This window comes from Zea mays, chromosome 4 (genome assembly GCF_902167145.1).
Source record: "Zea mays cultivar B73 chromosome 4, Zm-B73-REFERENCE-NAM-5.0, whole genome shotgun sequence".
NCBI classification, from domain to species: domain Eukaryota; kingdom Viridiplantae; phylum Streptophyta; class Magnoliopsida; order Poales; family Poaceae; genus Zea; species Zea mays.
Genome location: NC_050099.1, coordinates 196,717,524 through 196,788,434, shown reverse-complemented (window position 1 = coordinate 196,788,434; position 70,911 = coordinate 196,717,524). Strand labels below are relative to the sequence as shown.

The window sequence follows — 70,911 nt, the reverse complement described above, 5'->3', positions numbered from 1 at the left end:
CCGCTCGGCCCCGGCCGGTTCAACCGCCCCCCTGGCCGGTTCAACCGCCCTGGCCCCAGCTCGCCCGCTCGTTTCCCCGTCCCGGTCTCGCCCGACCGTATTTTCGCTCGCCCGCGTTCGCGATGATTATTCGTTAATTAGCGTGTTGCGTCGCGCGCTTCGCCGCGCGACGGATTTGTCTAAATTCAGATTCTATCTTGTGCTGCGTCGTGCGCTTCGTCGCGCGACGATCCATTTTGTTTCAGGATGTTTAAGGTGTAGCGCCGCGTGTGTATTCACGCGACGTTCCACTTTGGACTCAGTTTAGTCGACGTATGCCGTCGTGCGCTTCGTCGCGCGACGCTTAACGTCTCCTCGTAACTAAGGCGAAGTGTTTTGTTGCGTGCTCGGTCGCGCGACGATTCGTTAACTCCTTAATTTGTTTTAGAGAGCTTTGTCGCGCGTCTCGCCGCGCGACCATCCTTTTATTTATCTCCACCTGCTTATAATAATTAGACATGAAACATGACTTTACTTTATGCTAAACATAGTGTCTACCTTAAATTCCTTCCATTAAGCGAGTGGCTAAATCTATAATCATGTAACGTTATCGTTTCTCGACTGTCTTTTCCTCTTTCTCTCTTAACCGTACTCGCGAGCCTGCGTAGAACGTCTGTTTACTTATTGCATTCTATTGTATGGTGTACTGTTCTTTTGTATTAAATATGTGGATGTATGTATGTTTGCGCTCGCATAGAGAACGATCCAGTTGAAGAGCCCGAGGAACCCGCAGGAGAAGCCCCTGAGCAGCAGTCGTTTGGTGGAGGCAAGTGTCCCTTGACCTATCTATGTCCTATTCATTCTTTAATTCACCTCCCGCTTACATATTAATGCCTAAGGATTGACTAGCTTTTGTTATCCCTGTCCTTGATTACCTATTTGGGTTGGATTATTACTGTTTAGCTTTATGCTATTGCTCAACTCTAATCAATGAACATGATGAGATTATCTATGATACGCTGTTTTCCCTTCTCTTATGATGATGTTGTACTTGTGACCTTCAAGGGGGCTCGAGCGGTTTCTCGAGTGCCTCTCCGTAAGGACCTGTTCTATGGATGACCGCCCGGGAAAACAGTGCAACCATGAGGGTGGAATGGGATGCCCTTAGCTGAATAATTAGAGGATCCGGGGTGTAGTTCACTTAGCCGTTGTGCCGTCAATGGGGCTCGGTGTATGCGGCTCGCTCTGCCAAGTTTGGGTTCGCCCCTTGGGGAGGAGTGCGGTGCATTTAGGAAACCTAACGGGTGGCTACAGCCCCGGGGAATCTTTGTAAAGGCTACGTAGTGATGCCCTGCTAGGCCACCTAGGTAGTGGTCAATGGGGAGTAGCTCTCTCCGGGCAGAATGGGAATCACGGCTTGTGGGTAAAGTGCACAACCTCTGCAGAGTGTTTGAAAACTGATATATCAGCCGTGCTCGCGGTTATGAGCGGCCAAGGGAGCTCCAGTGATTAGTGATACTTGATCAGAGATATTTTGGTACAGGTGGTTATGAGATTGATGGTTTTGGTTATGACTATGGTGCTGGTAAGTGGTATTCTTTCCGTTTGGAAAGGGTACATTGGGCTAATAACTTGGGTTAATGCTAAAACTTGGCTTTCTACTAGTAAATAATAATCTGACCAACTAAAAGCAACTGCTTGACTTATCCCCACATAAAGCTAGTCCACTACAGCCAAACAGGATACTTGCTGAGTATGTTGATGTGTACTCACCCTTGCTCTACACACCAAACCCCCCCCCCCCCAGGTTGTCAGCATTGCAACCACTGCTCAGGCGAAGATGAAGCTGTGGAAGGAGACTTCCAGGAGTTCCAAGATTACGACGAGTTCTAGGTGTGGGTTAGCGGCAACCCCCAGTCGGCTGCCTGTGAAGGCCGCGTTATCTACGTTTCTTTTCCGCACTTTGATTTATTGTAAGACCTATATGGACGTCTCAGACGTATGATGTAATTGACTATTTCCCTTATTAATACTATTTTGAGCATTGTGTGATGATGTCCATATTATGTAACTGCTGTGTACGTGAATAACTGATCCTGGCACGTACATGGTTCGCATTCGGTTTGCCTTCTAAAACCGGGTGTGACATAAGTGGTATCAAAGCCGTGCTGACTGTAGGACCGCTAACCTAGAGTAGAATGGTCGTTCTAAGGACTATAGACCTCTGTCTCTTCTTTGACTTTGATATCCCTTCAAAAGTTGGTCATACCGACCAAACCTATGTTCTACTATATATTATACCTTGCAAAAATTGTGTTTCATTCTGATCCTTCATTTACTTATTACTTGCTGGTCATATTAATTCTGTTCTCACCCTTTTGCTTGCGATGTCTTTTGTAGATGGCTCGACTTAGACACACTGCACGAAAGTCAGTCATCCCCTTCTTACCCTCCCGCCTTGCTGAGCGTCCGCTTCGCCGTCCCGTGGCCGGACAGTCCAGCCACTTGGAGAGACTACACCACCGCCTGCGTGAGGAGCAAGAACGTCGACGACAGGAGCAGGAGCAGCAGAGCTCTTCTTTCTCGCTCCACCAGGAGATAGAGTCTGTGAGGAGCTGCTCCCCTGTGCTTCCTCTGGAGCCGCCCCCTGCACCACCACTGGGCGCCCCAGCTTCTGGAGTAGCTGCTGGAGGAGACCCAGACGACGGAGATGGCGATGACAGCTCGAGCCACGACACCGACTTCTCTGCTAACCCTGAGCCGGAAGGATGGGTTGCTCGACCCATCACTCGCGACGCTGCTCGCGGGTGTCACTTCCACGATGCGCTCGACACCCTGCTACGTCGGGCATTTGACCGGCATACTTGGTCCGTCGAGTATCGCTGTGTGGTCTACCAGCATAGTCGCGGGGTCTACCCGGACCGCTGGGAGGCAACTTGCTTGGTGCGCTGCCCGGAGGACAGTCTCCAGGGTGCTGAGGTCTGCTCAGAGCACTATTCTATCTCTGAACGGGACTCAGCTGAGGCAACCATGCAAGATGCTGCACGGCGTGCGCTTTCGCACTACTGCTCGGTTTTCGGTGGGGCAGCTGATGGTCTTAACCTGAAGTATTACCCCCGCCGTCCATCTGGCAGCACAGGAGGCGTGATTGTCTCACCTGTCGGTGAGGGCAATCCTAGGTTGAGCAGCACAGTCAACCTAGCCGCCGTGCTAAACACGGAGCTGGACCATGCATTAGACGAGCTGAGTAGGGCTCGTGCTGAGATCGCCCTGTTGCGGGCTGAGCGCGCGGAACGTCGTTTTTTGGATGGTGGTTCCCCCGCTCCCGTTGGGACTCAGCACCCGTACCGCTCACCTCAGCGTGGACACCAGTCTTATGGCAATCCCGACTGCAAGACCAAGATAAATCTAGAACCATAGATCGTTAGAGTTGGATCTTGTAATTAATACGAAATATATATGCATAGAAGCTTCAGTCTTAGCGTTAGTCTCGGTCTTAGTTAGTCTTAGTTAGACAGGGTAGTTTGCTATATCCTGTGCATTTATGTTTGTCATGATGAGATGATTGGTTTGGATCTTTGTAATGATTGTCACCAGAGTGTGGGTATCCCCTACATTTTGGTTCACCTACTATGTTAATAAAGTTAGTTATATAGTTGGGAAACCCATTATTCTCCTTTCCTCTTTATCTGAGAAGCTGTGTGGTCTGTGTTGGAGATCAGTGAAGATGCTCATCTATTCAGTGCTGTTGAAGAATTCTATTCTCTTTCCTTATGCTGCAAGATTTGCCAGATCAGTTCTGATGTGTGGTTGCATTCTGCAGATGTCAGAGAACAGGCGCAGAGGAGGAAGGCGTGCTCAACAGGAGCGAGCCGCTCCGCAGGAAGAGGTGCCCCAGCAGCAGCACCTGCCGCCCCCGCCCCCGATGTCGATCGAGCAGATGTTTCTGATGCAGACTCAAGCAGTTCAAGCTATCGGTCAGACCTTGGCCGCCATTCAGTAGCAGCAGCAGCAGCAACAGCAGCAGGCACCACCTCAGCCTCAGATGCCTCAGATGCCCAGAGACAAGCGTGCTGAATTCATGAGAGGTCATCCACCAACGTTCGCTCATTCTTCTGACCCCATGGATGCTGAAGATTGGCTGCGCACTGTGGAGCGGGAGTTGCATACCGCTCAGTGCGATGACAGGGAGAAAGTTCTGTATGGTCCCCGTCTGTTAAGAGGAACAGCCCAGTCATGGTGGGAGTCTTACCTCGCCACCCATGCCCACCCTGACGCCATCACTTGGAAAGAATTCAGGAGTAGCTTTCGTCAGTACCATGTTCCTGCAGGTCTGATGACAGTGAAGAAGGAGGAGTTCCTGGCCCTCAAGCAAGGGCCATTGTCTGTCAGTGAGTACCGAGACAGGTTTCTGCAATTGTCTCGCTATGCTCCTGAAGATGTCAACACTGACGCCAAGCGACAATACCGTTTCCTGAGAGGCTTGGTTGACCCCCTGCAGTACCAACTGATGAATCACACCTTTCCGACATTCCAGCACCTGATTGATAGAGCGATCATGACAGAGAGAAAGCGCAAGGAGATGGAAGATCGTAAGCGCAAGATCAGTGGACCCCAGCCTGGAAGCAGCAGCCGTCCTCGTTTCTCAGGCAATCAACCTCAGCAGTTCAGGCAGAATCAGCGTCCGCCTCAACAGCATCAGCAGTTTCAAAGGCAGTACCCTCAAAACCAGTACCAGAACCGTCAGAGCAATCAGTCAGGAGGTCAGTTTCAGAAGCAGAATCAGCAAGCACCTCGTCTTCCTGCCCCAGCAAATCAGCAGAACAGTCAGGCAGCACCAGCTCAGGTTGGAAACAGGGCGTGTTTCCACTGTGGAGAGCAAGGCCACTGGGTGATGCAATGTCCAAAGAAGGCAGCCCAGCAGCAGTCAGGCCCCAATGCCCCAGCGAAGCAGAATGTGCCTCAGTCTGGAGCAGGCAATCGCTCTCAGCCGCGCTATAATCATGGAAGATTGAATCACTTGGAAGCTGAAGCAGTTCAGGAGACCCCCGGCATGATAGTAGGTATGTTCCCAGTCGACTCCCATATTGCAGAAGTGTTATTTGATACTGGAGCAACGCATTCTTTCATTACTGCATCATGGGTAGAAGCACATAATCTTCCAATTACTACCATGTCAACCCCCATTCAAATTGACTCAGCCGGTGGTAGAATTCGAGCCGATAGCATTTGTTTGAATATAAGTGTGGAAATAAGGGGGATAGCGTTTCCCGCCAACCTTATAGTAATGGGTACTCAGGGAATAGATGTCATCCTAGGGATGAATTGGCTAGATAAGTATCAGGCAGTTATCAGTTGTGATAAAAGGACAATCAAGTTGGTGTCTCCACTAGGAGAGGAAGTGGTGACCGAGTTAGTCCCGCCTGAGCCAAAGAAAGGAAGTTGTTATCAGATAGCTGTTGATAGCAGTAAAGCAGACCCAATTGAGAGTATCAAGGTTGTGTCCGAGTTCCCGGATGTGTTTCCAAAGGACTTACCGGGTATGCCACCAGAGCGGAAAGTTGAGTTTGCTATAGAGCTTCTTCCTGGAACCGCCCCTATCTTCAAGAGAGCTTACAGAATATCTGGACCAGAGTTGGTTGAACTTAAGAAGCAAATTGATGAGCTGTCAGAGAAAGGTTACATTCGGCCAAGCACCTCGCCTTGGGCCGCCCCTGTCTTATTTGTGGAGAAGAAAGATGGCACCAAGAGGATGTGTATCGATTATCGAGCTTTGAATGAAGTCACGATCAAGAACAAGTATCCCTTGCCCAGAATAGAAGATTTGTTCGACCAGTTGAGAGGAGCCAGTGTGTTCTCCAAGATTGATCTGAGGTCAGGTTATCATCAGCTCAGGATCCGCCCTTCGGACATTCCAAAGACGGCATTCATTTCCAAGTATGGGTTGTATGAGTTCACAGTGATGTCTTTTGGTTTGACCAATGCGCCAGCGTTCTTCATGAATCTGATGAACAGTGTATTCATGGATTACCTTGATAAGTTTGTGGTGGTATTCATTGATGACATTCTGGTTTATTCTCATAGCGAAGAAGAGCATGCAGATCATTTGAGGATGGTATTGCAGAGATTGCGAGAGCACCAGTTGTATGCAAAGTTGAGCAAGTGTGAGTTCTGGATCAGCGAAGTCCTGTTCTTGGGTCACATAATCAACAAAGAAGGATTGGCTGTGGATCCGAAGAAAGTGGCAGACATTTTGAACTGGAAAGCGCCAACAGATGCTAGAGGAATCAAGAGCTTCATTGGAATGGCTGGATATTATCGGCGATTCATTGAAGGGTTTTCGAAGATTGCGAAACCTATGACAGCGTTGCTAGGCAACAAGGTTGAGTTCAAGTGGACCCAGAAATGCCAAGAGGCCTTTGAAGCGCTGAAAGAGAAGTTGACTACAGCGCCTGTCCTAGTCTTGCCTGATGTGCACAAGCCCTTCTCGGTGTATTGCGATGCTTGCTACACAGGTTTGGGATGTGTGTTGATGCAAGAGGGAAGAGTTGTGGCTTACTCGTCCCGACAGCTGAAGGTTCATGAGAAGAATTACCCAATCCATGATCTAGAGTTGGCAGCAGTGGTTCACGCACTGAAGACATGGAGGCACTATTTGTATGGACAGAAATGCGATGTTTACACAGATCACAAGAGTCTGAAGTACATATTCACTCAGTCAGAGTTGAACATGAGGCAGCGAAGATGGTTAGAGTTGATCAAAGACTATGAGTTGGAGATTCATTACCATCCAGGCAAAGCAAACGTAGTGGCAGATGCTTTGAGCAGAAAGAGTCAAGTCAATCTGATGGTCGCTCGTCCGATGCCTTATGAGTTGGCCAAGGAGTTTGACAGGTTGAGTCTCGGATTTCTGAACAATTCGCGAGGAGTCACAGTTGAGTTGGAACCTACCTTGGAGCGCGAAATCAAAGAAGCGCAGAAGAATGATGAAAAGATCAGTGAGATTCGGCGACTGATTCTAGATGGCAAAGGCAAAGATTTTCGAGAAGATGCAGAAAGCGTGATATGGTTCAAAGACCGCTTGTGTGTTCCCAATGTCCAGTCTATTCGGGAGTTGATTCTTAAGGAAGCTCATGAGACAGCTTATTCGATTCACCCTGGCAGTGAGAAGATGTATCAGGATCTGAAGAAGAAATTCTGGTGGTACGGAATGAAGAGGGAAATCGCAGAGCATGTGGCTATGTGCGATAGTTGTCGAAGAATTAAGGCAGAGCACCAGAGACCTGCTGGATTGTTGCAACCGTTGCAGATCCCTCAGTGGAAATGGGATGAAATCGGTATGGATTTCATAGTCGGATTGCCTCGCACTCGAGCCGGCTACGATTCCATTTGGGTAGTAGTGGACCGCTTGACCAAGTCAGCTCACTTCATACCTGTCAAGACCAACTATAGCAGTGCCGTATTGGCAGAATTGTACATGTCTCGGATCGTTCGTCTTCATGGTGTGCCAAAGAAGATAGTGTCAGACAGAGGAACGCAGTTCACCTCTCATTTCTGGCAGCAGTTGCATGAAGCCTTGGGCACGCATCTGAATTTCAGTTCAGCTTATCACCCGCAGACAGATGGCCAGACCGAAAGGACCAACCAAGTTCTTGAAGACATGTTGAGAGCCTGTGCGTTGCAAGATCAGTCCGGATGGGATAAGCGATTGCCTTATGCAGAGTTTTCCTATAACAACAGTTACCAGGCCAGTTTGAAGATGTCACCATTTCAGGCGCTCTATGGAAGGAGTTGTAGAACTCCGTTGCAATGGGATCAGCCTGGAGAAAAGCAAGTGTTTGGGCCAGACATTTTGCTTGAAGCCGAAGAGAACATCAAGATGGTTCGAGAGAATCTGAAGATAGCACAATCGAGGCAGCGAAGCTATGCAGACACAAGAAGAAGAGAGCTGAGTTTCGAAGTCGGAGACTTTGTCTATCTGAAAGTGTCACCGATCAGAGGAGTCAGAAGATTCGGAGTGAAAGGCAAGCTAGCACCCCGCTACATTGGTCCGTATCGGATTCTTGCAAGACGAGGAGAAGTGGCCTATCAGCTCAGTTTGCCCGAGAATTTGTCTGCTGTGCATGATGTCTTTCATGTGTCTCAGTTGAAGAAGTGCTTGCGTGTGCCAGAAGAGCAGTTGCCAGTGGAAGGTCTTGAGGTCCAGGAGGATTTGACCTATGTTGAGAAGCCAGCTCAAATCCTTAAGATTGCAGACAGAGTCACCCGAAGGAAGACCATCAGAATGTGCAAAGTCAGATGGGATCATCACTCTGAGGAAGAAGCAACCTGGGAGCGTGAAGATGATCTGATGGCTAAATACCCTGAGCTCTTTGCTAGCCAACCCTGAATCTCGAGGGCGAGATTCTTTTAAGGGGGATAGGTTTGTAACGCCCTGAATTTGGGGGTAGAATTTTTTCTTCTTTTCTCTCACCAAATTCGGGCGTTACTCTCTTTTCTCTTTCCCCGTTTGCCCCTTCTTCCCAATTTCAAACCAGTATAGCGGCAGGTGTCCGTGTTATGTATAAACCAAAACCTAAGTGTCATGGGTGTTGCATCATGCCGAAGCACATTTCTTTGTCTGATGTTGAATGTTCGTCTCGTTCCGTTCCGGATTTCGGTTCACGATTTAATTCCGTTTAGTGGTCGCGCTCGTCGTGGGTTTTCGATCCGCGAGGTGGCCCGGCCCAACCTAGCCCAGCCCAGCCGGCCCGGCCCGCCTCGGCCTGCGCGCCCCTGGCGCCCAACCCCCCCCCCCCTGCGCCCCCCATCCTCTCCCTCTCCCTCATTTGGATCTCCCGCGCAACAACTTCCCTCTCCCACCTCTCTCTCCCCGTGGTGCCCTAGGGTTTGGAGACGGCGATCACCGGATTTTGGACCCCGAGGTGAGCTCCCCTCCCCTTCTCTTCTCTCTCTCCCTCCCCCTCCTCTTCTTCCCCACGCGCGCCCTCCCTCTCCCCTGCTCGCGCGCGCCCCTGCCCGCCCCTGCTCGCCGGCGGCGCGGCGCCCCCCGCCCCTGCCCGGCCCCGCGCGGCGGCGCCCGCCCTCCCCCTCGCCCGCGGTGGCGGCGCCCGTCCCCGCCCCTGCTCGGCGCGGCGGCGCCCGTCCCCGTCCCCACCCCGGCCCGCGCGGCGGCGCCCGACCCCGTCCCCGCCCCTCGTCGGCGGCGCCTCCCGCCCGCCCTCGCCCGGCCCCGCGCGGCCCCCTGCCCGCCCCTCGGCGCGGTGGTGCCCCGGCCCCCCGCTCGGCCCCCGACCCTGCCCCTCCCCGGCGGCGCCCGCCCGCTCGGCCTCCCCGGCGGCGCTCGGCCGCTCGGCCCTCGGCCCTCGGCGTGGCTCCCCTCCCCCTCCCTCCCCGGCGGCGATCCCGCTCGCCCCCTGCCCGACCCCGGCCCCGGCGGCGCTCGGCCTCGCCCCCTGCCCCTCCCCGGCCCCGCCCCGGCTCGCCCTCGGCTCGCCCGCTCGGCCCCGGCCGGTTCAACCGCCCCCCTGGCCGGTTCAACCGCCCTGGCCCCAGCTCGCCCGCTCGTTTCCCCGTCCCGGTCTCGCCCGACCGTATTTTCGCTCGCCCGCGTTCGCGATGATTATTCGTTAATTAGCGTGTTGCGTCGCGCGCTTCGCCACGCGACGGATTTGTCTAAATTCAGATTCTATCTTGTGCTGCGTCGTGCGCTTCGTCGCGCGACGATCCATTTTGTTTCAGGATGTTTAAGGTGTAGCGCCGCGTGTGTATTCACGCGACGTTCCACTTTGGACTCAGTTTAGTCGACGTATGCCGTCGTGCGCTTCGTCGCGCGACGCTTAACGTCTCCTCGTAACTAAGGCGAAGTGTTTTGTTGCGTGCTCGGTCGCGCGACGATTCGTTAACTCCTTAATTTGTTTTAGAGAGCTTTGTCGCGCGTCTCGCCGCGCGACCATCCTTTTATTTATCTCCACCTGCTTATAATAATTAGACATGAAACATGACTTTACTTTATGCTAAACATAGTGTCTACCTTAAATTCCTTCCATTAAGCGAGTGGCTAAATCTATAATCATGTAACGTTATCGTTTCTCGACTGTCTTTTCCTCTTTCTCTCTTAACCGTACTCGCGAGCCTGCGTAGAACGTCTGTTTACTTATTGCATTCTATTGTATGGTGTACTGTTCTTTTGTATTAAATATGTGGATGTATGTATGTTTGCGCTCGCATAGAGAACGATCCAGTTGAAGAGCCCGAGGAACCCGCAGGAGAAGCCCCTGAGCAGCAGTCGTTTGGTGGAGGCAAGTGTCCCTTGACCTATCTATGTCCTATTCATTCTTTAATTCACCTCCCGCTTACATATTAATGCCTAAGGATTGACTAGCTTTTGTTATCTCTGTCCTTGATTACCTATTTGGGTTGGATTATTACTGTTTAGCTTTATGCTATTGCTCAACTCTAATCAATGAACATGATGAGATTATCTATGATACGCTGTTTTCCCTTCTCTTATGATGATGTTGTACTTGTGACCTTCAAGGGGGCTCGAGCGGTTTCTCGAGTGCCTCTCCGTAAGGACCTGTTCTATGGATGACCGCCCGGGAAAACAGTGCAACCATGAGGGTGGAATGGGATGCCCTTAGCTGAATAATTAGAGGATCCGGGGTGTAGTTCACTTAGCCGTCGTGCCGTCAATGGGGCTCGGTGTATGCGGCTCGCTCTGCCAAGTTTGGGTTCGCCCCTTGGGGAGGAGTGCGGTGCATTTAGGAAACCTAACGGGTGGCTACAGCCCCGGGGAATCTTTGTAAAGGCTACGTAGTGATGCCCTGCTAGGCCACCTAGGTAGTGGTCAATGGGGAGTAGCTCTCTCCGGGCAGAATGGGAATCACGGCTTGTGGGTAAAGTGCACAACCTCTGCAGAGTGTTTGAAAACTGATATATCAGCCGTGCTCGCGGTTATGAGCGGCCAAGGGAGCTCCAGTGATTAGTGATACTTGATCAGAGATATTTTGGTACAGGTGGTTATGAGATTGATGGTTTTGGTTATGACTATGGTGCTGGTAAGTGGTATTCTTTCCGTTTGGAAAGGGTACATTGGGCTAATAACTTGGGTTAATGCTAAAACTTGGCTTTCTACTAGTAAATAATAATCTGACCAACTAAAAGCAACTGCTTGACTTATCCCCACATAAAGCTAGTCCACTACAGCCAAACAGGATACTTGCTGAGTATGTTGATGTGTACTCACCCTTGCTCTACACACCAAACCCCCCCCAGGTTGTCAGCATTGCAACCACTGCTCAGGCGAAGATGAAGCTGTGGAAGGAGACTTCCAGGAGTTCCAAGATTACGACGAGTTCTAGGTGTGGGTTAGCGGCAACCCCCAGTCGGCTGCCTGTGAAGGCCGCGTTATCTACGTTTCTTTTCCGCACTTTGATTTATTGTAAGACCTATATGGACGTCTCAGACGTATGATGTAATCGACTATTTCCCTTATTAATACTATTTTGAGCATTGTGTGATGATGTCCATATTATGTAACTGCTGTGTACGTGAATAACTGATCCTGGCACGTACATGGTTCGCATTCGGTTTGCCTTCTAAAACCGGGTGTGACAGTAGGGTTGGTGAAGCGGGCCACGCTCACCAACGGGGCCTCGCGTGGTGCGGGAAGAGACGCGAGCGAAGGTGTCGAGGCCACGCGTGGCGCGGGTAGAGGCATGAGCGGAGGCATCAGAGCCGCGCGAGGCGCGAGTAACGACGCAAAGCGGGGCGTCTGGGGCGCATGTGGTGTGAGTAGAGGCGCGAGCGGTTGCGTCTGAGCCTGTGGAAAAGCAAGCGGGAGTGACCAGGGTGGAGGGGAACCAGATCGGACTCAAGGAGAGAGTCGAGATCGGTGGGTGGGGAGGAGCCAACAAGGGGAAACACATCTTTGTTGAAAACAACGTGATGAGAGATGAGTATGCGGTGGGTGACGAGGTCAAGACAGTGATACCCCTTGTAGTCAGGGGAGTAACCGAGCAAGAGACAACGAGTAGAGCGAGGATATAGTTTATGGGGAGACGTGGCAGAAGTGTTGGGATAGCAGGCACAACCGAACACACGAAGGGTGTCGTAGGAGGGGGTTGTGCCATACAGGGCGAAGTGGGGAGTGGGGTGGCTCACCGCCTTCGATGGGATGCAGTTGAGGAGATGACTGCCCATGTGCAAGGCCTCTGTCGAGTAGATGGCAAGGAGAGACACCTGGAAGAGAAGGCAACAGATCATATTGGTGGTCGTGTGAAAGATGTGTTCGGCCCGACCGTTCTTGGGAGAGGTGTAGGGGCACAAGTGTAACACTGAAAATCACATTCTTGTGATATAGAGAAAACTCTCCAAAAGATTTGACATAAAATGACTTCTAATAATGATTTCCCTCATTTATATAGTATATATCTCTAAATTAAATAAATAATAATAAACAAGAATTTGGTATTCAAAACTTAGATCCAAAAGTTAAAACTAAAAGTTGGAGCCACAAATAAATGAGAGACTTTCAATCTATTTATTAGTCCCTTTATGAAATTAAAGCGCTCTTCAAAAAAAGTATATTAATTCATGGTTAATATATTGACTTGTCCTAAATTAATAAGAAATGAAATTTAGATTATACATTCAGAGGAGTGTCTATGGAAAATACGTGTGGGTTATGTTTTGAAGCATTTTTACATAGAGAACTAAGAAAAAATATGTGTGGTTTATGCTTTGCATACATGTTGGATCTTTGGGTTATGCATTTAATTATAGTGTGAAACCCCAACCTCAGAGTTGAAATTGAATTTGAAGATTGAAACTTGAAATAGAAATTAGAAAAAGATAATAGGAAAAGAATAAAAAGAAAAGAACCCTATGTGCGTCATGGGCCCAATTTACCTCAGTCGGCCCAACCCCTCGCTTCATGCCGCACGACCTAGTCTCTCGCTCAGCGTGCCCGCGCCTTGGCGCCAACAGGTGGGTCTAACCGGACAGTCTCTACACGTTCGCCTAGGTCTTCGTTGCAACCGACGTATGGACCCTAGTGTCTGTGCTGCTGCCATGTGGGGTCTCCTCCTCAGGGCTCTTCCCTATTCGTAGCGAACTCGACGCCGAGCCACAATTTGATGCCAAATAGGGAGAGAGATGAAGATGGGGATTTTACAATCACGGGAAGCTCGCGCATGTGGGCATTTAGATATTTGCATATGCATGTTTATTATGCCTATGTTTTATGCATTTGCTGTATTAATGATGAATAAATGTTATTTGTTTGCATTCGAACTATGTACTATGTTGTTAACTTCTTATGGTTCTACTAGTCATCTCAAGTAGCACACACTTGTAACTTCACAGAGCACTTGACTCTCTATACTAGAGGCTTGAGCATCGAGCTATCACTCAACCAAGTTTTGTATTCCCCCATACATACATTAGTGTAGGGTACGCAGAGTAATGATTGAATGTAAAGACAACTATCGCTCGAACCGATAAAAAATCTTTGTGTATTTCTTACACATCATCCGCGCTGGACGCGTAAAGCACGCATATTACTAGGTGGTGTTTCCAAAATCGACAATTAGCACAACAAGTACGGGGTTTTGCGTCATGACAAGTATAGAAATTACATGGCAACACTTCTTTTAAAAAAAATCATATTTATTTATACGATGTTGAATGAAGATGAGTTTTATATAGGAATTGTGGAACTCAATGAAATCTACGATCTTCTAGTTTTATTTTCATAGTTAAAATGTTCAAAAAAATAATATAATTTTTTAGAAGCATAATAATTGTGTACCGGCGTTTATTGCCTAGAAAAAATATTTTTCATATGATGTTAAGATATTTCCTATATTAAAGTTGTAGCTCTCAATACAGAGAGCGGGGAACTAAAAAAGGTACTTTTTGTGTTTTTACCCCATGTATTAAATTACTATATACTTAAAGTTTATTCTAGAATATATAAAAATATGTTTAGTTATTCCTTAAATAATAAATTTAGAAAGTAAAGAAGCTCTATCTAAGTATTTAACAGGGCAGCCCGATAAACGTAATAAGCCCACCCCCAGACCTGCCCGAGCTTTTTGGAACCGTGATATCACCAACAGTCCAACACTGGGCTTCTGAAAATCGGTATCCCGAACAGAGCAATTGTAATTTTAGTATTATAATCCGTTGAACTTCAGATTTCTGGTATTTGAGTCCGATTTAGCCGGAGGTCAACTCGCTGTTACGCCATTCCGTTTCTTAGAACGGATCGCGAGCTCCTTTCTGCGTCGCGCCTGTCTGCTCGCGTCGTCTTCCCCGGCGCTCGTCTGATCTCTCTGCCCGGCGCTCCTGGTGCTCTCCTCGACTCCTCCCCGATGGTCTTGGTCTCTCTGCCCGGCGCTCTCCCTCCAGGCGCTCCAGGTGAGATCACGGCGCTACTGAGTAGCAGCTCTCTCTTTCCCTGGCGCCCCTTTCTCAAGTTTTACTGCTAACAAACGGTGTAGTCAGTTTCGTAGTCGTAATTCTTGGTTTCAGACAGAGGGAATTATCAGGTGTTCAGTTCAGACCTGGGGAATTATCAGGTGCTCACTTTTCTCCTGGCGCCCCTTGAGCAGCTCGTCGTAGGTTCCTTCGCCGCGGCCATGGATAAATCTCCAAGATCAATTCCTATCGGATCTGGACCTGCTAGGGCCGACACACGCAAAGATGTCGTAGAAGCTGTAGATGGGATTAGGCGCACAGGCATCGTCGACACGAGCAACATTGATTATGGCACTAGTAGATTACGTCCGCGCCATCGATTATGTAGGACACATGATTCGGTATGTTTTTACTGTAAATAACATAATGTGTTATTATAGTAACAGTCAATACTATAATGTGATATTGAATGTCATTATTCATTTGGTTGTAGGCGCAGAGATATAATCGAGTTTGGGATGGTCTTTTAGACGCCATTAGACAGATGCAATTATCTGCCGATGAGTTGAGGAAGTTGAGCCGCCGCAATCATGTGCCTGAGTATTTGGATATGTTGCACAAGAATTGCTTGGTTAATGCCATGAGTGATGTTACTGAAATTGCAAAAGGTCTAGACACTATGAGCAGGGATTTGGAGGAAGTTCTTATTGGTCCGCAACCTCTACTTGAGGATTACGAAGCCCTTGGAATGTACGATGATTTCAAATCTGATGTTCATTGTGATTGTACTGAGCAGTGTGGTTCGGAGGAAGACAACTCTTCTTTTGACTCGAATGAGATCCCTGATCGCCGTATGAAGTGAGCCTATCTGAGCTATTACTATGTGTGCCCAGTTTGTAATATGTGTGCCCATGATTGTTTTGGCCATGATTCCAGCTTGTACTATGTGTGCCCAGTTTGTAATATGTGTGCCCAGCTTGTACTACGACTTAGGTGTAATGTGTTGCTGTGTAATGTGTAATTCGAACTATTGTAATTGGAACTAATGTGAACCAGTTCAGTGAAAACCAGTTTCAGTCTGTGATCATTTTTCAGGTTCATTTCAGTTCTGTTTTCAGTCTGTGTTCATTTCAGTTCAGTTTAGTCTGTGTTCACCAGTTCAGTTCAGTTTTCAGTTTCAGTTCAGTTTAGTCTGTGTTCACCAGTTCAGTTCAGTTTTCAGTTTCAGTTCAGTTTATTGGTGTTCAGTTCATCTGAAAATTACATTCTGAAAAGTTTCAGTTCAGTTCAGTTTTCAGTCTCTGTTTTCAGGTTTTAAGTTCAGTTTCAGTCTCAGTTCAGTTTTCAGTCTCTGTTTTCAGTTCAGTTTTCAGTCTCTGTTTTCAGGTGTTTTCAGTTGAGTATCAGATTCAGTTAAGTTTTCAGTTCAGTAGTAACTATATTGAGCGAGATGTTCAGACCAAGCCTTTTGGATTATTGTCTCCCTGGCTCGGCCATCCTATCCATCTGAACAGAGCTGCTGTCAGACTCATGTTGGTGTTCAGTTCATCTGAAAATCTGCTAAAATCTGCACATCACAAAAAAATCTGCTAAAATCTGTACACAAGTCGTCGTGGAAGGCTCCTCCATCTTATTCGAACATATTGGGCAGGTAAAAGATGGTTCCTCGGGGACCTCCTTGGCAGGCTCTTTGCTGGTTTGTACGGCATTTGACTATCAAATAGAAACTCGTATTAGAGTTAAATGCTGGCAGCTAGCAAGAATGTGATCAGGTGTTCAGTTCAGACCTGGAGAAAAGTGTAAGGATGCCTCCTGTCCATCTGAACAGATCTGCTAAAATCTGTACATCACAAAAAAAAAATCTGCTAAAATCTGTACACTAGCAGTACACTGAAGAATGCTAAAATCTGCTGAAATCTGTACACTGAAGAATGCTAAAATCTGTCACAGGAGACCATAGGCCAAACAGAGCTGGAGAATGCTAAAATCTGTACACTGAAAAATGCTAAAATATGTACACTAGCCTGTCGAATTTGGCATGGTCACAGGACCATAGGCCAAACAGAGCTGCAAATCTGCTAAAATCTGTACACTGAAGAATGCTAAAGAAGAAAGTTTCAGTACTTAACAGAGCTGGAAATTTGACCACTGGAAATGGCAGTTAAAAAGATACTAGAGGTACAAACAGAAATTGTTCACTGCCACAAACAGAGATTGTTCACACAACATAAGCTTTGTTCACAGAATACATACTTAAGGTACTGCCACAAACAGAAATTGTTCACACAACTTAAGCTTTGTTCACACAATTCAAACTTAAGCTACTGCCAGAAACAGAAATTAAGCTGCTACTCAGAAGCCGATCTTCTTCTTCGGAGTAAGCTTCTTTTTGACAGCTGTCCGAAGTCTCCTTGGTGGTGACAGCTGAACAGTAGAGGCCTCTTCTATTATTGGCTGCGAGGAAGTAGGGATGTTGTTTACAGGTTGCTGAACAGTACAAGCCTCTTCTATTGTTGGCAGCTGAACAGTAGAAGCCTCCGTGCCAACAAGCTGCTGATTACTATCAGCTTCTGGCTGTGTTGGAAACCATTTCTTTGTTGTGTTTTTCCTCGGCCTCCGTTTCCTGTGATGATATAAGTTAGATAAACAATAATAATGTTACGAACAAAGTTGATGTTTACGTATTACCTTTTCTTTGTACCGTTAAGGGGACACTTGTAGCTGCTCTTCCTATGGTCTAACTCCCCACAATTTGGACACTTAAATTTTCCTCTAATTACTTTCTTTGTTTTCTCGGTGTCATTTGAAGGCTTCTTATTGCTGCTACCACCCTCGAGACAAGACTTGATCCTATTTTTCTTTTGACGTCCGACACCTCTTTTACCAAGGGGTGCACCAACCTCTTTTGCAAAGTCCACCTTAGGCCAAAACAACTTGTTCTCAATTGGCTCCACCAATCTTGAGTATGCTTTTCTATACGGCTCTACAGAGTAGTAATCATCAACAAACTCCTCCATCATCACATCTCTGAATTGTTGTGCAGTTAGTAGACATAATGCATGTTGGCAAGGTTTCCCGGTATGTTGCCATTCTAGGCATGAACATTCTCTTAGGTATGCCTTCACCACATATCTAGAAACACAGTCACTGTTGTCTCTCACCTCGGCAACATAGTCATCACCTTTTATGACTTCCAGGTGTCCGAGCCCTCGAGTACGTGCATTGAGTTGGGCTATGATGGAGGGTAGTATCTTTCCTTCTAACATCCGTCCAATTCGCCTTCTCTTATGAAAAAGTTGCATGATCATCACCCTTATTTTGTCAGCAAGGTCGCATACTGGAAGGTCCTTGTAGTCCTTAATCCAGTTGTTGAAGACCTCCACAATGTTATTCGTCACATAGTCACATTTGATGCTAGGGTTAAAAGCACTGTGGTACCAAAATAAACTATGAAACTTTTCCAACCAATCAGCGATGGCAGGGTTCTGTTTCACATTTGCAATGTACATATCATAAACTTCTTTCCTGTACGCCCTAGCAGCAGGGTACATATATTTAGAACCAGGAAATTGTTTGACAAAGTTGTTCATTAGATGCCTGAAACACTCTCTTTTCTCTACATTGGGAAAAACATCCCTCATTGCGTTGGTCAAACCTTTGCAAGCATCAGAACAAACTGCTAGTATAGGAAGATCTCCAATGGCCTTCCGTAACTGCTGCATGAACCATTTCCAATTGTCTTCCGTTTCAGACTCGAAGAATCCAAAAGCAATAGGGAACATCCAATTGTGCCCATCAACTGCTGTAGCAGATGGTAGGTGACCATTCCATCGACCATTCAAAGCAGTAGAATCCACACTCAAGTAAGGTCTGCAACCCTGTAAGAAGCCTGTGATACATGGTCCAAGAGCACAAAAGAAGCGCGTGAAGTAGAATCGACCATCTTCTACTCGAACATCAATTTCAATGACACTATCAGATGACTTCTGCAATACTGCCTCCTTCCAACTGTACAAAAGTTGAAAGCTCTCTTCCCAGGTCCCATACAAGACTTTCAAGGTTTTTTCTTTTCCATACCAAACTGTGTCATAAGCAATTGTGCATTTGTAGGTATCTTGAAGTGTAGTTTGTAATTCCTTAGCACCAATATGTGATTTCTTAACAATAATAGGAAGAGCTTTTGAAGCAACCCAAGCACTTGTTGGTGTGCTAGTCCTCCTCCGTCCACTAGAAGTACAAGTGTGATGATCATTCAACACTGTCACCTACAAAAATAGCAACAACAATAACACTCTCATTGTAATACTTCGAAGGACACAACAATATAAATAAGATAAGTTCTTGACATAAACAAAAAACATACAATTATGGTCGGCGAACCATCCCTCTCAATTCTTGCATTTATGCTCCAAGGACAGCCGCCTCCACGACAATAGCCTCTATATTTCTTCATTGTACTTGCCTCAATACCTAACTCGAACTCTTTGTCTATGGCATATTGTCTCATTGCCAGCCTAAATTCAGTCATAGATGCATACAAGCTTCCAACCTCCATCACTGGATCATTAGAGTCATAGACAAATCTGGTCTCCTGCTGCAAAAAATCAACACAAGGCAAAGCTGCGGAACCATCGCCACCAAGTTGATCTATATTATTTCCATCAACTCTACGATTGCAAGCATCCTCTCTCTCTTTATTTTCTCGTTCATTCTCGGCAGCTAATCCAAGTTTGTGGTACATAACACTCTCATTGGGTACATGCTGGGGTCCCTCTTCTTGCCATCGCAAATCCGGTAAAATTCCCTCAAAATCATTTCCTCGAGTTGACGAATCCGCTACCGAATGACCCTGCTCTACATCATTAATGGGAGGGGGTGCACTGATATCCTCAGGCGAGGCTGGTGCCTCAATCAACAAGTGTTCAACCTCTTCAATGGTGACAAACCAATTTGCATCTGTCGCATTGTGCTCAACGTCTCCATTGCTGTCAGGAGTCTCCATTGCAGTACCTGGCTGAGAGTGATAGATTAAACGTGCTGTCTACATATTTTCTATTTTGTTATTAGATTGGCACAATGAAATAGCCGACAACCACGTACCTAAGGCGCACCGCCGAGCACCAGGGAGAGGCGCGCCGTCCGAGGAGGAGCGCTCTCCAAGGAGCTCCTGGAGGGAGAGAGCCGGGCAGAGAAGACCATCGGGGAGGGAGCTCGTCGGGAGGAGCCACGAGGAGCACCGCAGACGAGCTCGACGAGCGCCGGGAGGGAGAGGATAGAGAGAGGGAGAGGAAGGCGCGGCACGGCACCGACCGTCGGGGAGGAGTCGGGGAGAGCACCAGGAGCGCCGGGCAGAGAGATCAGACGAGCGCCGGGGAAGACGACGCGAGCAGACAGGCGTGGCGCAGAAAGGAGCTCGCAATCCGTTCTAAGAAACGGAATGGCGTAACAACAAGTTGACCTCCGGCTAAATCGGACTCAATACCAGAAATCTGAAGTTCAACGGATTATAATACTAAAAGTCTAAAATTACAATTGCTCTGTTCGGGATACCGATTTTCACAAGCTCAGTGTTGGTGATATCACGGTTCCAAAAAAAAAAAGCTCGACCTGCCCAGCGCACTGCTTTTTACAGGTCACCACCGGCACGCTCCTCCTCTTTCCTGTAGGCTGCAGCAACCCGCTCCCCCGCTCACACCGAAATTTGAAATCCTCCTCCCAGTCTCGTCCTTCGAACGAAGCAACAGCCGCCGCGCCATGGAGAAGATCTCCGTCGCCGTCCGCTTCCGCCCTCCCAACCTGGTGGCCGCTAACACCTCCCCAGCCAGTTCCGGCGGAGGCGGCGACCGCGAGTGGCGTATCGATGACACCCGCGTTTCCCTCCTCCACCGCGCCGCCGGCCCCATCACCGGTGCCTCCTTCGCCTTCGGTACGGATCACGCTCCTCTTACGACGTCCCTCTCCTTCACTGTCGCTCTCAACCCCTAAACCCGTCCGCTCGTGCCTCCTTCCTTGGGCTGCTTGGTTGGTTGGCTCCGCAGACCACGTCTTCGACGGTGCGGCGAACAACGAGCGGATCTATGGCACGGTCGTCCGGGAACTCATTGGCGCCGTCGTCGGCGGATTCAACGGCACCGCCTTCGCCTACGGCCAGACCAGCAGCGGGAAGACATTCACCATGAACGGCTCCGACGCCGACCCGGGCATCATTCCCCGCGCGGTCCGCGACGTCTTCGACACCGTGCGCCAGGTGTGTTGATTGCTCGATTATCTGCTCCCCGAACAAGACATTGTTAGATTGGTTGCTGCGATTGTTTCTGCTGCGCGTGAGTGATTTGTTGGATTTGGGTCTGCCTGGGTCAGGCTGACGACCGCGAGTTCCTCATCCGGGTGTCCTACATGGAGATCTACAACGAGGAAATCAACGACCTCTTGACACTTGAAGGCCAGAAGCTGAAGATTCATGAGAGCTTAGATGTAAGTACTCCTTTGGATATTTTTCTCTAATTTATCAACATGTTTTTGTAACAGTGAAAATTAATTGTTGCCTATAGCGTGGAGTGTACGTGTCTGGTTTGCGGGAGGAGATCGTGAACAGCGCAGAGCAAGTGTTTGAGCTCCTCCAGCTTGGAGAAGGCACATTTCTGTCCCTACATTTTATTTTTCACCAACTGCGAAACTTGTTTCACCGTTTGTCACTATTTCTTTGTTGTTTTCAGCGAACAGGCATTTTGGAGAGACCAACATGAACATGCGGAGCAGTCGGTCACACACTATTTTCAGAATGGTATAGAATTCTGAATTCTGCAGCAATTCTGTAATTGCAGCTGTTCTAAGTTCATTTCTGTAGTTGAATGGAAGCGATAACTAAATCAAGAATGTTCTGTTTATATCGGTGTCAGGTAATTGAGAGCAGTGGTAAGGACCAGACAGACGGTGGAGATGCTATCCGCGTATCTGTTTTGGTATGTACACTTTACTGTATACTCAGGTATCATGTATGTAGTAAAAGTAAATGTGTAGAAAATATTGTGATTTACCGTTTTGTTTTACATGTAGAATTTGGTGGATCTTGCTGGGTCAGAAAGAATCATCAAGACGGGGGCAGAAGGGGTACGTTTGAATGAGGGGAAGTATATTAACAAGAGCTTAATGATTCTTGGGAATGTCATCAATAAGTTGAGCGAGAACGGAAAACAAAGGTACTGTCTATAGAGTATTACATAAGTTTCTTCCTCTCGTGTTTACCAAATCTATAACTTCCTTAGGTGAACTGTGCTAAATTTGATGGAAAATCAATCTAGAGACGTACATGTTATTGTAGTTATGATTGGGTCGTCATAGGCAAGGATCATCATTGATTGTTCTGTTTTCTAAAACAAACTCTAGGTAATTTTTTATTATATTTTTTGTAACTTCTCATCCTCCATGATTAATCCATTAATTCCATACCATATTCTTACGTACAGTATATTTTTACATATTATTTTTAATTAATTCTATTACTGCCTTAGTGCCTCAAAATGATCAATACCGAATCTACCTTCTGTCAACAGCTCAAGTTTTAGGATGATTTTGTTAGTATATTAAACTCAAATCCATTATCCAAAGTACAAGTGGGATCTCTCAGAAGGGCAGGATTGATGCAGTGGTGAGAGATGTCTCACGAAGTCACCAGGTCGCAGATTCAAAACAACCTCTCTTTATTTGCGAGAAAGGCTTGCCTTAATTTATCCCTTCCCAGACTCTATTCATGTTGAAGCCTTCCACACTGGGTCGACCCTTTTTTAGAAGGACATGTTTGGTATAGTGTTGCTACCTGTCTCACAAAGTCACCAAATCACGGGTTCAAAGTAGCCTCTCTGTATTTGCGGAAGGAAGGCTTGCCTCGATTTATCCCTTCCCTAACCTCATTCATGTGGGAGCCTCCGGTACTATATCTGCTCTCTTTTTTACAAGTAGGAGCCTTCTTTGTCATTTTTGGTGATTTTTGAACCATCATGTTAGACTACCCGTCTAGGGTTTGGGGTGTTCCCCTTTGTAATTACCGTATCACCCTCTGTAATGGGCCTGGCCCAACTACTAAGTCTATTAATACTACTGCCAACCCTGGTTAGGGGTAGGGTTCTCATTCCAACATGGTATCGGAGCCTAGGTTTAGTGTTTTTTTTTCAGCAGCTGCAGCCGCCGGGAGCTCCCTCCTCCCCTGCAGCCGCCACCCCTACAGCCGCTTCTCCCGCCGTCGGCCCCCAGCCGCCGGCCCCTCTGGCCTCCCATCCACTGGCGGCGGCGGCCAGGCTCGCGGCCTTCCCTGGCGGCGCGGGAAACCGGCCCTGACGCGCCCTGCTCCTGCCGCCTGGATCCAAAGCCGCGGACCCGCGACTCCAGGCCGCGCGCTCCTGCCCGACCACGCCGTGCGCGCGACCCCGTCAGGTGCCGCCTAACGCCAGCAGCGCCGTGCCCAGCCGCTGATCTCCCTCCCAGCCGCGGCCCCCTGCTCAAGCGTCGGTGCACTCATCTGCCCGCGCCAGGGACCCGCGCCTGGTGCCTGCTCCTCCGGCCGTGCAGCCGCGTCCAGGCGCACCGCCCGCCGTGCTGGCCGCCCAGCGCCCCTGCCTTGAAGCGCCAATCCTTTCCCGCGCCCAGGAGACCGTGCAGCAGAGCTCAGCAACCCCCTCCCCCCGCGCGCGCGAGCTCCGACGCCGTCGCGCCCCCTGCCTCCGCCCGGCGCCCGCGCCGTCCAGGAGCACCAGCCCGGAGGACCCGTGCCCCTGCTGTTCCGCGCCAAGCAGTACCCCTGCTGTCTCGTGCCGTGGACGCCCGACGTCGGGCACCCAGCCGCCCCTGCTGTTCCGCGCCCGGCTGTCCAGTCCGCGCCTCCCTGCGCCGGCCTGCACCGGTCGCCATGAGCTTTACCCCGCCCGCCGCGCTCGCAACTGTGCGTGTCCTCCTCCACGACGGCCATCTCATCCGGGGCATGTTCGTGTCCTTCGACCCAGTCTGGAACCCTATTCTTCGGGACTGCGTCGAGGTCCAGCCTCAGGCAGGCCGTCACGTGCCTGGACCGCTTGTCTTCCCACGTGTTGCAATCGCCTCCCTAGCGGTTGAGCCCGTGTCATCTCCCCCCCTTCCCAGTGCCTCCGTCGGGGCACCTTCTCTGGCCCTCTCCGCTCACACTGTACCTTCGCCACTTCCACCTCCCCGAACCACCACCGATTGGGTGGTTGACTCCGGGGCCTCCTTCCACACTACCCCCACCACTAATTCGTTACTCCACTCCCATCCACCCCACCCCTCACATCCTACCTCCATCGTCGTCGGCAACGGTTCCACCCTCCCGGTCACCTCAGTAGGTACATCGGTTCTTCTAGGACCATTCTGCCTTAACGACGTCCTTGTTGCTCCCGGACTGACTCATCCCCTCCTTTCGGTTCGTCGCTTCACCAGTGACAACCAGTGCTCTATGGAGTTCGACCCCTGGGGCCTCACCATACGCCACCTTCCCACACATGCTGTACTCGCTCGCTGTGACAGCTCCGGCCCCCTCTATTCTCTTCACTTGCCCTCCACTCCCCACACCAGAGTAGCCTCATCTCCTGTACTTACTACTACCACCACATCACCTGCTCTTGCTACTACCACCACCTCCTCCGCCATTTGGCACCGTCGCCTCGGGCACCCTGGACCTGACGTCATGTCCCAGCTTTCCGGCCACTCCGACATATCATACACTCGGGGCTCTTCTGAGCACCTCTGTCATGCTTGTCAGCTCGGCCGTCACTCCCGTCTTCCGTTTTCCACTTCCACGTCCAGGGCTGTTCAGGCCTTTGATCTTGTCCACTGTGATCTCTGGACATCTCCTGTCCTTAGCCTCTCTGGCTACAAGTACTACCTGGTCATTCTGGATGACTACTCCCATTTCCTTTGGACTTTCCCCCTTCGGCTGAAGTCCGACACATTTACCACCCTCACTCACTTCTTCGCCTGGGTATCCACCCAGTTCCGCCGCCCGGTCCGTGCCCTGCAGTGTGACAATGGCCGCGAGTTCGACAACAACGCCTCCCGCTCTTTCTTCCTCACTCACGGCGTCCAGTTGCGTCTCTCGTGTCCCTACACCTCTGCTCAGAACGGCCGGGCCGAGCGCATGATTCGCACCACCACCAACATGATCCGCTGCCTTCTCTTTCAGGCGTCTCTCCCTGCCACCTACTGGGCAGAGGCCCTTCATACTGCCACGCATCTCCTCAACCGTCTTCCCTCGAAGGCGGTGAGCCACCCTACACCTCACTTTGCCCTGTACGGCACAGCCCCTTCCTACGACCACCTGCGCGTGTTCGGCTGCGCCTGCTACCCTAACACTTCCGCTACCGCCCCTAACAAGCTTTCTCCTCGCTCCACTCGATGCCTCTTCCTCGGCTACTCCCCTGACCACAAGGGGTATCGATGCCTGGACCTCACCTCCCACCGCATCATCATCTCTCGTCACGTCGTCTTCGACGAAGATGTGTTTCCCCTTGCAGGCTCCACCCCACCCACCGATCTAGACTCACTCCTCGAGTCTGATCCGGTTCCCCTCCCACCCCCGGCGCCCCGCCTTGCGCCGTTACCCATACCTCGTGCGGCCACGACGCCACCACTCGCGCCCGCTCCCGCGCCACGCGCGGCCCCGTCGATCACGCCTGCGCCACGCGCGGCCCCGTCGATCACGCCTGCGCCACGCGCGGCCCCGACGACCCTGCCTGCGCCGCGCGCGGCCCCATCGATCACGCTTGCGCCCCGTGCGGCCCCGACGACCCCGCCTGCGCCACGTGCGGCCCCGTCGATCACGCCTGCGCCCCGCGCGGCCCCGACGACCCCGCCTGCGCCACGCGCGGCCCCGACGACCCCGCCTGGGCCATGCGCGGCCTCGTCGATCACGCCTGCGCCACGCGCGGCCCCATCGACCCCGACTCGCTTCGCCGACCCCGCGCTCGTCTACCACCGTCGCACCCATGCCGCCACCTCGGCGCCTGCCGACTCGGGCCCGTTGACGAGCACGACCCGCTTTGCCGACCCCGCCGTCGTCTATCACCGCCGCGAGTCGGCCATACCAGCCGCTCCCGATGTTCCGGCGGCCCGCTCCGAGTCGTCAGTATACCACCCGGTCGCCATCCACCGCGACCCCGGGCACGTCCACCCGATGGTGACTCGGCGCGCTGCTGGCGTTCTTCGCCCCGTCGACCGGCTGATCCTGGCAGCGGATACGACCTGCACTCCTCCGGACGCATCCCCTGTGCCCTCCTCCGTTCGCGCTGCCCTCGCCGACCCACATTGGCGTCGTGCTATGGAGGAGGAGTACGCGGCCCTCTTGGCCAACCACACCTGGGACCTGGTGCCGCGTCCACCAGGCACCAACGTGGTCACCGGCAAGTGGCTATTTCGCCACAAGCTGACCTCGGATGGCTCCCTCGACCGCTACAAGGCCCGTTGGGTCCTTCGGGGCTTCACCCAGCGCCCCGGAGTGGACTACGACGAGACCTTCAGCCCCGTCGTCAAGTTCGCCACTGTTCGCGCCGTCCTCTCCCTCGCCCTCTCCCGCGGCTGGGGGATCCACCAGCTCGACGTCAAGAATGCCTTCCTCCATGGCACTCTGACGGAGACTGTCTACTGCAGCCAGCCCACCGGCTTCGTCGATGCTGACCGTCCGGATCTGGTCTGCCGGCTGAACCGGTCCCTGTACGGCCTCAGGCAGGCGCCACGGGCATGGTACAGTCGCTTCGCCTCCTACCTGGCCTCCATCGGCTTCGTCGAGGCCAAGTCGGACACGTCCCTGTTCATCTACCGGCGCGGCGACGACACCGTCTACCTCCTGCTCTACGTCGATGACATTGTGCTCACGGCATCCACCGCCGACCTCCTTCACCGCACGATCGTCGCCCTTCAGCGGGAATTCGCGATGAAGGACCTGGGGCCCCTACACCACTTCCTCGGCATCACCGCCGAGCGCCGGCCTCAGGGTCTCTTCCTCCACCAGCGCCAGTACGCCATCGACATCCTGGAGCGGGCTGGCATGTCTGACTGCAAGCCCTGCTCCACGCCTGTCGACACTCAGGCGAAGCTCTCTGAGGACGACGGGCCTCCGGTCGCCGACGCGACATCTTACCGGAGCCTCACCGGCGCGCTCCAGTACCTCACGTTCTCTAGGCCCGACATCGCTTACGCCGTCCAGCAGGTGTGCCTGCATATGCACACTCCGCGGGAGCCCCATCTCACTGCGCTCAAGCGGATTCTGCGCTACCTCCGAGGCTCCCTCGACTATGGCCTCCTACTCCGCCCATCCCCGACGTCGGAGCTCGTGGTCTACACCGACGCTGACTGGGCTGGCTGTCCCGACACGCGCCGGTCCACCTCCGGTTACGCCGTGTTCCTGGGCGCCAACCTCGTATCTTGGGCCGCCAAGCGGCAGCCCGTCGTCTCTCGCTCCAGCGCCGAGGCCGAGTACCGTGCCGTGGCCAACGGTGTGGCAGAGGCCTCCTGGCTGCGCCAGCTCCTCCACGAGCTCCACAGTCCTCTCCAGCGCGCCACTCTCGTCTACTGTGACAACGTCAGTGCGGTCTACCTCTCCACCAACCCCGTGCAGCATCAGCGCACGAAGCACGTAGAGATCGACCTGCATTTCGTCCGCGAGCGTGTCGCTGCCGGTGACGTTCGGGTTCTCAGCGTCCCCACCACGCTGCAGTTCGCTGACATCTTCACCAAGGGGTTACCGTCGAGTGTCTTTTTAGACTTTCGATCCAGTCTCAACATCTGTACAGGATAGAGTTGTGACTGCGGGGGGGTGTTAGACTACCCGTCTAGGGTTTGGGGTGTTCCCCTTTGTAATTACCGTATCACCCTCTGTAATGGGCCTGGCCCAACTACTAAGTCTATTAATACTACTGCCAACCCTGGTTAGGGGTAGGGTTCTCATTCCAACACATCATAGTGTCTTTAGTGAAGAAACTGACACCTTATTCACTCCTACTAGCTAGAGAAAAACATTTTGCTCTCGACAGTGTGCACTTCTGTACGGCAGTCAATCTGCTCATTTCTTTATTTTTTCTTCAGTGATCTCATTATTGTCTTGAGTCTTTTTAGTGTTGTCTCTTCTGGAGAGCTTTCAACCATTGCTGTATTCTTAAAGAAAAAAGTTCATACCTTAGCAAGAAAAAGAAATAATTCATGTTACTTTTACTCTAGTTCAGAATGCAACGATCATATGATACTTGATAAGATCTATGTTTAATGGTACTTAGGTGAATATTTTTATGCAGAGGGCACATTCCGTATCGTGATAGTAAGTTGACACGCATTCTCCAACCTGCACTTGGAGGCAATGCAAAGACATCTATCATCTGTACTGCTGCTCCTGAAGAGGTTTGTCTATACACTTGCATTTGTTGCATATGGGCAAGCTGTGCAATATATCTTCCTGTACTGACTAGTATTTTTTCTTCATTGTTGCAATTCTGAATAAATGACATTTTACCTACAGATTCACATTGAGGAAACTAGAGGTACTCTTCAGTTCGCAAGTAGAGCAAAATGTGTAAGCAATTGTGCCCAAGTAAATGAGGTATGTGTTAAATCTTATAGATAAAAATGCTTGAGCTAGTTTAGTGATTATTTTCAAGTAAATGAACTTTCAATGTGGGAGCATATTCAAGAGTCTTTCAAAATTTCACTCTCTAAATTATCATTTGGAGAGTCATTTACATAAAATTACTTTCTATATCTTTTCAATCTCCAACTTTTCTATATCTTGTTTGCACTAAGGAGTAAGGAGAGACATTCACGTTTTCTATCTTTGGCTAGCTAGCTAGCAACCCGGAATAGAAGATGTCTATATTGGATAACCATTTAAATAAGCCGTTGGAGGATATTTGTTTTTACAAAAATCTCTATTTTTATCAATTAGAAAGAATATATAAACAATTAGAAAGAATATAAAGATTCTCTTGGAGTTGCTCTAAGTGGCAATATATACATTGGTAGAATTTCATTTTTGTCTGTTTTAAAGGTAAAATTTTATTCCGAACATCTATAATGTTTTCTTGTAAATCCTTTGATGCCAATCCTAATATTGCCTCTGCCTCTATATTATTGCAGTAAGGATAGTCTATTCAATTTTAGTTGTTGTCATAGTTTATAAGTAGCAAGAGAACCTAACTTGGCCACTTCTGTGAGTCTGACAGATTCTAACTGATGCTGCTTTGCTGAAGAGGCAAAAACTGGAAATTGAAGAACTTCGTAAAAAACTGCAGGTAGCTGCTGTTTGGTTGGTATTGCTCTCCATAAGAGTATATATTTGAGTCTGGATTTATGTTTCGTGAATTTCAGGGTTCCCATTCTGAAGGGTTGGAGCAGGTTGTACTAAAACTACGGAACGACATGCACAAGGTGTGTAAACACCAACAACTATAATTAAACATCATTTCTCATTAAATCATGATTATTCTTCATATTGATGGCGCATCAAAGATTTTTTTTTTAAAAAAAACTTGTATAGATAAACTGCAACTTTAATAACTACATAATAAAGCTATTTGGGTTCTTTTCATGTAGTCTGAACTTGAGCGTGATCGATTGGCCATGGAACTTGAAGACGAAAGAAAGTTACGGATGACTCTAGAGCAACATTTGACTGAGCAACAGAAGCTAGAGGCCATATCGTCAGACCACTTTACAGATTCAATCCAGGTATATTTGGTGGAGAAGCATGGTAACAAATCGTAGTTTCAGTGTTGTATGTAAGCTAAAATCTGTGCACACAGCACATTTCATTGATGGTCCATGTCTGTCACCATATTCACCCTCTTCATTCCTTCTTACTTTTAATATGCAAGTCCCTGGTGACAATTCTATATGTATGCCTATTGCAGCTGGATCTTCTGAAAACTCCAGATTCGAAGTCTGTACCAGATGGCTTTGTTGCCTGTCGCTCACGTTACTCACAAGATGTTGAGTTCAGCCCAATACCTGAAAATTTGGATAATATTGCTGAAGAAGATCTATGGACACGTCTGAACAAAGGCTGTGTTACCGATCTTGATATGCTTGAGATGACACCTAATCTCAAACGCGAGTCATCCTTTCTACAAGAAAAATCATCAGTAAGTTTTTCTCTGTTCCTGCATCATTTGCCCTTATCTGTTAGTTTACAAATATTTTAGGCTGTCTATATTCATAGGACTCTAGATTTTTTGTGAATTTCATCTCAAGAAAGTGATTAAGACATTAACTGTTACAAAAATCGAGTAGCAGACTACCAAGCAGGAACAAGATAACTTTGCATTCAATTGGGCTTGAACTTGGGTGGGGTTTGGTATTAACACCCATATTCCCACCAACCTAGCTAGGATAATTGCTCATTTACATAAAAATAAACCATAAAGGGATACAGAAACTAGAGCTAGCTGACAAGAACTTCGTCCAACTGGCAACTGCTACTGCTTTAGTGTATAGAGTCTGTAGCAGCTAGTCGGCAGAGTTCATCAGGGATTCACGGTAAATGTTCTATAAAAATGGATAATATTTATCAGGGTAAACCGTCTGAGGTCTGGATGGTTTTGATAAATTTGCCTCCATATATTATTGGGTCTGTAGATTAAGAAGATTGAAAAGTTATAATAATTTATTGCATATATTTCATAAAAAGATCTGGAAGCTAGTTCACCCCTGGGTTCCAGTTCAATTTCGGTTTCTATTTCCATAAGACACGTTGGAAGTTGGAACTGAGAAATGAGTTGCCTGTTTATGTCATTTTTGTGCTCTGCTTGCAGGCTGCGCCATTGGAGGAACCTACCAACGCCATATGCCAGAGGTTAGCAAAGGAGTGCATCTATGATCAGCAACAGCTTGAGGAATCAAAGGCGAGATGCGCCAATCTCGAGAAAGATTGCGACGTGCTGAGGGACGAGAACTTGTCCCTGCAACAGGAGCTCTCCGAGTCCAAGCTAGAGGCGGACAGCCTCGTAGCCGAGAAGCAGGCACAGCTGGATGATTTGAGGATGAGGTGCGTGGCCCTCGAGAGGGATCTCTCCAGCTCCAGGCAGGAGGCCCACCGCCTTGCCACCGAGAAGCAGGAGCTGGCCGGGCAGCTGGGCACAGAGAGGCAGAAGATGGATGAGCTGAAGCAGGATATCCGGGTGATCTGCGGCGACTTGCTCCAGCGGGAAGGGCAGCTCACGTCGATTTACACCAAGTCCAAGGCCATCATAGAGAGCTGCAAGGCCTCCCAGGTAGCTACTCTGCTTTGATGGTTTCAATGACCGCTGTTGGCTTGTGCATTTTTTATACATAAAAACAGAAGGACAGCATTTTTATGTTGAGATTATATCCTTCGTTGGCGTTGCAATTATAATTTCATCCTCAGTTTTTTTTAACTCTGTGATTTTATCCTCTTCGTTTTGAAAACGAAGCTACCACTTATCCTTCTCTCTCAACACTCTCAACACTGTTAGTGAAAATTAGAATTAGTAATTAAAGAAAAAGTTTTTTTTGGATAGAAATGTGTCTGAACTACCCTCCCAAGGACATATATTGACAGTACTTTATTGAGGTCTGTACACTTTTCCAGGCCGTGTAAACTCAGGAACTAATATATATATATGTACGTCAAAGACGTGGACTTCGCCTGCGACAAGCCATGAACCACCATCCAAGATCCAACACAGAATCCACCACCCCACCAAACTTGTATAGGCCAGCCGCCGGTCGCTCCATCCACCATCGAGCTTACTGGTCCAGGCTACTGCTAGGGCTTGTGCAGGATGCCCCTGGCGTACACGGCGGCCTCCACGATGGCGGTGATCTCGTCGGCGACGTCCGTGACGTTGCACCGGTTCCCCTCGAACGTGTCCGCCATCGCCGTAGGCCTGGCTGCGGCCACGCAGTCCAGCAGGCTCTGGTTGCACCACATGTTGAGGTAGTCGTCTGCATGCACGCGCGCAAGGAGCAAGCGAATAATGTATGAGAACACGGGAGAGGACCAGATAGCGAGAGACATTAGTTGTAGTACGAGTAGCGTCACGTACTGTCCGTGGCCTGGACGCAGGCGTCGTGGAGCATGCAGCAGGCGTCGAGGGCGTCGCAGGGGGCCTCGCCGGGGCACCCCGTGTAGGACACGCCGCAGTACTTGCCGTAGCGCATCAGCGGCGCTGCTCATGCACGGCGAACGAAAAACATACAAACAGTCAGCTCTCAGCTAGCTACGCGTGGAAGTACGTATACGTACCCGTGCAGCGCTGGGACTCGCACGCTCGGCTGCACTCCTGCGGATGCACAGATGGATCATCGCGCTGTGTAACATATATATATATCCACATGTGCATGCATGCATAGCTATACATTCTAGATGGACTGCTGTATTGAAATGTATGCATGGTATATATAGGGGTCAGACCGATGACGCCGAGTCGCCGCCGAAGATGCTGCCAGAGGCGGCGGATGCTTGACCGCTGGCGACGACGGCGAGCAGTAGGATGACGAGAAGAGGACGGCGACGACTAGACGACCGCCGCCGTTGCAGGGGGAAATAACGGCCGGCGGCGAGCTCCCTTCCTCCGCCCATTATTGGTTGATGATTCGGAGAAGGGATCAGTACTGTGCGTGCGTGCGTGCTGCTCAACGACGGACCGCCACCAGCTGGGTGGCTATTGCTGCATTCGCCGGCCGGGTTCTTGCAGCATGCAGGCTTAATCTACACTAAATGAGAGCTGTATATGCATGGATATATATGAATATATAGTATATAGAGTATATATGATATGAGTAGGGCCGGGGGAAAGTTTGGTGGCTTGGTTGGGAAAAATGCAGCTTTTCGGAAGTAGTAGTCCGTCCACCAGTCGTTGCTTCGTTCGCATGCACAAACAAACTGACGGATGGATCGTGGACGACGATGGCGACGGCTCGACAGAGAAGCTGGCCGAACTATTCATCGTCTGCTTGAGCTCGACCATATCCGGAGATGATGAACTACTACTGGCGGCGTGTGTCAGCAAGCATACGCTCCAGAATGTTTGTACCTTCTATAAACAAAAAAGAAAAATCTATTCCGATCTATGTTAGTTGTTAGGTCAACTGCAAGAGCTAGCGGACCAACGCTCGCTGCGGTGCTACCTCAGGGTGGTTGTCCGCCCGGATGTGCATCACGCGTGACCACCCGCTGCTTTGTGCGTGCCTGCGTGGCTCAGCTCTTTCTCTTGTTTGCCGGGACGGGAGCCCGGGACATGCCCCGGCCGGCGTTGCATGTCCTTGTCTAGTTGCCGTTTTCTGGGGGAACAGATAGTTATGGATAAAGTTTGTATTAAGGATGTAAATGGTCGATAAAATTCGGTAAATTTCCGGTACCGTGTACCAGATTTTTCCGACCGTTTTCAGACTTTTCGGGATATACAGAAAACAGGATGTGTTATTATGAAAACGGTACGGTAAACGGTGAGACATATTTACAGTCCGTTTTTGGAATTCTCGGGAAAATCCGGTATTTTCCCGTATTTTAACTGTATTTTCCCGGTCCACAAAAAAAACAAAGGAGACAAGAACTATACCCGTTAGGGTTTAGAGATTAGGGTTTTAATTGTCATAGAAGATATATCAAGTGATCCAGATGACATGCCACATGATTTCTAGTTTATGTATTGTCGGCGTTCCGAGACCGGGGGGTCCCTGAGCCGACGAGTGAATGTCGCCGCGTGCCCCAGCCCAGATGGGTCGAGCGCGAGGCCGAGCGCGAAGGGGGGAGAGCGAGGCGGCCGGAGACCGGCGTGAGAGAGGTGGGAATCCCGCGGCCTTCGTGTTCGTCCCGCGCCCAGGTCGGGTGCGCTTGCAGTAAGGGGTTACAAGCGTCCACGCGGGAGAGGGAGCGAGCAGCCTCAAGCGAGCGCGTACCTCGTCCTCGTTCCCGCGCGGCCAACCCTCTCTAAGAGGGCCCTGGTCCTTCCTTTTATAGGCGTAAGGAGAGGACCCAGGTGTACAATGGGGGGTGTAGCAGAGTGCTACGTGTCTAGCAGGGGAGAGCCAGTGCCCTAAGTACATGCCGTTGTGGCAGCCGGAGAGATCTTGGCACCCAGCTGGTGTGATGTCGTGGCCGTCGGAGGAGCGATGGAGCCTGGCGGAGGGACAGCTGTCGGAGCTGTTGAGTCCTTGCTGACGTCCTCTTGCTTCCGTAAGGGGGCTGAGAGCCGCCGTCGTCACAGAGTATGCAGGGCGCCATCATCGCCTATCTGGCGGAGCGAGCCAGATGGGACGCCGGTCTTGTTCCCCGTGGCCCGAGTCAGCTCGGGGTAGGGTGATGATGGTGCCTCCTGTTGACGTGGCTGGTCTGCGCCCTAGGTTGGGCGACGTGGAAGCTCCTCCGAAGCCGAGGTCGAGTCTGTCTTCCGTGGCCGAGGTTGAGTCCGAGCCCCCGGGTCGGGCGAGGCGGAGATCATCGGCTGATGCCGGGGCGGAGTCCGAGCCCTGGGGTCGGGCGAAAGCGGAGTTCGTCGTCTTCTGGGGCTGAGCCCAAGTCCGAGCCCTGGGTCGGGCGAGGCGGAGATCGTCGTCTTCCGAGACTTAGCCCGAGTCCGAGCCCTGGGTCGGGTGGAGTTCGCCGTCTTCCGGGACTTAGCCCGATTCCGAGCCCTGGGTCGGGCGGAGTTCGCCGTCTTCCGGGACTTAGCCCGAGTCCGAGCCCTGGGTCGGGCGGAGTTCGCCGTCTTCCGGGACTTAGCCCGAGTCCAAGCCCTGGGTCGGGCGAAGCGGAGTTTCCTATGGTGCCTTCGACCGAGCCTGACTGCCTGTCAGCCTCACTCTGTTGAGTGGCACCGCAGTCGGAGCGGCGCAGGCGGCGCTGTCTTTCTGTCAGGCTGATCAGTGGAGCGGCGAAGTGACGGCGGTCACTTCGGCTCTGGGGGGCGCGCGTCAGGATAAAGGTGTCAGGCCACCTTTGCATTAAATGCTCCTGCGACTTGGTCGGTCGGTGCGGCGATTTGGTCAGAGTTGCTTCTTAGCGAAGACAGGGCCTCGGGCGAGCCGGGAACACATTTGCCATTGGAGGGGGGCCTCGGGCGAGACGGAGATCCTCCGGGGTTAGCTGCCCTTGTCCGAGGCTAGGCTCGGGCGAGGCGTGATCGGGTCCCTCGTATGGACCGATCCCTGACTTAATCGCACACATCAGGCCTTTGCAGCTTTATGCTGATGGGGGTTACCAGCTGAGAATTAGGAGCCTTGAGGGTACCCCTAATTATGGTCCCCGACAGTAGCCCCCGAGCCTCAAAGGGAGTGTTAGCACTCGCTTGGAGGCTTTCGTCGCACTTTTTTGCAAGGGGACCAGCCTTTCTCGGTTGCGTTTTGTTCCGGTGGGTGCGCGCGAGCGCACCCGCCGGGTGTAGCCCCCGAGGCCTCGGAGGAGTGGTTTCACTCCTCCGAGGTCTTAATGCCTCGCGTAATGCTTCGGCTGGTCTGGTCGTTCCCTCATGCGAGCTGGCCGTAGCCCGGGTGTACGGTCGGGTCCCAAGTTCTCGGGCTGGTATGTTGACGCTGTCAACGGTTCGGCCGGAGCCGGGTTTGCGAGAGCAGCCCTCGAGCCTCTGCACAGGGCGAGAGGGCGATCAGGGACAGACTCGGCTTTTTTACATACGCCCCTACGTCGCCTTTCCGCAAGGAGGAGGGGGGGAAGCGCCATGTTGCCCTCGATGGGCGCCGAACATGGGGTTTCCGGTGAGCTGCAAGCGGGTAATCCGAGTGGACGTCCGTGCCCCGTTCGTTAGGGGTCGGCTAGGGGCCCAGAGGCACGCCCAAAGGTACCCGCGGGTGATTTGCCGGACCTGGTCCCCTGGCGACGGGGTCCGAGGGCTCGATGCCTCCCTCTGATGGGATTCCGTTACAAGATCGTTCCCGCTGGTCTCGGAAATGTCCTAGGGTACCTCAGGAGCGCAGCCTGAGCCTCGGCTATGTATCGAACGTACCCATGGTCATCCCTCGCTCGGCGTCTGAGGCGGCTGTGAACCCTTCGGGGGCCAGCCTTCGAACCCCTGATCAGTAATGGGCGCGGAGCCCGAGTAGCCTGAGGCGGCCGTTGAACCCTTCCGAGGGGCCGGCCTTCGAACCTCTGACCAGTAGTGGGTGTAGGGCCCATGCGATCTGAGGCGGCTGTCGAACCCTTCCGAGGGGCCAGCCTTCGAACCTCTGATCAGTAGGGGGCTCGGAGCCTGGTTCCTTCTCGGGGAAGGATCCTTTTCGGGGTATTCCCCTTTCCCGGTCCCTATTGCAAGAGAGAGAAAGAGGAAAAAAGGAAAAAGATACGAAATTGAACGACGCAGCGTACCTTTTTTGACACGGTCATTATGGCGAAGGCGAAGCGTCGCCCGCTTCTCCTGCCAGAGGCGCCGTCCGTCCCGCTGCGGAGTTAATGCAACGGGGCGAGTGGTTGGCGGGGCGGCCGTTGCCCGTGCGCGAGCCGTTCGAGGAACGGATCACGGGCGCGTTGTCTTCACGCCTTTAGAGAGGGTTCTCTCACTGCCCCCGGACGGGACGTGAGCTTGGCTGACGACGTGGCCGCTGCTCCCGCCCGCCTGCCACCGCCATTACTGCTGCCCCACTTTTGGCCGCATTGACCGTCGCGCTAGGCTGGCGTTGCTGGGTCGCGCGCTGGGTCGCCTCGAGTCACGGTGCTGGTTCCACAGTCGAGGAGACGCGGTAGTGGCGCAAGTGGCGGTGCAGTTGCATGCACGAAGCATTTGGCGCGCCGGTTGCATGACGCGTGGGCCTGGGCCTCCATGCTGGGCGTGTTGGGAGTCGGAGAAGCGCGCCCACTTGGCGCGGTTGCATGCCGCCTGCATGGTTGCCCGCCCCTTTCGCCCGTTGGTCTGGGCAAAAGTGGAGAGTCGCTTGTAACCGCTGGGCGGTTGTACGCACCGCGCACGACGGTTTGGCTTCTTCCGCTCTGAGCCGGCTTGTATGACGTGTGGGACCCAGCCCCCGCGCCATAGGGGAGGACCTTGGAGTGTGTTGGAGAAGACTCAGCCCGTGACGGCTAGGGACGCAACTAGGGAGAGCCGCCTTTAAAAGGGGGGTGACTCCCTTGGAAGGCGACCATGTCTTCGCGCTCCCTTATGCATCGTGTCTTTCCACCTTCCAAGTCCCCGGATGGGGGATATCCGATGTCTTTCCGCCTCGTCGTTGGAGGAACGCAACTCCGTGGGAGTTGGAACCTTTCAGCCATCGTTCGGCTTCAAGGATTTTCATCACACAACCCAGTTGCACCCCTCCGCTGGTGGTCACCCAAGACGGTGACCTCCAGCCCCTGGATGGGGAGAGGCAAGCCGGGCTGTGATCTTGGTCCCGCCCTCAGCCTCGAGGGTGTTCGTCATCCTCGCTGGGGCGGGGAGCGAGGCGAGCCGGGGCTCTACCTCCCGCGCGGGCCGGCGGGCCACCTCTTCTTCCAGCTTCTGGTGGTGGCAAACATCCTCCAGCTCTGCGGAGGAGACGTCCTCCAGCCATGCCGGGGAAGGCGAACTGTTGCTGCCCAGCTAGGATGCAACATTCCGCCCTCTTCCTTGCATTCGCGGCAAGGACGGCAGCGAGGACCTGCCGGTGCGCTTGGGGGCGGCCCGCTCTTTGGCTTTAATAGCTGGTTCGCGTCCCTTGAGCGGGAACGCGAACGAGAGCCCTCCGGCGGCCGCATCCGTCCTGGGACCATGGCTGCTGCTGCAGAGGTCGCTAGCGGGTCCCCCGGTGTTCGTCGCCCCGCAGGCTCGAGGTTGTTCGTACCCGCGGGGACGGAACCAGAGTTCCGTTCGTAATGGCACTTTGAATGCCAGTGTTTTTGTTCATTGTGGCTGTCGAGGCCTGAACATGTATGTATTTTTGGCACGGAGCCGTGTTTTTTCCTCATTTTCGAGCACTAAGACTCGCCTGTTGGTTGTCTGTACCGCTTCACCAAGCGTGAGTCGCCCCGTGTAAAGGTGACGAGTGAGGTATCCGTATCCCGGAGGCATAGGAGTCCCTCGGCTCGGTCGGCCTTGTTGTCCGAGGCTTCTCTAGCTTAGTTAAAGGGACCCCTCGGCCGCTCTTCGATGAGCCGAGGCCAGGGGTAGCGGTATCAGCATGGACAGGGGCAGAGTTGGCTCGAAAAGGAAACCTGGTTAGCCGGAGCCTAGCCGAGTCGTCCGTTAGCGGGACCGACACCGGAGTTGACCAGCCGAGGCCTCGGGTCGGGCTGACGTCCTTGGAGGACGGCTGGCCGAGGCCCCGAGGTGATCGGCCGAGCCGCCTGCTCGGGCCGGATTCCCGGAGAAGACCCTGGCAGCGATTGCCCGGGCGTGGCGATGACGTCGTCCTTTAGAGTGGAGATCCTCGGACCGCGTCGCCGTCCGAGGCTAGGTCGGACCTCGTCGAAGGTGTCGTCGATGCCGAGGGTGCCGCTGCTCCGTTCAGCCGTCAAGATCCGAGCCTGCAGGATCGGATTATCTTGTAGCGTGTGTTTTCTGCGGCCGCTGAGGCCTAAACACACCTTCGCCGTGTTGTAAAGCTGCGTCTCTTTTCCTCTTGTTTCGAGTATCTGGACTTTTTTGTCGGTAACAGAATTGTTTTGCGCGAGCGAGAGTTGCTTCTCACGGAAGGTGATGAGTGAGGTATCCGTATCCCAGAGGCGTAGGAGTCCCTCGGCTTGGTCAGCCTTGGCTGCTTACGTGTACTCCGTCGTTTTCAGGATCCACTTTCGAAGTAGTCAAAAAGCACGAAAGACATTCTGGCAGAAAAGATCTTTTTTCGAGGAAAAAATTCGACGCAGAGGGGGTTCCCCCCCTTTTAGCCCCCGAGGGAGGGTCGGGCTTTGCCGAGGCAAGGCTGACCCTTCCTTGATGACTAAACTTTGCGTGGGAGCGAGGTTTATGAACAACTTGAAAACATCTTAAGGGTAGAAGCGATGTAGCTGTTGGATGTTCCAAGCGTTGCTGTAGACCTCGCCTTGACTGTTGGCCAGCTTGTACGTTCCGGGCTTCAGAACTTTGGCGATGACGAACGGCCCCTCCCAGGGGGCGTGAGCTTGTGCCGTCCTCGGGCGTCTTGTCGCAGCCGAAGCACCAGGTCGCCCATCTGGAGGTCTCGGGACCGGACCCTCGGGCGTGGTAGCGTCGCAGGGACTGCTGGTACCGCGCCGAGTGTAGTAAGGCCTTGTCCCGAGCCTCCTCCAGCTGGTCCAGCGAGTCTTCTCGGCTAGCTTGGTTGCTTTGGTCGGTGTAGGCCCTCGTCCTCGGGGAGCCGTATTCCAGGTCCGTGGGCAAGACGGCCTTGGCCCCGTAGACTAGGAAGAACGGCGTGAAGCCCGTGGCTCAGCTTGGCGTTGTCCTCAGACTCCAGACCATCGAGGGGAGTTCCTTCATCCATCGCTTGCCGAACTTGTTGAGGTCGTTGTAGATCCGAGGCTTGAGCCCTTGTAGAATCATGCCGTTGGCACGCTCTACTTGCCCATTTGACATGGGATGAGCCACGGCGGCCCAGTCCACCCGGATGTGATGATCCTCACAGAAGTCCAGGAACTTTCTGCTGGTGAACTGGGTGCCGTTGTCGGTGATGATGGAGTTCGGGACCCCGAAGCGATGGATGATGTTGGTGAAGAACGCCACCGCCTGCTCGGACCGGATGCTGTTCAAAGGTCGGACCTCGATCCACTTGGAGAATTTGTCGATGGCGACCAGCAGGTGCGTGTAGCCCCCGGGTGCCTTCTGCAAGGGGCCAACGAGATCCAGACCCCACACAGCGAAAGGCCAGGTGATGGGTATCGTCTGCAGAGCCTGAGCGGGCAGGTGGGTCTGCCTTGCGTAGAACTGACACCCTTCGCAGGTGCGGACAATTCTAGTGGCGTCGGCCACCGCCGTTGGCCAATAGAGGCCTTGTCAGAAAGCATTCCCGACAAGGGCTCGAGGTGCTGCGTGATGGCCGCAAGCCCCCGAGTGTATCTCTTGCAGGAGTTCCTGACCTTCGGCGATGGAGATGCATCGCTGGAGGATGCCGGAGGGGCTGCGGTGGTAGAGCTCCCTCTCATCACCCAGCAAGACGAACGACTTGGCGCGTCGCGCCAGCCGTCGAGCTTCGGCTCGGTCGGGGGGTAGCTCTCCTTGATGGAGATATTGCAGGTACGGGGTCTGCCAGCTTTGATCAGGCGTGACCCCACTTCGCTCCCCCCCCAAAGTGCAGCGTCTCGCCCTCGGGGGCCGAGGGTACCTCGGGCTGAACCGAGGATGCCTCGGGCCGAGCCGAGGGTGCCTCGGACTGAGCCGAGGGTACCTCGGGCTGGGCCGAGGGTGCCTCGGGTTCGGGCGTGTCGTCGATCTTGATGGAGGGTTGATGCAGATCCCGGGCGAAGACGTCCGGGGGAACCGTCGTTCGCCCCGAGGCTATTTTAGCCAGCTCGTCCGCAGTTTCGTTGTAGCGCCGAGCGATGTGGTTGAGCTCGAGCCCGTAGAACTTGTCTTCCAGGCGCCGAACCTCATTGCAGTAGGCCTCCATCTTCGGGTCGCGGCAGTGGGAGTTCTTCATGACTTGGTCGATGACGAGCTGCGAGTCACCGCGAGCGTCGAGGCGTCGGACCCCTATCTCGATGGCGATCCGCAACCCGTTGACTAGAGCCTCATACTCGGCCACATTGTTGGACGTCGGCAAATAGAGGCGTAGCACGTAGCATAGGTGCTTCCCGAGGGGCGAGATGAAGAGTAGGCCTGCGCCGGCTCCTGTCTTCATCAGCGACCCGTCGAAGAACATGGTCCAGAGCTCCGGCTGGATCGGATCTGTTGGGAGCTGAGTGTCGACCCATTCAGCTACGAAGTCCGCCAAGACCTGGGACTTGATGGCCTTCCGAGGAGCGAACGAGATCGTCTCGCCCATGATTTCCACCGCCCACTTTGCAATCCTTCCCGAGGCCTCCCGGCACTGGATGATCTCCCCCAGGGGGAAGGATGACACCACAGTTACCGGGTGAGACTCGAAGTAGTGTCGCAGCTTCCGCCGCGTTAGGATCACCGCGTACAGCAGCTTCTGAACTTGTGGGTAGCGGATCTTGGTTTCGGACAGTACCTTGCTGACGAAGTAGACTGGCCTCTGAACGGGCAATGCATGCCCCTCTTCTTGCCTCTCGACCACAATCGCGGCGCTAACCACCTGAGTGGTCGTGGCGACGTAGACCAAGAGGGCTTCTCCGGCAGCTGGGGGTACCAAGATAGGCGCCTTCGTGAGGAGCGCCTTCAGGTTCCAGAGGGCTTCCTCGGCCTCAGGGGTCCAAGTGAAGCACTCGGCCTTCCTTAAGAGGCGGTACAGCGGTAGACCTCTCTCGCCGAGGCGTGAGATGAAGCGGCTCAGAGCCGCGAGGCATCCCATGACCCTCTGTACGCCTTTCAAGTCCTTGATGGGCCCCATGCTGGTAATAGCTGCGATCTTCTCCGGGTTGGCTTCGATGCCCCGCTCGGAGACGATGAAGCCCAAGAGCATGCCTCGGGGCACCCCGAAGACACACTTCTCGGGATTGAGCTTGACGCCTTTCGCCTTGAGACATCGGAATGTCACTTCAAGGTCGGAAAGGAGGTCGGAGGCTTTCCTCGTCTTGACCACGATGTCATCGACGTAGGCCTCGACCGTGCGGCCGATGTGTTCGCCAAACACATGGTTCATGCACCGCTGGTACGTCGCACCCGCATTCCTCAAGCCGAACGGCATGGTGACATAGCAGTACATGCCGAAGGGCGTGATGAAAGAAGTCGCGAGCTGGTCGGACTCTTTCATCCTGATTTGGTGATACCCCGAGTAGGCATCGAGAAAAGACAGGGTTTCACACCCAGCAGTGGAATCCACGATTTGGTCGACGCGAGGCAGAGGGTAGGGAACCTTCGGACATGCTTTGTTGAGACCAGTGTAGTCTACACACATCTGTCATTTTCCCCCCTTTCTTTCTCACAAGCACATGGTTGACAAGCCATTCGGGATGGAATACCTCCTTGATGAACCCCGCCGCCATTAGCTTGTGGATCTCCTCGCCTATGGCTCTGTGCTTCTCCTCGTCGAATCGGCGCAGAGGCTGCTTGATGGGTCGGGCTCCGGCTCGGATGTCCAACGAGTGCTCGGTGACATCCCTCGGTATGCCGGGCATGTCCGAGGGACTCCACGCGAAGACGTCGGCATTCGCACGGAGAAAGTCGACGAGCACTGCTTCCTATTTGGGACCGAGCTCGGAGCCGATCCGGACTTGCTTGGAGGCGTCACTGCTGGGGTCGAGGGGGACGGACTTAACCGTCTCCCCTGGCTCAAAGTTGCCGGCGTGACGCTTCACGTCTGGCACCTCCTTCGAGAGGCTCTCCAGGTCGGCGATGAGGGCCTCGGATTCGGCGAGGGCCTCGGCGTACTCCACGCACTCCACGTCGCATTCGAACGCGTGTTTGTACGTGGGGCCGACGGTGATGACCCCATTGGGGCCCGGCATCTTGAGCTTCAGGTAGGTGTAGTTGGGGACGGCCATGAACTTCGCGTAGCATGGCCTCCCTAGTACCGCGTGGTAGGTTCCTCGGAACCCGACCACCTCGAACGTCAGGGTCTCCCTTCGGAAGTTGGAGGGTGTTCCGAAGCAGACGAAAAGGTCGAGCTGTCCGAGGGGCTGGACGCGCTTCCCGGGAATGATCCCATGGAAGGGCGCAGCGCCTGCCCGGACAGAGGACAGATCGACACGCAGGAGCCCGAGGGTCTCGGCGTAGATGATGTTGAGGCTGCTGCCTCCGTCCATGAGGACCTTGGTGAGCCTGATGTCGCCGATGATGGGGTCGACGACGAGCGGGTATTTCCCCGGGCTCGGCACATGGTCAGGGTGGTCAGCTTGGTCGAAGGTGATGGGCTTGTCGGACCAGTCTAGGTAGACTGGCGCCGCCACCTTCACCGAACAGACCTCCTGGTGCTCTTGCTTGCGGTGCCGAGCCGAGGCGTTCGCCGCTTGCCCACCATAGATCATGAAGCAGTCGCGGACCTCGGGGAACTCTCCTGCCTGGTGATCTTCCTTCTTGTCGTCGTCGCGGGCCTTGCCACCCTCCTCGGGCGGCCCGGCCCTGTGGAAGTGTCGCCGAAGCATGACGCACTCCTCAAGGGTGTGCTTGACGGGCCCCTGGTGATAGGGGCACGGCTCCTTGAGCATCTTGTCGAAGAGGTTGGCACCTCCGGGGGGCTTCCGAGGGTTCTTGTACTCGGCGGCGGTGACAAGGTCCGCGTCGGCGGCGTCGCGTTTCGCTTGCGACTTCTTCTTGCCCTTCTTCTTGGCGCCGCGCTGAGTTGACGCCTCGGGGGCATCTTCCGAAGGGCGGCCCTGGGGCTGCTTGTCCTTCCGGAAGATAGCCTCGACCGCCTCCTGGCCGGAGGCGAACTTGGTGGCGATGTCCATCAGCTCGCTCGCCCTGGTGGGGGTCTTGCGACCCAGCTTGCTCACCAGGTCGCGGCAGGTGGTGCCGGCGAGGAACGCGCCGATGACATCCGAGTCGGTGATGTTGGGCAGCTCGGTGCGTTGCTTCGAGAATCGCCGGATGTAGTCCCGGAGAGACTCTCCCGGCTGCTGTCGGCAGCTCCGAAGGTCCTAGGAATTTCCGGGGCGCACGTACGTGCCCTGGAAATTGCCAGCGAAAGCTTGGACTAGGTCGTCCCAGTTGGAGATCTGCCCCGGAGGCAGGTGCTCCAACCAGGCGCGAGCGGTGTCGGAGAGGAACAGGGGGAGGTTGCGGATGATGAGGTTGTCATCGTCTGTTCCACCCAGTTGACAGGCCAGACGATAGTCCGCGAGCCACAGTTCCGGTCTCGTCTCCCCCGAGTACTTTGTGATAGTAGTCGGGGGTCGGAACCGGGTCGGGAACGGCGCCCGTCGGATGGCCTGGCTGAAGGCCTGCGGACCGGGTGGTTCGGGCGAGGGACTCCGATCCTCCCCGCTGTCATAGCGTCCCCCACGCCTGGGGTGGTAGCCTCGGCGCACCCTCTCGTCGAGGTGGGCTCGACGGTCGTGGTGATGGTGCTCGTTGCCGAGGCGACCCGGGGCCACAGGCGCGGTGTTGCGCGTGCGCCCGGTGTAGACCGAGGCTTCCCGCATGAATCGGGAAGTCGCGGCATGAGGTTCCGAGGGGTACAGTGCCTTCGGGAGGCAGAGCTCTCGGCCCGTCGGACCGCGGCGCCTTCCAGGAGATTCTTGAGCTCCCCCTGGATTTGCCGCCCCTCGGTGGTTGATGGCTCCGGCATCGCGCGGAGAAGCATCGCTGCTGCAGCCAGGTTCTGGCCGACCCCACTAGATGCAGGTGGTGGCCTGACCCTGACGTCGTCGGCGACGCGGTGCTGGAAGCCCTGGGGTAGATGACGTATTTCTCCGGCCGGGGGTTGGCCCGCCCATGCCTGCCCGACGTCCCAGCGGATCGGCTCAAGCGCTCCTGCTCCCTCGTCGAGCCTGGCCTGCACCCCGCGGATTTGCTCAAGCTGTGGGTCATGGCCCCCCGCCTGAACGGGGACCACAGCTAGCTCCCGTGGGATGTCAACGCGAGGCACCGGCCTAGGGAGATCACCGTCCTCCGGCATGCCGAGATGGTTGCCTTCGGAGGGACCCCCTAGATTGACGTGGAAGCATTCGCGACTTGGGCCGCAGTCCTCGTCGCCGAGGCTACGGCTACCGTCGGAACAGTCGGAAAGGCAGTAGTCGCATGCGGTCATGAAGTCCCGCATGGCACTGGGGTTGCCAAGTCCAGAGAAATCCCAACAGATGTTGGGCTCGTCGTCTTCCTCAGACCCAGAGGGCCCGTAGGTCGAGACGTCCGTCAGCTGGTCCCAAGGTGACCGCGTACGAAACCCCAGAGGGTTTGGACTTGCCTCTACGAGAGCACCCGCCAAAGCAAAGCCGCTAGGCGGGTCGAGGCTGAATCCGAAAGACGTGGGATGGGAATCGGTCGGTACCTTCTGGTCGACGGGCGGCGATGAGGTCACGTCGGGGACTGACTGCACCGTCGTCTCAGGTACGAGGGTGACGTCCAGCAAGCCTTTCGCGAGCGTGCTGGCGTCGTCCGCTTGCCCGGGATTGGCGTGTCGTGGGGAGACGGCGCTCGCCTTCGTCTCAAACGCGGGGTCGATGCCCGACGTGCTCCCCGTTGGGGCGCTGGGGCTGTCGACTCGCTCGACAGCCGACGAGGCGCTGCCTCCTGCTTGGCCTTGGTTGCCCCACCTCCTCCTCCGTCGGCGGGGTAGAGGACGGGGTGAGCTCGAATGTTGTTCTTCCACCACGAGGGGAAGACGTCGTCGATTCCGCCGCCGGCGGGCGGGCTGTCGGCCGCCATTGTCGTTGTCGCACGGCGGTGGAAGGAGTATCATGTCGTAGCTGCCGTCGAGGGACATGAACTCAAGGCTCCCGAAACGGAGCACCATCCCGGGTTGGAGAGGTTGCTAGAGACTGCCCATCTGGAGCTTGACGAGAAGCTGTTCGTCAACACGCAGCAGGCCCCTACCTGGCGCGCCAACTGTCGGCGTTCCGAGACCGGGGGGTCCCTGAGCCGACGAGTGAATGTCGCCGCGTGCCCCAGCTCAGATGGGTCGAGCGCGAGGCCGAGCGCAAAGGGGGGAAAGCGAGGCGGCCAGAGACCGGCGTGAGAGAGGTGGGAATCCCGCGGCCTTCGTGTTCGTCCCGCGCCCAGGTCGGGTGCGCTTGCAGTAGGGGGTTACAAGCGTCCACGCGGGAGAGGGAGCGAGCGGCCTCAAGCGAGCGCGTACCTCGTCCTCGTTCCCGCGCGGCCAACCCTCTCTAAGAGGGCCCTGGTCCTTCCTTTTATAGGCGTAAGGGGAGGACCCAGGTGTACAATGGGGGGTGTAGCAGAGTGCTACGTGTCTAGCAGGGGAGAGCCAGCGCCCTAAGTACATGCCGTTGTGGCAGCCGGAGAGATCTTGGCACCCAGCTGGTGTGATGTCGTGGCCGTCGGAGGAGCGATGGAGCCTGGCGGAGGGACAGCTGTCGGAGCTGTTGAGTCCTTGCTGACGTCCTCTTGCTTCCGTAAGGGGGCTGAGAGCCGCCGTCGTCACAGAGTATGCAGGGTGCCATCATCGCCTATCTGGCGGAGCGAGCCAGATGGGACGCCGGTCTTGTTCCCCGTGGCCCGAGTCAGCTCGGGGTAGGGTGATGATGGTGCCTCCTGTTGACGTGGCTGGTCTGCGCCCTAGGTTGGGCGACGTGGAAGCTCCTCCGAAGCCGAGGTCGAGTCTGTCTTCCGTGGCCGAGGTTGAGTCCGAGCCTCCGGGTCGGGCGAGGCGGAGATCATCGGCTGATGCCGGGGCGGAGTCCGAGCCCTGGGGTCGGGCGAAGCGGAGTTCGTCGTCTTCTGGGGCTGAGCCCAAGTCCGAGCCCTGGGTCGGGCGAGGCGGAGATCGTCGTCTTCCGGGACTTAGCCCGAGTCCGAGCCCTGGGTCGGGCGGAGTTCGCCGTCTTCCGGGACTTAGCACGAGTCTGAGCCCTGGGTCGGGCGGAGTTCGCCGTCTTCCGGGACTTAGCCCGAATCCGAGCCCTGGGTCGGGCGGAGTTCGCCGTCTTCCGGGACTTAGCCCGAGTCCGAGCCCTGGGTCGGGCGAAGCGGAGTTTCCTATGGTGCCTTCGACCGGGCCTGACTGCCTGTCAGCCTCACTCTGTTGAGTGGCACCGCAGTCGGAGCGGCGCAGGCGGCGCTGTCTTTCTGTCAGGCTGGTCAGTGGAGCGGCGAAGTGACGGCGGTCACTTCGGCTCTGGGGGGCGCGCGTCAGGATAAAGGTGTCAGGCCACCTTTGCATTAAATGCTCCTGCGACTTGGTCGGTCGGTGCGGCGATTTGGTCAGAGTTGCTTCTTAGCGAAGACAGGGCCTCGAGCGAGCCGGGAACACATTCGCCGTTGGAGGGGGGCCTCGGGCGAGACGGAGATCCTCCGGGGTCGGCTGCCCTTGTCCGAGGCTAGGCTCGGGTGAGGCGTGATCGGGTCCCTCGTATGGACCAATCCCTGACTTAATCGCACCCATCAGGCCTTTGCAGCTTTATGCTGATGGGGATTACCAGCTGTCACACCCGGTTTTAGAAGGCAAACCGAATGCGAACCATGTACGTGCCAGGATCAGTTATTCACGTACACAGCAGTTACATAACATGGACATCATCACACAGTGCTCAAAATAGTACTAAAAGGGAAATAATAGTCGATTACATCATACGTCTGAGACGTCCATATAGTTCTTACAATAAATCAAAGTGCGGAAAAGAAACATAGATAAACGCGGCCTTCCCAGGCAGCCGACTGGGGGTTGCCGCTAACCCACGCCTAGAACTCGTCGTAGTCTTGGAACTCCTGGAAGTCTCCTTCCACAGCTTCATCTTCGCCTGAGCAGTGGTTGCAATGCTGACAACCTGGGGGGGGGGGGTTTGGTGTGTAGAGCAAGGGTGAGTACACATCAACATACTCAGCAAGTATCCTGTTTGGCTGTAGTGGACTAGCTTTATGTGGGGATAAGTCAAGCAGTTGCTTTTAGTTGGTCAGATTATTATTACTAGTAGAGAAAGCCAAGTTTTAGCATTAACCCAAGTTATTAGCCCGATGTACCCTTTCCAAACGGAAAGAATACCACTTACCAGCACCATAGTCATAACCAGAACCATCGATCTCATAACCACCTGTACCATAATGTCTCTGATCAAGTACCACTAATCACTGGAGCTCCCTTGGCCGCTCATAACCGCGAGCATGACTGATATATCAGTTTCATAACACTCTGCAGAGGTTGTGCACTTTACCCACAAGCCGTGATTCCCTCTTGCCTCGGGCCGATCAAACCCTTAAACACTACCAAGGTGAATAGGCAGGGTTTCACTACGTAGCCTTTACAAAGATTCCCTGGGGCTGTAGCCGCCCGTTAGGTTTCCTAAATGTACCGCACTCCTCCCCAAGGGACAAATCAACCTTGGCAGAGCGAGCCGCATACACCGAGCCCCATTGACGGCACGACGGCGAAGCGAACTACACCCCGGATCCTCTAATTATTCAGCTAAGGGCACCCCATTCCACCCTCATGGTTGCACTGTTTTCCCGGGCGGTCATCCATAGAACAGGTCCTTACGGAGAGGCACTCGAGAAACCGCTCGAGCCCCCTTGAAGACCACAAGTACAACATCATAATAAGAGAAGGGAAAACAGCGTATCATAGATAATCTCATCATGTTCATTAATTAGAGTTAAGCAATAGCATAAAGCTAGGCAATAATAATCCAACCCAAATAGGTAATCAAGGACATGGATAACAAAAGCTAGTCAATCCTTAGGTATAAATGTGTAATGCGGGGGGGGGGGTGAATTAAAGAATGAATAGGACAGAGATAGGTCAAGGGACACTTGCCTCCACCAACCGACTGCTGCTCAGGGGCTTCTCCTGCGAGTTCTTCGGGCTCTTCGACCGGATCGTTCTCTATGCGATTGCAAGCATACATACATTCATTCATTCAAATTGGGAAACAAACAGTACATCATACAAGGGAACCATTAAAGTGAATATGCATCAAGTATGACATTCGATATCACATTCATTATGGTTAGAAGGAAACGGGAAAGGTCTCGCGAGGGGGGGGGGGTTAAAGCTTATGCACTAATGATTAGTTACAATTGGTTCTAACAAAAGAATTCAGTTATATGCACTAATGGAAACCTAGTCATTTTTAGTTGATCAACATTGAACTGGATAAACAATTGATTATATGAATTAACTAGCGTAACGGAATTCTAAATTAAGTTTTCTATTTCAATAACATGAACAATGATTAACCTGCCTAAAATAAAATAAATAACAGTAATGAAATAAAATAAAATAAATAAAAAAAGGGGGGGCGGTTGAACCGGCCTGGGCAGGGGCGGGGGCGGCCAAGCCGGCGGCGGGCGGCCGAGCTGGCGGGGGGGCGGGCGGCCGAACCAGCGGGGCGCAGGGGCAGGGGGCGGCCGAGCCGGCCATGGGGCGGGGCAGGGCGCGCAGGGGCGGCCGAGCCGGCCAGGGGCGGCCGAGCTGGGCGCGCAGGGGCGGCGGCGGCCGAGCCGGCCAGGGGGGCGGCCGAGCTGGGCGGCGGGCGGCCGGACCGGGGCGCAGGGGCGGCCGAGCCGGGTAGGGGGAAGGGGAGGGGAGATGGGGGAGGGAGGAGAGGGGGAGGGGGATCTCACCGGGGACGGGGACGGGCGGCCGAACCGGCGACGAGCAGGGGCGGGCGGCTAGGGTAGGGGCGGCGGCTGGGGTGGGGAAAAGAGAGAATGAGAGGGAGGGAGAGGGATTGGGGGGATTGGGGGGGGGATTGGGAGGGGGCGGCTGGGCCAATGGGCCCAAAGGGGGCGCGCAGGGGGGGGCGGCTGGGCCGGCCAGGGCGGCCCACGGCGCGGAAGAGAGAGAAAGAAAAAGAAAAAGAAAGAAAAGGTTTTTCTCCTTTTCGAAATCCGATCTTCCTAAATGAATGCACTTACATCTCTAAGCAATCAAAGAATGCATAGTTCGGCATGGTGCATCAAACAACATCAAGTAATTTTAGGGTTTTTCTTTACACGGGAATTCCAAGCCGAACTCCGTTATAACTTTGGAAAAGATCAAGGTTTAGCGAGGGAATGAGAAAAAGAAAAGGGTAACGCCTGAATTTGGTGAAAGAAAAGAAGAAAAAATTCTACCCCCAAATTCAGGGCGTTACAAACCTATCCCCCTTAAAAGAATCTCGCCCTCGAGATTCAGGGTTGGCTAGCAAAGAGCTCAGGGTACTTAGCCATCAGATCATCTTCACGCTCCTAGGTTGCTTCTTCCTCAGAGTGGTGATTCCATCTGACTTTGCACATTCTGATGGTCTTCCTTCGGGTGACTCGGTCCGCAATCTCAAGGATTTGCACTGGCTTCTTGAAAGTTGCCTAGAGGGGGGGGGGTGAATAGGGCGAAACTGAAATTCACAAATATAAACACAACTACAAGCCGGGTTAGCGTTAGAATTATAAACGAGTCCGCGAGAGAGGGCGCAAAACAAATCGCAAGTAAATGAAGAGTGTGACACACGGATTTGTTTTACCGAGGTTCGGTTCTTGCAAACCTACTCCCCGTTGAGGAGGCCACAAAGGCCGGGTCTCTTTCAACCCTTCCCTCTCTCAAACGGTCCCTCGGACCGAGTGAGCTTCTCTTCTCAAATCACTTGGGAATCAAACTTCCCGCAAGGGCCACCACACAATTGGTGCCTCTTGCCTCAATTACAAGTGAGTGTTTGATCACAAGAAAGAATCAAGAAAGAAGAATGCAATCCAAGCGCAAGAGCTCGAAAGAACACAAGCAAATCTCTCTCTAGTCACTATGGCGTTGTGTGGAATTTGGAGAGGATTTGATCTCTTTGGTGTGTCTAGAATTGAATGCTAGAGCTCTTGTAGTAGTTGGGAAGTGGAAAACTTGGATGCAATGAATGGTGGGGTGGTTAGGGTATTTATAGCCCCAACCACCAATTTGACCGTTGGTGGAGGTCGTCTGTTTGATGGCGCACCGGACAGTCCGGTGCACACCGGACAGTCCGGTGCCCCAGCCACGTCACCAGTTCCGTTGGATTCCGACCGTTGAAGCTTCTGACTTCTGGGCCCGCCTTGATGTCCGGTGGCACACCGGACATGCACTGTAGGGTGTCCGGTGCGCCAGCATGGGCGTGTCTGACCTCTGCGCGCGCTGGCTCGCAATAAATGCGCTGCAGGTAGCCGTTGGCGCCTGAAGTAGCCGTTGCTCCGCAGATGCACCGGACAGTCCGGTGTACACCGGACAGTCCGGTGAATTATAGCGGAGCGGCTGAAGTGAAAACCCGAGGCTGGCGAGTTCCTGAGGTCGCCCTTCCTTGGAGCACCGGACATGTCCGGTGCACACCGGACAGTCCGGTGAATTATAGCGGAGTGGTCTCTGGAAAATCCCGAAGCCGAGCAGTTCGAAGTTGGAGTCCCCTGGTGCACCGGACATGTCCGGTGGCACACCGGACAGTCCGGTGCGCCAGACCAGAGGAGCCTTCTGTTGCTCCTTTGCTCTTGTGTTGAACCCAACTCTTGGTCTTTTTATTGGCTAAGTGTGAACATTTTGCACCTGTATAACTTATACACTAGAGCAAACTAGTTAGTCCAATATTTGTGTTGGGCAATTCAACCACCAAAATTATTTAGGAACTAGGTGAAAGCCTAATTCCCTTTCAATCTCCCCCTTTTTGGTGATTGATGCCAACACAAACCAAAGCAAATATAAAAGTGCATAATTGAACTAGTTTGCATAATGTAAGTGCAAAGGTTGCTTGGAATTGAGCCAATATAAATACTTACAAGATATGCATGGATTGTTTCTTTCTTATTTTACATTTTGGACCACGTTTGCACCACATGTTTTGTTTTTGCAAACTCTTTTGTAAATCATTTTCAAAGTTTTTTTGCAAATAGTCAAAGGTAAATGAATAAAATTTTGCAAGGCATTTTCAAGATTTGAAATTTGCTCCCCCTGTTTCAAATGCTTTTCCTTTGACTAAACAAAACACCCCCTCAAATAAATTCTCCTCTTAGTGTTCAAGAGGGTTTTAAGATATCAAGTTTTGAAATACTACTTCCTCCCCCTTTAGAACATAATAAGATACCAATTTGAAATTGACCAATTGAAAATCTCCAATTTTAAAAACTAGGTGGTGGTGCGGTCCTTTTGCTTTGGGCTCATATTTTCTCCCCCTTTGGCATGAATCGCCAAAAACGGAACCATTAGAGCCCTCGAAGTAACTTCTTCCCCTTTGGTCATAAACAAATGAGTTAAGATTATACCAAAGATGAAATTCTTTTGCTTTCTCCCCCAAAGATGGAGAGTGGCTTGGAGCGACGGTGAAGGATGAGTTACGGAGTGGAAGCCTTTGTCTTTGCCGAAGACTCCAATTCCCTTTCAATATACCTATGACTTGGTTTGAAATAGACTTGAAAACACATTAGTCATAGCATATAAAAGAGATATGATCAAAAGTATATAAATGAGCTATGTGTGCAATCTAGTAGAAGAAGTTGCGTGAATCAAGAATATTGAGCTCATGCCTAAGTTTGGTAAAAGTTTGTTCATCAAGAGGCTTGGTAAAGATATCGGCTAATTGATCTTTAGTGTTAATGTAAGAAATCTCGATATCCCCCTTTTGTTGGTGATCCCTAAGAAAATGATACCGGATGGCTATGTGTTTAGTGCGGCTATGCTCGACAGGATTGTCGGCCATTTTGATTGCACTCTCATTATCACATAGCAAAGGGACTTTGGTTAATTTGTAACCGTAGTCCCGCAGGGTTTGCCTCATCCAAAGCAATTGCGCGCAACAATGGCCTGCGGCAATGTACTCGGCTTCGGCGGTAGAAAGAGCGACCGAATTTTGCTTCTTTGAAGCCCAAGACACCAAGGATCTCCCCAAGAACTGGCAAGTCCCCGATGTGCTCTTCCTATTAATTTTACACCCCGCCCAATCGGCATCCAAATAACCAATCAAATCAAATGTGGATCCCCGAGGGTACCAAAGCCCAAACTTAGGAGTATAAGCCAAATATCTCAAGATTCGTTTTACGGCCGTAAGGTGTGATTCCTTAGGGTCGGCTTGGAATCTTGCACACATGCAAACGGAAAGCATAATGTCCGGTCGAGATGCACATAAATAAAGCAATGAACCAATCATCGACCGGTATACCTTTTGATCCACGGACTTACCTCCCGTGTCGAGGTCGAGATGCCCATTGGTTCCCATGGGTGTCTTGATGGGCTTGGCATCCTTCATCCCAAACTTGCTTAGAATATCTTGAGTATACTTCGTTTGGCTTAGGAAGGTGCCCTCTGGGAGTTGTTTTACTTGAAATCCTAAGAAATACTTCAACTCCCCCATCATAGACATCTCGAACTTTTGTGTCATGATCCTACTAAATTCCTCACATGTAGATTTGTTAGTAGACCCAAATATAATATCATCAACATAAATTTGGCATACGAACAAATCATTTGCAAGAGTTTTAGTGAACAAGGTAGGATCGGCTTTTCCGACTTTGAAACCATTAGCAATGAGAAAGTCTCTAAGGCATTCATACCATGCTCTTGGGGCTTGCTTGAGCCCATAAAGCGCCTTAGAGAGCTTATAGACATGGTTAGGATACTCACTGTCTTCAAAGCCGGGAGGTTGCTCAACATAGACCTCTTCCTTGATTGGTCCATTGAGGAAGGCACTTTTCACGTCCATTTGATAAAGCTTAAAGCCATGGTAAGTAGCATAGGCTAATAATATGCGAATTGACTCAAGCCTAGCTACGGGTGCATAGGTTTCACCGAAATCCAAACCTTCGACTTGGGAGTATCCCTTGGCCACAAGTCGAGCTTTGTTCCTTGTCACCACACCATGCTCATCTTGCTTGTTGCGGAAGACCCATTTTGTTCCTACAACATTTTGATTAGGACGTGGAACCAAATGCCATACCTCATTCCTAGTGAAGTTGTTGAGCTCCTCTTGCATTGCCACCACCCAATCCGAATCTTGTAGTGCTTCCTCTACCCTGTGTGGCTCAATAGAGGAAACAAACGAGTAATGTTCACAAAAATGTGCAACACGAGATCTAGTAGTTACCCCCTTATGAATGTCGCCGAGGATGGTGTCGACGGGGTGATCTCGTTGTATTGCTTGGTGGACTCTTGGGTGTGGCGGTCTTGGTTCTTGCTCATCCTCCTTTTCTTGATCATTTGTATCTCCCCCTTGATCGTTGCTGTCATTTTGAGGTGGCTCATTTTCTTGATCTTCTTGTTCAACATCTTGAGCCTCATCCTCAATTTGAGTTGGTGGAGATGCTTGCATGGAGGAGGATGGTTGATCTTGTGCATTTGGGGGCTCTTCGGATTCCTTAGGACACACATCCCCAATGGACATGTTCCTTAGCGCGATACATGGAGCCTCTTCAATACCTATCTCATCAAGATCAACTTGCTCTACTTGAGAGCCGTTAGTCTCATCAAACACAACGTCACATGAGACTTCAACTAGTCCAGTGGACTTGTTAAAGACTCTATATGCCCTTGTGTTTGAGTCATAACCAAGCAAAAAGCCTTCTACAGTCTTAGGAGCAAATTTAGATTTTCTACCTCTTTTAACAAGAATAAAACATTTGCTACCAAAGACTCTAAAATAAGAAATGTTGGGCTTTTTACCTGTTAGGAGTTCATATGATGTCTTCTTGAGGATTCGGTGAAGATATAACCGGTTGATGGCGTAGCAAGCGGTGTTGACCGCCTCGGCCCAAAACCGATCCAAAGTTTTGTACTCATCAAGCATGGTCCTTGCCATGTCCAATAGAGTTCGATTTTTCCTCTCCACTACACCATTTTGCTGAGGGGTGTAGGGAGAAGAGAACTCATGCTTGATGCCCTCCTCCTCAAGAAAGCCTTCAATTTGAGAGTTCTTGAACTCCGTCCCGTTATCGCTTCTTATTTTCTTGATCCTTAAGCCGAACTCATTTTGAGCCCGTCTCAAGAATCCCTTTAAGGTCTCTTGGGTTTGAGATTTTTCCTGTAAAAAGAATACCCAAGTGAAGCGAGAATAATCATCCACAATAACTAGACAGTACTTACTCCCGCCGATGCTTATGTAAGCGATCGGGCCGAATAAATCCATGTGTAGGAGCTCCAGTGGCCTGTCACTAGTCATGATGTTCTTGTGTGGATGATGAGTGCCAACTTGCTTCCCGGCCTGGCATGCGCTACAAATCCTGTCTTTCTCAAAATGAACATTTGTTAATCCTAAAATGTGTTCTCCCTTTAGAAGCTTATGAAGATTCTTCATTCCAACATGGGCTAGTCGGCGGTGCCAGAGCCAACCCATGTTAGTCTTAGCAATTAAGCAAGTGTCGAGTTCAGCTCTATCAAAATCTACCAAGTATAGCTGACCCTCTAACACTCCCTTAAATGCTATTGAATCATCACTTCTTCTAAAGACAGTGACACCTATATCAGTAAAGAGACAGTTGTAGCCCATTTGACATAATTGTGAAACGGAAAGCAAATTGTAATCTAAAGAATCTGCGAGAAAAACATTTGAAATAGTATGGTCAGGTGATATAGCAATTTTACCCAAGCCTTTGACCAAACCTTGATTTCCATCCCCGAATGTGATAGCTCGTTGGGGATCTTGGTTTTTCTCATATGAGGAGAACATTCTTTTCTCCCCTGTCAGGGCTTGTTCGGTTAGCTCTCAATCCATGTGGATTGAGCGGGATTGGATGGGTTTTAATCCCAAACAAGTCAAACTTCTTCACAATTTTTTCCAATCCCATCCAATCCATGTGTATTGGGAATAACCGAACAAGCCCTCATGTGGTTTGTGCACCCGCTGTCGAGTATCCAACTTGAGCCCCCGGATGCATAAACCTACAAAACAAGTTTAGTTCTTGACTTTAGGTACCCAAATGGTTTTGGGTCCTTTGGCATTAGACACAAGAACTTTGGGTACCCAAACACAAGTCCTTGACCCCTTGTGCTTGCCCCCAACATATTTGGCAACTATCTTGCCGGATTTGTTAGTCAAAACATAAGATGCATCAAAAGTTTTAAAGGAGATATTATGATCATTTGATGCAATAGGAATTTTCTTCTTAGGCAACTTAGCACGGGTTGGTTGCCTAGAACTAGATGTCTCACTCTTATACATAAAAGCATGGTTAGAACCAGAGTGAGACTTCCTAGAATGAATTTTCCTAATTTTGTCCTCGGGATAACCGGCAGGGTATAAAATGTAACCCTCGTTATCCTGAGGCATGGGAGCCTTGCCCTTAACAAAGTTTGACAATCTTTTGGGAGGGGCACTAATTTTGACATTGTCTCCCCTTTGGAAGCCAATGCCATCCTTAATGCCAGGGCGTCTCCCATTATAAAGCATGCTACGAGCAAATTTAAATTTCTCATTTTCTAAGTTGTGCTCGGCAATTTTAGCATCTAGTTTAGCTATATGATCATTTTGTTGTTTAATTAAAGCCATGTGATCATGAATAGCATTGATATCAACATCTCTACATCTAGTACAAATAGAAACATGCTCAACATTAGATGTAGAGGGTTTGCAAGATTTTAATTCAACAACCTTAGCATGTAATATATCATTCTCACTTCTAAGGTTGGAAATAGTAACATTGCAAACATCAAAATCTTTAGCCTTAGCAATCAAATTTTCATTTTCTACTCTAAGGCTAGCAAGAGAATCATTCAATTCCTTAATCTTAGCAAGCAAGTCATCATTACTATTTCTAAGATTGGGAATTGAAGCATCACAAACATGAGACTCAACCTTAGCAATTAAACTAGCATTTTCATTTCTAAGGTTGACAATGGTGTCATGGCAAGTGCTTAGCTTACTAGATAATTTTTCACATTTTTCAACTTCTAGAGCATAAGCATTTTTGACCTTAACATGTTTCTTGTTTTCTTTAATCAGAAAATCCTCTTGGGAATCCAAAAGGTCATCTTTTTCATGAATAGCACTAATCAATTCATTTAATTTTTCTTTTTGTTCCATGTTAAGATTGGCAAAAAGAGAATGCAAGTTATCTTCCTCATCACTAACATTATCATCACTAGAGGATTCATATTTAGTGGAGGATCTTGATTTTACCTTCTTTTTGCCATCCTTTGCCATGAGGCATTTGTGGCCAACGTTGGGGAAGAGGAGTCCCTTGGTGACGGCGATGTTGGCGGCGTCCTCGTCGTCGGAGGAGTCGCTAGAGCTTTCGTCGGAATCCCATTCCCGACAAACATGGGCATCGCCGCCCCTTTTCTTGTAGTATTTCTTCTTTTCTCTCCTCTTGCCCTTCTTGTCGTTATCCCTGTCACTGTCACTTGATAATGGACATTTAGCTATAAAGTGATCGGGCTTACCACACTTGTAGCAAACCTTCTTGGAGCGGGACTTGTAGTCTTTCCCTCTCCTTTGTTTGAGGATTTGGCGGAAGCTCTTGATGACGAGCGCCATTTCCTCATTGTCGAGCTTGGAGGTGTCTATTGGTTGTCGACTTGGTGTAGATTCCTCCTTCTTTTCCTCCGTCGCCTTGAATGCGACAGGTTGAGCTTCGGATGTGGTGGAATCATCAAGCTCGTTGATCTTCCTCGAGCCTTCGATCATGCACTCAAAACTTACAAAATTCCCGATAACTTCCTCGGGGGTCATTTTAGTATATCTAGGATTACCACGAATTAATTGAACTTGAGTGGGGTTAAGGAAAATAAGAGATCTTAGAATAACCTTAACCACTTCGTGGTCATCCCACTTTACGCTCCCGAGGTTGCGCACTTGATTCACCAAGGTCTTGAGCCGGTTGTACATGTGTTGTGGCTCCTCCCCTTTGCGAAGCCGGAACCGACCGAGCTCCCCCTCGATCGTTTCACGCTTGGTGATCTTGGTGAGCTCGTCTCCCTCGTGCGCGGTTTTGAGCACATCCCAAACCTCCTTGGCGCTCTTCAACCCTTGTACTTTGTTATACTCCTCTCTACTTAGAGAGGCGAGGAGTATTGTTGTCGCTTGAGAGTTGAAGTGCTCGATTTGGGCCACCTCATCCTCATCATAATTTTCATCCCCTACTGACGGTACCTGCGCACCAAACTCAACAACATCCCATATACTTTTGTGGAGCGAGGTTAGATGAAATCGCATTAAATCACTCCACCTAGCATAATCTTCACCATCAAAAGTTGGTGGTTTGCCTAATGGGACGGAAAGTAAAGGTGTATGTTTTGAAATGCGAGGGTAGCGTAGGGGGATCTTACTATACTTCTTGCGCTCTTGGCGCTTAGAAGTGACGGATGCCACGTCGGAGCCGGAGGTGGATGTTGATGAAGTGTCGGTCTCGTAATAGACGACTTTCCTCATCCTCTTGTGCTTATCCCCACTCCGATGCGGCTTGTGAGAGGAAGATTTCTCCTTCTTCTCTTTGTGATGAGAAGAAGATTTCTTCTCCTTCCCTTTGTTGGAGGAGTTCTTCCTCTTCTCCTTCCTCTTGGTGCGGGACTCTTCCGATGAAGTGCTCCCCTGGCTTGTAGTGGGCTTTTCGCCGGTCTCCATCTCCTTCTTGGCGTGATCTCCCGACATCACTTCGAGCGGTTAGGCTCTAATGAAGCACCGGGCTTTGATACCAATTGAAAGTTGCCTAGAGGGGGGGTGAATAGGGCGAAACTGAAATTCACAAATATAAACACAACTACAAGCCGGGTTAGCGTTAGAATTATAAACGAGTCCGCGAGAGAGGGCACAAAACAAATCGCAAGTAAATGAAGAGTGTGACACGCGGATTTGTTTTACCGAGGTTCGGTTCTTGCAAACCTACTCCCCGTTGAGGAGGCCACAAAGGCCGGGTCTCTTTCAACCCTTCCCTCTCTCAAACGGTCCCTCGGACCGAGTGAGCTTCTCTTCTCAAATCACTTGGGAATCAAACTTCCCACAAGGGCCACCACACAATTGGTGCCTCTTGCCTCAATTACAAGTGAGTGTTTGATCACAAGAAAGAATCAAGAAAGAAGAAAGCAATCCAAGCGCAAGAGCTCGAAAGAACACAAGCAAATCTCTCTCTAGTCACTATGGCGTTGTGTGGAATTTGGAGAGGATTTGTTCTCTTTGGTGTGTCTAGAATTGAATGCTAGAGCTCTTGTAGTAGTTGGGAAGTGGAAAACTTGGATGCAATGAATGGTGGGGTGGTTGGGGTATTTATAGCCCCAACCACCAATTTGACCGTTGGTGGAGGCCGTCTGTTTGATGGCGCACCGGACAGTCCGGTGCCCCAGCCACGTCACCAGTTCCGTTGGATTCCGACCGTTGAAGCTTCTGACTTCTGGGCCCGCCTTGATGTCCGGTGGCGCACCGGACATGCACTATAGGGTGTCCGGTGCGCCAGCATGGGCGTGTCTGACCTCTGCGCGCGCTGGCGCGCAATAAATGCGCTGCAGGTAGCCGTTGGCGCCTGAAGTAGCCGTTGCTCCGCAGATGCACCGGACAGTCCGGTGTACACCGGACAGTCCGGTGAATTATAGCGGAGCGGCTGAAGTGAAAACCCGAGGCTGGCGAGTTCCTGAGGCCGCCCTTCCTTGGAGCACCGGACATGTCCGGTGCACACCGGACAGTCCGGTGAATTATAGCGGAGTGGTCTCTGGAAAATCCCGAAGCCGAGCAATTCGAAGTTGGAGTCCCCTGGTGCACCGGACATGTCCGGTGGCACACCGGACAGTCCGGTGCGCCAGACCAGAGGAGCCTTCTGTTGCTCCTTTGCTCTTGTGTTGAACCCAACTCTTGGTCTTTTTATTGGCTAAGTGTGAACATTTTGCACCTGCATAACTTATACACTAGAGCAAACTAGTTAGTCCAATATTTGTGTTGGGCAATTCAACCACCAAAATTATTTAGGAACTAGGTGAAAGCCTAATTCCCTTTCACTTCTCAACGTAGGTCAAGTCCTCCTGGACTTCAAGACCTTCCACTGGCAACTGCTCTTCTGGCACACGCAAGCACTTCTTCAACTGAGACACATGAAAGACATTATGCACAACAGACAAATTCTCTGGCAAACTGAGCTGATAGGCCACTTCTCCACGTCTTGCAAGAATCTGATACGGACCAATGTAGCGGGGTGCTAGATTGCCTTTCACTCCGAACCTTCTGACTCCTCTGATCGGTGACACCTTCAGGTAGACAAAGTCTCCGACTTCGAAACTCAGCTCTCTTCTTCTTGTGTCTGCATAGCTTCGCTGTCTCGATTGCGCTATCTTCAGATTCTCTCGGACCATCTTGATGTTCTCTTCGGCTTCAAGCAAATTGTCTGGCCCAAACACTTGCTTCTCTCCAGGCTGATCCCATTGCAACGGAGTTCTGCAACTCCTTCCATAGAGCGCCTGAAATGGTGACATCTTCAAACTGGCCTGGTAACTGTTGTTATAAGAAAACTCTGCATAGGGCAATCGCTTGTCCCATCCGGACTGATCTTGCAATGCACAGGCTCTCAACATGTCTTCAAGAACTTGGTTGGTCCTTTCGGTCTGGCCATCTGTCTGCGGGTGATAAGCTGAACTGAAATTCAGATGCGTGCCCAAGGCTTCATGCAACTGCTGCCAGAAATGAGAGGTGAACTGCGTTCCTCTGTCTGATACTATCTTCTTTGGCACACCATGAAGACAAACGATCCGAGACATATACAATTCTGCCAATACTGCACTGCTGTAATTGGTCTTGACAGGTATGAAGTGGGCTAACTTGGTCAAGCGGTCCACTACTACCCAAATGGAATCGTAGCCGGCTCGAGTGCGAGGCAATCCGACTATGAAATCCATACCGATTTCGTCCCATTTCCACTAAGGGATCTGCAACGGTTGCAACAATCCAACAGGTCTCTGGTGCTCTGCCTTAATTCTTCGACAACTATCGCACATAGCCACATGCTCTGCGATTTCTCTCTTCATTCCGTATCACCAGAATTTCTTCTTCAGATCCTGATACATCTTCTCACTGCCAGGGTGAATCGAATAAGCTGTCTCATGAGCTTCCTTAAGGATCAACTCCCGAATGGACTGGACATTGGGAACACACAAGCGGTCTTTGAACCATATCACACCTTCTGCATCTTCTCGAAAATGTTTGCCTCTGCCATCTAGAATCAGTCGCCGAATCTCACTGATCTTTTCATCATTCTTCTGCGCTTCTTTGATTTCGCGCTCCAAGGTAGGTTCCAACTCGACTGTGACTCCTCGCGAATTGTTCAGAAATCCGAGATTCAACCTGTCAAACTCCTTGGCCAACTCATAAGGCATCGGACGAGCGACCATCAGATTGACTTGACTCTTCCTGCTTAAAGCATCTGCCACTACGTTTGCTTTGCCTGGATGGTAATGAATCTCCAACTCATAATCTTTGATCAACTCTAACCATCTTCGTTGCCTCATATTCAACTCTGACTGAGTGAATATGTACTTCAGACTCTTGTGATCTGTGTAAACATCACATTTCTGTCCATACAGATAGTGCCTCCATGTCTTCAGTGCGTGAACCACTGCTGCCAACTCTAGATCATGGATTGGGTAGTTCTTCTCATGAACCTTCAGCTGTCGGGACGAGTAAGCCACAACTCTTCCCTCTTGCAACAACACACATCCCAAACCTGTGTAGCAAGCATCACAATACACCGAGAAGGGCTTGTGCACATCAGGCAAGACTAGGACAGGCGCTGTAGTCAACTTCTCTTTCAGCGCTTCAAAGGCCTCTTGGCATTTCTGGGTCCACTTGAACTCAACTTTGTTGCCTAGCAACGCTGTCATCGGTTTTGCAATCTTCGAAAACCCTTCAATGAATCGCCGATAATATCCGGCCATTCCAATGAAACTCTTGATTCCTCGAGCATCTGTTGGCGCTTTCCAGTTCAGAATGTCTGCCACTTTCTTCGGATCCACAGTCAATCCTTCTTTGTTGATTATATGACCCAAGAACAGGACTTCACTGATCCAGAACTCACACTTGCTCAACTTTGCATACAACTGGTGCTCTCGCAATCTCTGCAATACCATCTTCAAATGATCTGCATGCTCTTCTTCGCTTTGAGAATAAACCAGAATGTCATCAATGAATACCACCACAAACTTATCGAGATAATCCATGAATACACTATTCATCAAGTTCATGAAAAAGGCTGGTGCATTGGTCAAACCAAAAGACATCACTGTGAACTCATACAAACCATACTTGGAAATGAATGCCGTCTTCGGAATGTCCGAAGGTCGGATCCTGAGCTGATGATAACCTGACCTCAGATCAATCTTGGAGAACACACTGGCTCCTCTCAACTGGTCGAACAGATCTTCTATTCTGGGCAAGGGATACTTGTTCTTGATCGTGACTTCATTCAAAGCTCGATAATCGATACACATCCTTTTGGTGCCATCTTTCTTTTCCACGAACAAGACAGGAGCGGCCCAAGGCGAGGTGCTTGGCCGAATGTAACCTTTCTCTGACAGCTCATCAATTTGCTTCTTAAGTTCAACCAACTCTGGTCCAGATATTCTGTAAGCTCTCTTAAAGATAGGAGCGGTTCCAGGAAGAAGCTCTATGGCAAACTCAACTTTCCGCTCGGGTGGCATACCCGGTAAGTCCTTTGGAAACACATCCGGGAACTCAGACACAACCTTGATACTCTCAATTGGGTCTGCTTCACTGCTATCGACAGCAAGCTGATAACAACTTCCTTTATTTGGCTCAGGCGGGACTAACTCGGTCACCACTTCCTCTCCTAGTGGAGACACCAACTTGATTGTCCGCTTATCACAGCTGATAACTGCCTGATACTTATCTAGCCAATTCATCCCTAGGATGACATCTATTCCCTGAGTACCCATTACTATAAGGTTAGCGGGAAACGCTATCCCCCTTATTTCCACACTTATATTCAAACAAATGCTATCGGCTCGAATTCTACCACCGGCTGAGTCAATTTGAATGGGGGTTGACATGGTAGTAATTGGAAGATCATGTGCTTCTACCCATGATGCAGTAATGAAAGAATGCGTTGCTCCAGTATCAAATAACACTTCTGCAATATGGGAGTCGACTGGGAACATACCTACTATCATGCCGGGGGTCTCCTGAACTGCTTCCGCCTCCAAGTGGTTCAGTCTCCCATGATTGTAACGCGGCTGAGAGCGATTGCCTGCTCCAGGCTGAGGCACATTCTGCTTCGCTGGGGCATTGGGGCCTGACTGCTGCTGGGCTGCCTTCTTTGGACATTGCATCACCCAGTGGCCTTGCTCTCCACAGTGGAAACATGCCCTGTTTCCAACCTGAGCTGGTGCTGCCTGACTGTTCTGCTGGTTTGCTGGGGCAGGAAGACGAGGTGCTTGCTGATTCTGCTTCTGAAACTGACCTCCTGACTGATTGCTCTGACGGTTCTGGTACTGATGCTGAGGATACTGCCTTTGGAACTGCTGATGCTGCTGAGGTGGACGCTGGTTCTGCCTGAACTGCTGAGGTTGATTGCCTGAGAAACGAGGACGGTTGCTGCTTCCAGGCTAGGGTCCACTGATCTTGCGCTTACGATCCTCCATCTCCTTACGCTTCCTCTCTGTCATGATTGCTCTGTCAATCAGGTGCTGGAATGTCGGAAAGGTGTGATTCATCAGTTGGTACTGCAGAGGGTCAACCAAGCCTCTCAGGAAACGGTACTGTCGCTTGGCGTCGGTGTTAACATCTTCAGGAGCATAGCGAGACAATTGCAGAAACCTGTCTCGATACTCACTGACAGACAACGGCCCTTGCTTGAGAGCTAGGAACTCCTCCTTCTTCACTGTCATCAGACCTGCAGGAACATGGTACTGATGAAAACTTCCTCTGAACTCTTCCCAGGTGATGGCGTCAGGGTGGGCATGGGTGGCGAGGTAAGACTCCCACCATGACTGGGCTGCTCCTCTCAACAGACGGGGACCATACAAGACTTTCTCCCTGTCATCGCACTGAGCGGTATGCAACTCGCGCTCCATAGTGCGCAGCCAGTCTTCAGCATCCATGGGGTCAGAAGAATGAGCGAACGTTGGTGGATGACCTCTCATGAATTCAGCACGCTTGTCTCTAGGCATCTGAGGCTGAGGCTGAGGTGGGGCCTGCTGCTGTTGCTGCTGCTGCTGCTGAATGGCGGCCAAAGTCTGACCGATAGCTTGAACTGCTTGAGTCTGCATCAGAAACATCTGCTCGATCGACATCGGGGGCGGGGGCGGCAGGTGCTGCTGCTGGGGCACCTCCTCCTATTGAGCGGCTCGCTCCTGCTGAGCACGCCTTCCTCCTCTGCGCCTGTTCTCTGACATCTGCAGAATGCAACCACACATCAGAACTGATCTGGCAAATCTTGCAGCATAAGAAAAGAGTATAGAATCCTTCAACAGCACTGAACAGATGAGCATCTTCACTGATCTCCAACACAGACCACACAGCTTCTCAGATAAAGAGGAAAGTAGAATAAAGGGTTTCCCAACTATATAACTATCTTCATTAACATAATAGGTAAACCAAAATGCAGGGGATACCCACACTCTGGTGACAATCATTACAAAGATCCAAACCAAACATAGTTCATCATGACAAACATAAATGCACAGGATATAGCAAACTACCCTGTCTAACTAAGACTAACTAAGACCGAGACTAACGCTAAGGCTGAAGCTTCTATGTATATATATTTTGTATTAATTACAAGATCCAACTCTAACGATCTATGGTTCTAGAGTTATCTTGGTCTTGCAGTCGGGGTTGCCATAAGACTGGTGTCCACGCCGAGGTGAGCGGTACAGGTGCTGAGTCCCGACGGGAGCGGGGGAACCATCCTCCAGGTGACGACGTTCCGCGCGCTCAGCCCGCAGCCGGGCGATCTCAGCACGAGCCCTACTCAGCTCGTCTAGTGCATGGTCCAGCTCCGTGTTTAGCACGGCGGCTAGGTTGACTGTGCTGCTCAACCTAGGATTGCCCTCACCGACAGGTGAGACAATCACGCCTCCTGTGCTGCCAGATGAACGGCGGGGGTAATACTTCAGGTCAAGACCGTCAGCTACCCCACCGAAAACCGAGCAGTAGTGCGAAAGCGCACGCCGTGCAGCATCTTGCATGGCTGCCTCAGCTGAGTCCCGCTTAGAGATAGAATAGTGCTCTGAGCAGGCCTCTGCACCCTGGAGACTGTTCTCCGGACGGCGCACCAAGCAGGTTGCCTCCCAGCGGTTCGGGTAGACCCCGCGACAGTGCTGGTAGACCACACAGCGATACTCGATGGACCAAGTACGCCGGTTAAGTGCCCGACGTAGCAGGGTATCGAGCGCATCGTGGAAGTGACACCCGCGAGCAGCGTCGCGAGTGATGGATCGAGCAAACCATCCCTCCAGCTCATGGTTAGCAGAGAAGTCGGTGTCGTGGCTCGAGCTGTCGTCGCCATCTCCGTCATCTGGGTCTCCTCCAGCAGCTACTCCAGGGGCTGGGGCGCCCTGTGGTGGTGCAGGGGGCGCCTCCAGAGGAAGCACATGGGAGCAGCTCCTCACAGACTCTATCTCCTGGTGGAGCGAGAAGGAAGAGCCCTGCTGCTCCTGCTCCTGTCGTCGACGTTCCTGCTCCTCATGCAGGCGGTGGTGCAGTCTCTCCAAGTGGCTGGACTGTCCGGCCACAGGACGGCGAAGCGGACGCTCAGCAAGGCGGGAGGGTAAGAAAGGGATGACGGACTTTCATGCAGTGTGTCTAAGACGAGCCATCTACAAAAGACATCGCAAGCAAAAGGGTGAGAACAGAATCAATATGACCAGCAAGTAATGAACCATAAATAAATGAAGGATTAGGATAAAACATGATTTTCAGCAAGGTATAGTATATAGTAGAACATAGGTTTGGTCGGTATGACCAACTTTTGAAGGGATATCAAAGTCAAGGAAGGGACAGAGGTCTATAGTCCTTAGAACGACCATTCTACTCTAGGTTAGCGGTCCTACAGTCAGCACGGCTTTGATACCACTTATGTCACACCCGGTTTTAGAAGGCAAACCGAATGCGAACCATGTACGTGCCAGGATCAGTTATTCACGTACACAACAGTTACATAACATGGACATCATCACAGAGTGCTCAAAATAGTACTAAAAGGGAAATAATAGTCGATTACATCATACGTCTGAGACGTCCATATAGTTCTTACAATAAATCAAAGTGCGGAAAAGAAACGTAGATAAACGCGGCCTTCCCAGGCAGCCGACTGGGGGTTGCCGCTAACCCATGCCTAGAACTCGTCGTAGTCTTGGAACTCCTGGAAGTCTCCTTCCACAGCTTCATCTTCGCCTGAGCAGTGGTTGCAATGCTGACAACCTGGGGGGGTTTGGTGTGTAGAGCAAGGGTGAGTACACATCAACATACTCAGCAAGTATCCTGTTTGGCTGTAGTGGACTAGCTTTATGTGGGGATAAGTCAAGCAGTTGCTTTTAGTTGGTCAGATTATTATTACTAGTAGAGAAAGCCAAGTTTTAGCATTAACCCAAGTTATTAGCCCGATGTACCCTTTCCAAACGGAAAGAATACCACTTACCAGCACCATAGTCATAACCAGAACCATCGATCTCATAACCACCTGTACCATAATGTCTCTGATCAAGTACCACTAATCACTGGAGCTCCCTTGGCCGCTCATAACCGCGAGCACGGCTGATATATCAGTTTCATAACACTCTGCAGAGGTTGTGCACTTTACCCACAAGCCGTGATTCCCTCTTGCCTCGGGCCGATCAAACCCTTAAACACTACCAAGGTGAATAGGCAGGGTTTCACAACGTAGCCTTTACAAAGATTCCTCGGGGTTGTAGCCGCCCGTTAGGTTTCCTAAATGTACCGCACTCCTCCCCAAGGGACAAATCAACCTTGGCAGAGCGAGCCGCATACACCGAGCCCCATTGATGGCACGACGGCGAAGCGAACTACACCCCGGATCCTCTAATTATTCAGCTAAGGGCACCCCATTCCACCCTCATGGTTGCACTATTTTCCCGGGCGGTCATCCATAGAACAGGTCCTTACGGAGAGGCACTCGAGAAACCGCTCGAGCCCCCTTGAAGACCACAAGTACAACATCATAATAAGAGAAGGGAAAACAGCGTATCATAGATAATCTCATCATGTTCATTAATTAGAGTTAAGCAATAGCATAAAGCTAGGCAATAATAATCCAACCCAAATAGGTAATCAAGGACATGGATAACAAAAGCTAGTCAATCCTTAGGTATAAATGTGTAATGCGGGGGGGGGGGGGGGTGAATTAAAGAATGAATAGGACAGAGATAGGTCAAGGGACACTTGCCTCCACCAACCGACTGCTGCTCAGGGGCTTCTCCTGCGAGTTCTTCAGGCTCTTCGACCGGATCGTTCTCTATGCGATTGCAAGCATACATACATTCATTCATTCAAATTGGGAAACAAACAGTACATCATACAAGGGAACCATTAAAGTGAATATGCATCAAGTATGACATTCGATATCACATTCATTATGGTTAGAAGGAAACGGGAAAGGTCTCGTGAGGGGGGGTTAAAGCTTATGCACTAATGATTAGTTACAATTGGTTCTAACAAAAGAATTCAGTTATATGCACTAATGGAAACCTAGTCATTTTTAGTTGATCAACATTGAACTGGATAAACAATTGATTATATGAATTAACTAGCGTAACGGAATTCTAAATTAAGTTTTCTATTTCAATAACATGAACAATGATTAACCTGCCTAAAATAAAATAAATAACAGTAATGAAAGAAAATAAAATAAAATAAAATAAATAAAAAAAGGGGGGCGGTTGAACCGGCCAGGGGGCGGTTGAACCGGCCAGGGGGCGGTTGAACTGGCCTGGGCAGGGGCGGCCAAGCCGGCGGCGGGCGGCCGAGCTGGCGGGGGGGCGGGCGGCCGAACCGGCGGGGGGGGGGGGGGCGGGCGGCCGAACCGGCGGGGCGCAGGGGCAGGGGGCGGCCGAGCCGGCCATGGGGCGGGGCAGGGCGCGCAGGGGCGGCGGCGGCCGAGCCGGCCAGGGGGGCGGCCGAGCTGGGCGGCGGGCGGCCGGACCGGGGCGCAGGGGCGGCCGAGCCGGGTAGGGGGAAGGGGAGGGGAGATGGGGGAGGGAGGAGAGGGGGAGGGGGATCTCACCGGGGACGGGGACGGGCGGCCGAACCGGCGACGAGCAGGGGCGGGCGGCTAGGGTAGGGGCGGCGGCTGGGGTGGGGAAAAGAGAGAATGAGAGGGAGGGAGAGGGATTGGGGGATTGGGGGGGATTGGGAGGGGGCGGCTGGGCCAATGGGCCCAAAGGGGGCGCGCGGGGGGGGCGGCTGGGCTGGCCAGGGCGGCCCACGGCGCGGAAGAGAGAGAAAGAAAAAGAAAAAGAAAGAAAAGGTTTTTCTCCTTTTCGAAATCCGATCTTCCTAAATGAATGCACTTACATCTCTAAGCAATCAAAGAATGCATAGTTCGGCATGGTGCATCAAACAACATCAAGTAATTTTAGGGTTTTTCTTTACACGGGAATTCCAAGCCGAACTCCGTTATAACTTTGGAAAAGATCAAGGTTTAGCGAGGGAATGAGAAAAAGAAAAGGGTAACGCCTGAATTTGGTGAAAGAAAAGAAGAAAAAATTCTACCCCCAAATTCAGGGCGTTACACCAGCTGAGAATTAGGAGCCTTGAGGGTACCCCTAATTATGGTCCCCGACATGTATCGTGTGTTTAAGACTTATATACTATGTGGTTAAACTTTAGTGAACATGTATGATCATTTATGTGTGGTCATGACTATGTATTGTATATTTGTGTGGTTGAGACTTGTATGTGAATGTGAATGAACAATCATGTTTTAAGACTTATGTGTTGTGTGTTAAAATTTAAGAGTGGACATATATGAGTGTATGACCAATTATATGTGGACAAGATTGTGTTTTATGTACTTTTGTGAATGAGACTTGTATATGAACATCTGTGTGGTTAGGATTTGTTTATTGTGAGCTTTTCCGATTACAGTTACCGTTTCCTGATCAATTTCGAGCTATTTTGCTCGGATTTATCCGTTTTCGATATACCGGAATTTACCGGCCATTATCCGTTTCCGACTTTCCCGTTTACCGATTCCGACCGAACAAAAATTTATGCGGTTGAAAACAGTGAGAGTTTTTTTCCGACCGTTACCGACCGTTTTCACCCTTAGTTTGTATCACTAATGACCGTTTCTTTGGTCCCTAACCCCCCAAATTTTTTTGCCAAGCAACTCTTTCATCTAAGCTCTAATAACTATCTCGACTACGAGATAGTCTACTAATTTCTACAAGTACTTTAAACCTGGTCTAGCTAATGTACTGGTACCATCATAATATTTTTCTTCAACATGGAATGACCTCTTTTATTATGAATGTGCATATATCCTCAATTATGTCATACAATGCACCTTCGGTCATGTTCTCCGGCTTTCATCGTTGAAGTTCCTATCAAGAAAGATTATAAACATCATATATTTACACTCGATAACACATTTACATCTTTAATGTCATAAATACATACATGACTATTACTAATAATACCTGGACATGGTTTGTGATGTATCGGCCATTTAATCTTGTGAACTCGTACACATAGAACCCACATAGGACAGATTCAGGTGGTTGCTTGTGGCACTACATAAGCGAAGATTGGTTATTTAGTTCCAACATTGTATAGTGGATGTATTCATAAATTCACATACTTTCCTGTCGTTTATAGTGAATTTCTAGTGGCACGCGTTGTTTTAACTGAAAGTCGCCTAGAGGGGGGTGAATAGGGCGAATCTGAAATTTAACAACTTAAGCACAACTACAAGTCGGGTTAGCGTTAGAAATAGAAACGAGTCCGAGAGAGAGGGCGCAAAACAAATCGTGAGCGAATAAGAAGTGAGACACAAGGATTTGTTTTACCGAGGTTCGGTTCTTGCAAACCTACTCCCCGTTGAGGTGGTCACAAAGACCGGGTCTCTTTCAACTCTTTACCTCTCTCAAACGGTCCCTCGGACCGAGTGAGCTTCTCTTCTCAATCAATTGGGAACCAAACTTCCCGCAAGGACCATCACACAATTGGTGTCTCTTGCCTTGATTACAATTGAGATGATCGCAAGAAAGAATGAGAAAAAGAAGCAATCCAAGCGCAAGAGCTCAAATGAACACAACAAATCTCTCTCACTAATTGCTAAAGCTTTGTGTGGAGTTGAGAGAGGATTTGACCTCTTTGTTGTGTATTGTATTGAATGCTAGCTCTTGTAAGTAGTTGGAAGGTGGAAAACTTGGATGCCAATGAATGTGGGGTGGTTGGGGTATTTATAGCCCCAACCACCACAAAGTGGTCGTTGGAAGGCTGCAGTCGCATGGCGCATCGGACAGTCCGGTGCGCCAGCCACGTCAGCAGACCGTTGGGGTCGTTGGAGCTCTGTCTTGTGGGCCCGCCTGGCTGTCCGGTGTGCCACCCGCGCGTGCTCTGCTCCTCTGCGCGCGCAGGCGCGCATTTAATGCGTTGCAGTCGACCGTTGCACGCGAAGTAGCCGTTGCTCCGCTATCACACCGGACCGTCCGGTGAATTATAGCGGAGCGGATTCCCGAAGCTGGCGAGTTCAGAGTCGCTCTCCCTTGGGGCACCGGACACTGTCCGGTGAATTATAGCGAAGCGCCTCTGAAAATTCCCGAAGGTGAAGAGTTTAGCTTGGAGTCCCCTCCGGTGGTGCACCGGACACTGTCCGGTGGCACACCGGACAGTCCGGTGCGCCAGACCAGGGCACACTTCGGTTGTCCCTTGCTCTCTTTGTTTGAACCCTTTTCTTGGTCTTTTTATTGGCTTATTGTGAACCTTTGGCACCTGTATAACTTATAGACTAGAGCAAACTAGTTAGTCCAATTATTTGTGTTGGACAATTCAACCACCAAAATCAATTAGGAAAAAGTGTAAGCCTAATTCCTTTTCAATCTCCCCCTTTTTGGTGATTGATGCCAACACAAACCAAAGCAAATATAGAAGTGCATAATTTGAACAAGTTTGAATAATTGTAAGTGCAAAGGTTACTTAGAATTGAGCCAATAATAATTCTCATAGGATATGCATGGCTTGTTTCTTTTCTTTAACATTTTGGACCACTCTTGCACCACATGTTTTGTTTTTGAAAATTCTTTTGTAAATCCTTTTCAAAGTCCTTTTGCAAATAGTCAAAGGTAAATGAATAAGATTTTGCGAAGCATTTTCAAGATTTGAAATTTTCTCCCCCTGTTTCAAATGCTTTTCCTTTGACTAAACAAAACTCCCCCTTAATGAAATCCTCCTCTTAGTGTTCAAGAGGGTTTTGATATTAATTTTGAAGAGGGTATACCAATTTGAAATTATATCACAAATAAGATACCAATTTGAAAATACTTCTTTAAAAACAAATTGAAAGACTAAAATTTTTGAATTTGGTGGTGGTGCGGTCCTTTTGCTTTGGGCTCATGCTCTCTCCCTCTTTGGCATAAATCGCCAAAAACGGAATCATTAGAGCCCTTTGAACTACTTTCTCCTCCTTTGGTAAAAGACATATGAGTGAAGATTATACCAAAGTCGGAGAGTTGCTCGGAGCGACGGCGAAGGATGAGTCATGGAGTGGAGTGGAAGCCTTTGTCTTCGCCGAAGACTCCAATTCCCTTTCAATATACCTATGACTTGGTTTGAAATTTACTTGAAAATACATTAGTCATAGTATATAAAAGAGATATGATCAAAGGTATATTCATGAGCTATGTGTGCAAAACATCAAAAGAAATTCCTAGAATCAAGAATATTTAGCTCATGCCTAAGTTTGTTAAAGGTTTGTTCATCTAGTGGCTTGGTGAAGATATTGGCTAATTGTTCCTTAGTGTTAATATATGCAATCTCGATATCTCCCTTTTGTTGGTGATCCCTTA

The 70,911-nt window shown here is 51.2% G+C and overlaps 2 protein-coding genes across 3 annotated transcripts; one reads left to right on the top strand and one right to left on the bottom strand.

Moving 5' to 3' along the window:
• The first annotated feature begins 20,014 nt into the window (after positions 1–20,014).
• LOC100278551 (Kinesin-like protein KIN-7N) lies at positions 20,015–32,786 on the top strand. Of its 2 annotated transcripts, XM_008678823.3 has the most exons (15): positions 20,015–20,329; positions 20,442–20,650; positions 20,764–20,877; positions 20,955–21,036; positions 21,120–21,187; positions 21,303–21,365; positions 21,460–21,602; positions 27,693–27,795; positions 27,914–27,994; positions 28,614–28,682; positions 28,759–28,818; positions 28,984–29,118; positions 29,301–29,531; positions 30,201–30,659; positions 31,814–32,786. In XM_008678823.3, exons 1-15 carry the CDS (start codon positions 20,158–20,160, stop codon positions 31,826–31,828), a joined length of 2,004 nt encoding a protein of 667 aa, XP_008677045.1. In that variant the 5' UTR covers positions 20,015–20,157; the 3' UTR covers positions 31,829–32,786.
• On the bottom strand, positions 30,932–32,130 carry LOC100284361 (phospholipase A2). Its single transcript, NM_001157256.1, is given in 4 exon segments — positions 30,932–31,353; positions 31,455–31,577; positions 31,655–31,691; positions 31,823–32,130. Coding segments are annotated over 4 exon segments (507 nt in total). The 5' UTR covers positions 31,991–32,130; the 3' UTR covers positions 30,932–31,174.
• Positions 32,787–70,911: the final 38,125 nt, after the last annotated feature.

What these genes read in the sequence shown, in the direction of transcription:
- LOC100278551 (XM_008678823.3), top strand. Translation starts at nt 20,158, where the DNA reads ATGGAGAAGATCTCCGTCGCCGTCCGCTTCCGCCCTCCCAACCTGGTG. An exon ending in GCTCCTCCAGCTTGGAGAAG is followed by an intron (nt 21,037 to 21,119) that starts GCACATTTCTGT and finishes TGTTGTTTTCAG; the next exon opens with CGAACAGGCATTTTGGAGAG. An exon ending in GTACTGCTGCTCCTGAAGAG is followed by an intron (nt 27,796 to 27,913) that starts GTTTGTCTATAC and finishes TTTTACCTACAG; the next exon opens with ATTCACATTGAGGAAACTAG.